The 72,089-nt window shown below is 38.2% G+C and overlaps 1 protein-coding gene, 1 non-coding gene and 1 pseudogene across 2 annotated transcripts; all 3 read right to left on the reverse strand.

Annotated features, from left to right (window-relative positions):
- Positions 1-14,693: 14,693 nt before the first annotated feature.
- Positions 14,694-18,146, reverse strand: LOC118969543 (large ribosomal subunit protein eL39-like). Its single transcript, XM_037003993.2, has 3 exons — positions 18,127-18,146; positions 16,921-17,097; positions 14,694-14,863 (listed from the first exon to the last, which is right to left on the reverse strand). Exons 1-3 carry the CDS (start codon positions 18,144-18,146, stop codon positions 14,818-14,820), a joined length of 243 nt encoding a protein of 80 aa, XP_036859888.2. The 3' UTR covers positions 14,694-14,817.
- On the reverse strand, positions 15,369-15,468 carry LOC118969544 (small nucleolar RNA SNORA69). The gene has a single exon (XR_005057460.1). It is a non-coding gene; the product is annotated as a small nucleolar RNA SNORA69 (small nucleolar RNA).
- Positions 18,147-19,024: 878 nt separating the features above from the next.
- Positions 19,025-41,029, reverse strand: LOC140843036 (regulator of nonsense transcripts 3B-like; annotated as a pseudogene).
- Between the last annotated feature and the right edge of the window lie 31,060 nt (positions 41,030-72,089).

A 72,089-nucleotide genomic window follows, 5' to 3' on the forward strand; every position in this document is an offset into this window, starting at 1 on the left:
TATAGCTTTTCTTCTTCCTTCCTAATTACAGCCCTGAAATAGAATTCATGCCTCATATCGAATTTACTGAGTATCATAATTCCTCCAAGTGGTAAAGATACCTCAAGACAAATGCTGGGCATAGAAACCACAGGGCATAAATCTGCAAAGAAGTGAAAAGCTAACCTTTTAAAAAAATATGGCCTCTGTCTCACTTGCCAACTTTACATTTCCCTGTATGGCCCTGGAAAATGACTGGTTAGCCAGAGACGGGTAAGATTATTCAAGGGTGCAACAACCTAAGATAGGCACAGTCGCAGGGGTGCCATCAGGTGAGAAATTGGGGATCAACAGAGGTGAGGCTTAGAACCTCATCCCCTCCATTTTGAGAGAAATCTTCTGCATCCGTGGATGTTTTATTGCCCTTGTCTTGCTTGGATTAACACATAGTCTACAGGCACACACGTGATCATCTACATTTGCTCGCTTACAACACTAAACCATGTTTTCTACCTTTATCTTGCATCTACCTACCACTTCAACATTTTATTAAAAAAATAATAATAATAAAGGGAGAGATGTGGAATCCACATATAAACAAAGTATAATAATCAAATGAATATTCATATTTGACCTGATTGTTCATAGTTCATAATGCGTGATCAAAACCAAAAGTTTCTGTGATGACTGACCTTATATTGTTCGCCATGTAAGAACTTATTCACTATGTAAGAATTTGTTCTCCATGTAAGAACCTGTTCGTAATGCTTCAGAAGATTGGAGACTGATGAAATTAGGCTTGGAGTGGATTAATGATTGTGCATTGAGCATTGTCTCCCCTATACAGAATTTTATTGTTAACAACCATTTGATCAATAAATATGAGATGCCCTCTTAAAAAAAAAGTTCTTCTAAGTGAGATCTCAATTGTCCTCTTTGTATTATGGATAGCCTTAGGGACTCCTTAAATAAACTGGAAGAAGAGAAATTAGAGCAAAAATCAAAATCGGTTCAAATCTCTTCTTATTTGCCTTCAAACATTTGTAGATATGTAAAAAGTAGGATATTGGGAGTACAACTTGTAAGATAAATTCCAATAAATTCTAACCAAAATAAGCAGGGGAAGAGAGGCAACAAAGGGTCAGGTAGTTTATTTGAGTGCAACTCCTGGGTGATGTTCTGCTCTGGGTTTCACAGGCTGGGGGAAGACACACGCACTCAGGGAGGTGGGGGCTTCTAGGGGATTAGGATGGGGAGGTGTGGGAAGCTACCCTAGGGGGCATGGAGAGGTATGATTGGCTAAAGGTGACATAATAGACAACTAGAAACTTTATTCCTTCCAAGAGAGAGGAGGCTGACATCCGGGTCTTAGCTGGCACAACAGGGTGGAATTAAGGGAGAGCTGTCCCCTTTCCATATAAGGCATGGACCGTGGGGTCTGGTCTGTTCTGCCCCTATGGAATCTCTCTGTTCTGTTTGCCTGTCCTTGTTTTTCCTTCCTCCAGCCTAACACAACTGTCCTGCATTTAAGAAGACAAAAAATTGTCCTTATCTTACAAATCTTTGTAAAACTAAAAAGTTCAACTCCAGAGGCATACCAAAATCATTCTTGGAGAAAAATGCAGTTTTCTTTCTCTGTCTCTTGAAGATATAAATAGTACCCAGTCTTTGAAATGTAAACAGCCCAGGAGATAGGAGCAGGTAGCCTTAATTTGTTCCTCTGCCAGAGACAATATATATTAAACTTTTATTTTTTATTTTTATTTATTATTACTTTTTTGTTTCTATTTACTTTATTTTGCTATCATTAATGCACAACATGAACAACATTATGGTTACTAGACTCCTCTGATTATCAAGTCTCTACCACATACTCCAGTACAGAGATTAAACTGTTATTTATAAACTAGTGAGTTATGCATTATCATACCTGTAGCATCAATAAAAAAGTTTTAGATGAAAATCCATAAGGTATCATTTAAATCCGTTTATTTATTTATGTATGTCTATTGTGGATATGTGGCATTTTCTACCTCTAGATGGTATTGCTAAAATTAATTTGTAAAGAGTTCTATTTAGCTGGCTTAAAGAAAATTAAGTATTTGTATAAATTACAAATTCCATATTCATTCAAATTAAGAAGTGAAATAGAAACCTAATCCAAATGAATTTCAGGCTGACATGATCTGGGAAAACATTTAGTATTACAACTAATTTAAGTCATTGATTTCTTTAAAATAGAAATGTCTCTAAATTTGTCATCATTAAATATAATACTTTTATCCTACTCAAGTTTACTAATTAAATAAGTTCTTGTTACCTCTATTGCAAAATTTGTCAGCAAAAATTAACTTAGAACAATGGCTGTCTCTGTCTAATGTTTCATGAAGTTTTTATGCATAATCTAAATATAATTGCTAAGAACAAGTAAACTGAATAAATGTAAATAAGAGAAAAATGTTTTAGGTAAACTTTTAAAACAGTTTTCCCAGATATTTTGGTAACCTGAAACCTTAAGATTTTGCTGAGATGAGTTAAATTCATTGAATGTCTAGATTATTTCCAAATAAGACAAAATAATGAAAATACAATTACTGAATATAGGTTTATCAAATCTTTTTTTCTTTATTACTGAGACAGTAAACATAAATTGGGGCCTGTTGGTAAACATTTTTTTTGTGTGTTACTGAAAGTCTGCATTATGAAGAAGTATGTTTTTAGAAATTAAGAAATATATTCACAAATTTGCCAATCTAAAGAATGCTGTGGTAATACTTCGTAATTGCTTACTACTTAGTTTCACTGGAAATTAAGATTTCTAAAGGTGAAGAATTCTAATTAATATATGTGGTTAAGGTTACTAGAAATAATAAGGGGAACACCTCTGTATGCAAGAAAAGCAGGATGTGTACTTTCAGTAAAAGAAGGCATGAGAAATGGAAATACATTTTTGTTGAAGGAAAAGAAAGTAATTTTGTTCAAAATGAGACTGGTTATTTATATTTAATTAGAGAGGGAAGTTGGAAGAGAAATCTGAATGTTAAAAAGGACATTTGTAGAAAGTTTGTAGAAACGGTGTCTTTGAAAAGCCACTTAATGTGTGGTCAAGGTGACTAAGATAAAAATGAATTTAAGAATGACTTTTAATATCAAAAGTACACTGGTAAAAAATTAGAATTTGTTTTTTTCTCTGTTAAAATAACAGATTTCTTAGTTTGCTATTCTGTTATTAATTTTAAAAATTGTTAATAAAGGTTTTTCTTTGCCTTTAGTGTAATCTGCCTAGAAAAACAAAGATTTTCTGTTTTGTCTTCCCCAGGTCTTTGCTTACTTAGAAAAAAACCTGAGTCTTCAATATTAAAAGAGAAAGAGCTAAAGCTGTCTCCAACTGTTTAAATTTTTGTATTTGCCTGCGAAGTATTTGTCATTTTGATTAAATGGATAACAAAATATTGTTTCATAGTAACCTATGATCCCATTTGAAGAAGTGTTCAAACCTTTTGATATTTTTGACAAACTTTCCCCAAATCAAATTCTAAATTAAGTCTTTTTGACCTTGAAGTAACTTTGAAAATTTCCAGGGAGTTCCTGGAACATCTCAAAGGATTTGTTCTCTCCTTGTAAAAGGGAGAAGTTAAACTGATTAGGCTTGTTTGGTGGGTCAAACTACATGGGATGTATTGTCAAATACGATGATGTTACACCTTCTTAGATTATATTTATGTGGATATGTGTTATTAATACTTGTGTCCCAGAAACTGTATGAAATTTCTAGAACTCTGGTAATCCTAATGTTAACACTTGTAATTCAAGTTACTATCTTAAAATGTATGTCACAATAATAATCAAAGTTCCTTGTCAATTGCACTGTAACTAACTCTAAACAGGTCTATTACTATGCCATTTTTAAGTATTATCATTTACATAGTTTTTTTTTACAAAAGTGTTTCAGCAAAAATGCTATATCTTTAAGGAGACCCACGAAAAATACTCTAGAATACAGGTTTCTGGTAACTTTAAGATTGTAAAACTGAAGTCGGTAAAAATTTCCAGAACTAATGGAAAAACTGGAGTCAAGCAGAACAAAAATTAATTAGAAGGACTGAATAAACTGAGGAGGAGGATTACAAATTTTATGATTTTTGTTTTAAATATTGCTGGTTCTTTAATTTTGTTTTCCATATATAAGGAAACGATTCCTCTTAAGATAACTATGATTTAGAGCAAGCTGGTAAATTATACCTTTGTAAACAGAATTGAAACATTTACCTTTTCTTCTTGATCCATCCAGAATTATTTACAGGAGTTTAGTAAGAATCTGTTCTCTTTATGACAGGACACAATAGGAAACATTTGGCTATATTACCAAGACTTTGGCTGGAATGTCATATTTGAGGGAGAATATGCATAAACTCAGATATGACCAGACAGCTTTGAGACACTAAAGTTGACTTTATGGAGTAAATAAAGCCCTTGGAAATGCTGGCCTGATACCTTGTCTACACAGTTCATGGGAGCCTTAGTGAAGACAGAAGTTCATTTTCTGGCAGGTGCAGGACTCTCAGCATATTTTCAGGACCTTAAGAAGAGATGAATTAACCCATATCTATAGGTATTGCAGGCAAAGTGTGATGGCAAGTATCTGGTTTGGCTTATGACCTTGAGAGGCTTTTAAAAGTTCAGTCTCAGGTTCTTAATGAAAAGTTATAGCAAAACAGATTTAAAAGAGCCTATATGATCAACCACTATTCTTACTGTACTTATGTGAATAATCATGCCAAATTTATCAAAACTAGAATTTTTTGCAATCAAATTAATATTTATTTGGCTATCTTTGGTAGAAATGAGGGTAACTGTATAGAGAAAAATTAAGTTTCAAAGCACAACTTCTTGGATATTAGATTCCAGTACTGCTCACTATAAAGTGGGCTACATCCTGAATTCTTCCAATGCCTGACTACAACGCTCCAAACAAATGTTTTCAATTTTTCTCCTACCCTCTGACTTGCATCATTGATAACTAAAACTGCCCTTTCTCCTGAAGCCCTGTAAACAGAATATTAATGACTTCATATAAAGTTTAGAAAAATCGAAACAGCTCATATATGGATAATCTTTCTGGCAGTTGCTGTGTGCCACTCAGAAAGATCACCAGAGACACTGAAACTGAAAATCAGGAAAATCTATCAGACTACTAGTGCCTGCCTTAACTGCATCTAAAGATGCTTTGACCCTGACCTCAAGGATTCTTCTCAACTAGGTACTCTCATAACTCAGAAACTCGTTTATAATATGCTCTATTCATTATCCATTGTCTTTCTTTTATTTCCATAGAAATGCCTCTTATTTAATTCCTGATCATTTTAATCACAAACCTAACTTTGGTACACCTCCATCACTGCTTCCCTAAATGAGTTTAACTGAACTGACCTATTGTCAGGACTACAAGACTAGTTCAATGAAATGGAACAGTCTACTAACTCAACTTCTGGACTGTGACACTTCATGGGAAGTTTCAGAGGAGGGAACTATAGGGGTTCAGAATGAATCACCCCGAGATGTGCCACTCTAGCATGTGGGTTATTTTGAGCTGAAAACAATCAATCCCAAAAGACCCAGAAAAAAACTTTGATTTTTCTCTTGTAAGTGCTTAAAAATATTGAATGAAGGACCTGCTCCAGGAAAAGCATTATCACAATAGATAACTAGAGTATAAATGAACTAGGGAGTGGTGGACAGGGAGGGATTTAGCTAAGTCCATTTGTTGGAATCCCTCTGTGTGTCCCACTATTTCTGGGTGGCCCAGCAAATATTTGTTTGCAAACATTTACTCCTTTTCATCTTCCTGTGAATTGCTTTCCTTCTCATTGAGTTCGCAGCCCCCTACCCACTTCTCCTTAGTTCAGGATGACACATATACCTAATTTTGCCTGACTGTCTTTGGAATCCCTCATGTTTATGTGCATTCCCTGTAGGTACTTAATTAAATTTTAATTTTTCCTGTTAATCTGTCTCATATCAAGACAATTCTCAGACCATCCAGAAGAACCTTAAAAGGTAGAGGAAATATTTTCCTCCCCAACAAGAGCAAAGAAGCCATCTTGGTAGTGGATCCTCTGGCTCCTTTTCCTCGTGCCACCCAGTCAGGGTCTGCCCAAGTTCTTGACCTACAACATGACGATGGAAACAAATGTTTGTTTAAGCCACTAAGTTTCAGGATAATTTGTTACCTAGCAATACATAATGGAAAAATGTTCTCTCCTATTCTCTAAAATGTCAGTGAAAACCTTTTAGAGCACAAATATTTTGTTTTGTATAGAATGTTGTCATTCTGGGATATCCAAATCACACACTAAATATATGGTTGTCTGCATATTACAAACATAAGAATGTCACTTGTTATTAAAAGATATAAAAATGCATCTTACACTAGGGACATATATTGTTTTGGCATCAGCCTCAACCAGATCCTTTTTATTTAAAATATGTGAATTCAGAATACCTCCCTTGGCCCCTAGGAATACTTCCATATCATTGCATTAATGTTGCTTTATACTAATGAATTGTCTATGTGTCTATCTCCCTGACTACATCAGTGTTTTTCAAATTGCAGATGTAACATTATTAGTGGGTCTTGAAATCCATTTTTTAATGAAATAGACAAAAATAAAAACATAAGTATGTATCACACACAGTTACTAAGTGAAATAACTTGCTGGGGTGTACGTGTGTGGCCACTGGACCAGTCTGCGAGAGTCCTTAGGACAGCATCCAGTCTAGCCAATTTACCACCTTATCCCCAAAAGCCAGCACGTTGCTTGGCACAGATATTCTATAAATATTTGTTAACTGAATGAATGCTATTTATGACTGTTCCTATTTGGACATAAACATTCTCATCTTCTTGGGACTCTTCACTGTTTCCTAAGAATAGCACTGGGTTCCAGACTTCCACTTCCTCTATAAATTAGGAAGTGTTATAGCAGTTTTGTTGATTCATTCCCAGTTTTCAGTTTTCATCTAAATATCTACACCAGTGTGAGTTTTCTGTTAACTACCTACTGAAACAGAAACTGCATTCCTTCCCCAATCTGGTCAAAAAATAAAGAAGGAAAGGCAGGAAGGAAGGAGGAAGAGAGGAAAGGGGAGGAAGCAACAAAAAAAAAAAAAGAAGAAAAAAAATCAGTTACAGGTTTGCACCAGAAAATCTTAAGGATGAATTGCTACCATTTACTAATTCGCAACAATTGACCAGGAACTATTTTTGCTGTTAAACCAGCCACTTTTGACTCAGGATCTATTTTAATTGTCACAGCAAGTCTATATAACTGAATTATTAGCCCCCATTTCACACATACTCAGGGTGGTTAATTAACAGCCCTAACATCACCCAGCTAATAACTGAAAGATCTGCAATGTAATCCCCGACCTTTCCTAGCTCCAAAGCTCTGTTGAGATTTCCATGTTACTCTGCTGTCCCCATGCACTTAACCAAAGTACCTACACAAGTGTTTATGCTATGCCTGGACAGCCTACAAACCGTACATTTTCTCTGTCCACCAATGGGGAAACAACCAGTGCAGACACGACCTTAAGTGGGGGTTTATGATGTAGACATCACTAGTGAAGCTCAAAATCTTTTACTGATTTGTAAACAAAACTCTCCTCTTTAAAATTATACTTAGGTGTTTGGGTGGTTACTTTATTTTTCAACAAGTGTTTTACATTTTAATAGTTAAGACTTACAGAAAATTGGTAAGAATATTACAGAGTACTCCTGTTTATACTGTATTCAGTTTCCCCTATTGTTTCTATTTTTTAAATGTTTTTAACCACACCACAATAATGAATCGGTAATAAAAGACAAAGTTACCTCTACTGGGACTTCCAGAAAAAAATGACAGTGTAGGATAACAAGGTGAAAACCTCATCCCAAAAACACAGGAAAGAAGAAAATATAGCAAATGCAACTAAACCTGAAAACAACCTCAAGGCTGTAGAATAGAACACCTACACCTGAGGAAGAACAGAAGATCACAGAGAAAAGGGTAAAGTGGCACAGCCAAGGCTGAGTGGAGCCCAACCCCTTCCCCATACAAGCCTACAGGCAGAAGAAAGGGGAACAGAGCGGGCAGTGGGTAGGAGCCCAGGAGGGCTGCTCATTGGGCCCTGGAGACCTGCTTGGGGAACACAAGCCCATATTACATTGCCTTCTGGTGACTAGTGGTGCTGGATACCATGAAAAGGCAGAACACTCTGGGAGCATACCTAGGCAGAGAGGTTTGAATGGGTGCACAGGGTAGGGGTGTAACAGTTGCACAATAATTTTCAATCACAATATAAGTTGATCACAAAGACTGTTGAAGCACTGTGATGTACATTAGAACCCAACATAAGATTGTATATTAATGATACTTTAATTTAAAAAATACATATAACATACAAAAAAAAGGAAAAGTAACATCTAACCTGTGCTGCTTGGAACCCATCAAAATACATGTTTCAGAAAAAACTCAGAAAGGCAGGGGTCAGGCTGTAATACATAAAGCAGTCAAAAAGGTCTTCCAGAACAAATGGCTCCAGATTAGAACATGGGACTCATCTCTGAGCCTACAGACAGAATTAACATTTGATTCTAGTCTGAACTCCTAATAGGCAAGTGGACTAAATCCAATATTTTGAGCTTAGTTCAAAGGGGTATCTCTTTTTCAAATCCCACAGCTCACAGGATTGTCTAATTTAATTGAGGATTCTCTCTTGTTTACTTGATGTGGCATCTTTTCCACATGTCAGTATTCTTGGAAGCCTCTGAAAATACTCAGAGAAAAGCAAACTTAAACAAAATTCACCATAAAGTCCTAAGGATAGCCCTGGGTGCAGAGAGGCAACTAAGAGGACAAAGGCCCAGAGAGGTAGGGATTTCTTAAGGAAACAGCAGGACTAGCATACAGGTTTCTTGTTCCTAGCTCAAGGGGCACTGGAGTAGATGCTCTCTGGAATGTCAGCTCAGTCCCCACTGCTCACTCTGGGCACCAGCCTACCCATAGGGCAGTCATGGTTATACCCTGCCCCCCGAGCCATAGTTGACTGAGTCTTGACTTGGCCAGTCAGACTTACCTTCTTATGATCTTGCTGTTGGAATTGAAAGATTCCTGCCCATTTTTCTCTAGGACAAAGATGATGCCATGTTTCATCTTGCTCTGAAAGAAGCAGAGGAAACAGGTCTTCCAAGAGGGATGAAAGTAAAGTGGACTTTCAGAAAGCAGCCAAAAGAAAAATCCTAGAGGGAGAGAAGGCTGCCTGACTTCTCAATAGCTTTCAAGGCCCTGGTTCTGGTTCTTGGAGCATGACTGCCCCATCCCTGGGTTCCATGAGATATCTCTGAAAGCCTGTATTAAATTCCCTGCTTAAAAAAATAAAAAGCAACATATGTGAATGGCTTTATTCTAGCCCAGAAAGTTTTTTTCCTTTTCTTTAAAATATTTTCCTGATTATGAAAGCCATCTGCACTGTAGAAATTTTAATTAGCTTTCTTCTCATTACAAAACATTTGTTATGACTCTACATCCTAAGGAATATAAAAATAAAATTAAATCACCTGCAATGAGATGTATACATATGTTCAGCAAAAGATATATACAAAGATTCTCAGAGCAGAACTATAAAGCCTCAAAACTGCAGACCATCCAAATGCCTATCAAGAGGATAATGGTGAAAACAATTGTGGTATAAGTCACACATAGAAACACTTATGAAAATTAATAAAAGCAAACCTCTTTTAAAATGAAGTTAGACTGAGAGGTGACTGGTGGGTATCATGGGGGAAGGGCTGGAGTGGGTCGGTGAAACAGGTGAAGGGGATAGAGGAAGAAAATCTCAATCATTATATATATATATACATATATATATGTATATATATATATAAATTAGGGAGATGAAAGTAGAGCATAGAGAATAGAGAATATAGCCAATAATTCTCTTACATCATTCTATGTTGTCAGGTAGTAAATAAAATAGTTGGGGTGAAAATTTAATAATGTAGATTACTGTCGAATCACTACGTTTTATAATTGAAAGCAATATAATACTGTTTATCAACTACAATTTTTTTAAATGTTTTAAAACAATGAAGTCAGAAGGCCAGAAGGGGGAGCTCCCACACCTTGCCACTCACTGTTGATTGCGGACCCCAACCGGAAGAGGCTGTACCTGTCATTCCCTGCGGGAAAATTCCTGTACTTTATTACCCCAGCAGGAGGAAGAAAGGTTTTCTCCTTGCCTGGTAAAAGCCCAACAAGTGGGGTACTGTCACAGCTCAGCCAATTAAAAGCCATTATCCTCACTTATTACTCCAATGGACTTTTTATTTACAACAGCGCCTTCTAACTCACCCCCCCAACCCTTTTCTTCTATAAAAGAGCATTCTTTTCCTTTGTTCTCTGGCTTGCCTATGGTTTTGCCATTACTTGCATGTTCTGAATTACAATCCTCTGCTAGTTAAATAACTGATAGTTTTAAGGTCAACACACTATAGAGCAATGAAACCCAGTATCCACGATTGCACGTAGCAGCTAACACCTTGTGATGATGAGCAAGAGCAAGCACAAGAAGCAAGAGAGACATGAGAAGTTAGTTATTCCATTAATAGGAAATGCAAAAGCAGGCAAGGCTAATCCATGCTGTTAGATGTTACAATAGTGGTTATGCTGGGGAGAGACGGTGTGTGGAAGGGGGCCCAAGGAGGGAATTCTGGAAAGCTGATCGCTGTTTCCTGATGTGGGTGGTGGTGACACAACTGGATTCAAGCTGTGAAAAGTCATTGAGCTGTACTTGTAAGTAAGAAAGTACACGTTCCTGTATGTATTTTTCAATAGAATTTTCTTAAAGCCTATAATTCTAGTATTGATTAGAAGGGGGATTTTTTTTTTTAAAGAGGAAGGAGTGTTCACTTTTGAACTTTCTCTTTTTCTTTACTTCTAGATTACCCTGGCCTGGAGTATGCTGCTGGTGTTTGATATTTTTGGTGTGTTCTTCTATCATTTCCCTCATTACCACTATTATGTGCATCTTTGTCTCTACGAAATATCTCCAAAACCATTGGTATTTTCAGCCCTGCTGGAATCTAAATAATTCAAATTAATGAAGAGAACAGTCTCATTTAGAGTCAGTCTGAAAAACAAGTCCTGTCCTGCTACTACTGCCTGTTTCCATCAGAAGCTTCAGCTGTGATTGTATTTAAGAGTGCGGGTGGCAGCCCCCCAGTGTGGTGAAGGTGGCTGTCCTATACAGGGTGAGCAGCGGGAACAGTGCCATTCCCAACTCATGGCGTGCTTGAGCTTTCATGAGCTGCCTGACTGTCCTTATCCTTTCCCTAGTACCTTAAACTCCAGCTACCTACCCACTCACACACACACACACACACACACCACACAGTCAGACTCCTTGTGAATCTGGGGGAGGCCTTCCCTGACTCTCCAGGCAAGTCATTATTCCTTCACTCCTTGTATTACACATGGTAAGGAACACATTCTGTTTTTGCTCACTTATTTGTCCACCCCCCTTTCATTCATTCATTCAGCCATCCAACCAACTTATTTATTGAGCACTTCCTTTGTGCCAGTTGCTGTGTTAGGTGAGAACAGTCAGCAGTGAGCCAGGCAAACCCATCCCTATCCTTGTGAGTCCACAGTCATCACGGAGGAAGAGAACTAATTAAGCACACATGTACCTTGATAGTTACAATGGTGAAGGAACTTTACAGTGTGATTTTAGAGTTACTAAGTAGAGGGACCTAACTGGATTAAGGTAAAAGAGGGGCAGCCAAGGATGGTCTCCCTGTGAAAGCAATAAGTGGATTGATAACTTAAAGATGAACGTGAGGTCACCAGAGAACATTCCAGGTCCAGGTCCAGGGAATATCATGTGGGAAGGCTCTAAGCAGGGTGGAGCTTGGTATGCTGAGAGACAGAGAGACTAGTGCAGCTGGATCTGGCATAGGTGAGTGAACAGGGGTAGGAGCTATGCCATGCTCTTTTGGGCCATTTGAGTACCGTGAAGTGGAGGAAGAGGGGAGTGCTGTGGTGAGCAGATCTGTATCTCAAGAAGTTCAGTTTTGGGGTTTCTCAATCTTGGCACCACTGATATTTTGAGATGGATAATTCTTGGTTGTGAAGGACTGTCCAGTGCACCGTAGGATGCTGCCAGTGGCACTTCCTTCCCCACAACTGGTGCAACCAAAGATGTCTCCAGACATTGCTGAATGTGCCTTAAGGCACAAAATCACTCCTGATGAAGAGTGACTATCCCAGAACATTTATTTAATTCGGCGAGGTTAGTTTTCTCTGATGAGGGTTTGCCACCTCCACTCCGACACACAGGTGATGAACAGAGCCTCTGCTCCCTGAACACCCACAGATGCTTTGCAAGTACAGGGGCTTGATGTCCAAGTCTCTGGAATGTAACATCATCAGGTTAGTGTAAATGGCCATTTCACCACGTTCTTTCCAAGAATTTAAAAAATCTACTCCTGTTCAGACATTCAGATTGTTACTCACTGCCCTTCCTGCAAACATCAGCTATCTATTATGTTAAGCAGTCAATTCTTAATTGCTACAAAGAGGAATGAGAGGGTGCATAAACTTTATTCATCTGTAAAACACAGTATCTTGTAGAACTGACTCTTTCAGATATTACCACTCAATCCTGAAAAAACTGACGTAACCAGGTATTATGATTTTGAAGCATTCTCTTAAGAGAGCAAGTTCCCACAGCTGGATCAGTGATGATGGAGCAGGGATTCAACCCGGGGTGAGTACAAATCCAGGATTTTGACTCTCATGTCTCCCTGCCTTCTTTCCAGGGCCTTGAGGGGTTACTCTACTCCTCCAAATGAAAATCCTGCCAACTGGAAGGGAACTGGCATCTCTCTAGCACCTGATGTTGAGCACCAACTCAGTGCCTGCTCTGACTTCTCCCATGAAGACCTGTCCCTTCCCACTATCTTTGGTCTCTTTGTATCATTTTAACTTCATCCAGTACTTGGCCCATCTGCTTTGGAAGGATCTACACCAAAACTTCAGTCCTGCTCACTCCCCATTCCTGCTTTTGCTGGTCAGGCACTGGGCCAAGGGCTTCAGTGTGTTCTTACATTTCATCCTCTCAGCACTCTTGGGGAGGGCCCGTCAGCCCCACATTGCAGATGAGGACACTGAGGTTTAGCGCTAGTGAATGAATGACAGATTTGAACGCAGACTGTGCATCAGTGTAGTAAGATGCCCCAGACTCCCTATTTGTCTTCTGAGCTATACTGTCTTTCCAGTGACCCCACACACACCATGAGAAAACTGCAGTCTTAAAGGTGAAATGGGTGTCTTGTCATGTTCATGAAACACTTTTGGATGCCACCCAATGGTGGGGATTGGAAGCCTGGGTGGCTGGAGGTTCACTCACTCAGTGGCCAATAATTTTGTCAATAATGACTACACAATGAAGCCCTTACAAAAAAACCCTGAAAAGAGCTTATCACTCTCTTGTATCCTGCTTCTCCATCTGGAGAGCTTCCATGGTCTGGGAGTCATAATGCATCCACCTGCCAGAGGAACCAGGCCCCAAGCTCCACAAGGATAGAAGCTCCTTAAATTGGGACTTGCCCTATGTATCTCTTCACCTGGCTGTTCACTTGTATCCTTTATTAAACTGCTAAACATGTTTTCCTGAGTTCTGTGAGGCACTCAAGCAAATTAATTCAACCTAGGGGGAGGTCATGGGAACCTCCCATCTGTAGCCATAAGGTCAGAAGTACAGGGGCTTGCGACCTGCTTCTGGAGTCTGGGATGGAAGGTAGTCTTGTGGGATAGAGCCCTTAAGGAATCTGGTGGTCTCCAGGCACATAGTGTCAGAATTGAGTTCTTAGACACCCTACTGGGTGTTTTAGTATTGTTTGATGTTGTGTTGGGTAGGAAGTCCCCCAGTAAATGCACTGGAATTGGGTCCAGGAACCCTAAAGGAGTTGTATTATTACTGCTATATACTATACCACTTTTGTTGTATAGGAGGGAATAAAACAGCCTCATATACCATTTGCCTACTCATCAATTAATCCCAAGTACTTACAGTAGTGGGTGGCACATAAATGCCAAGTAAATTTGAATTTGTCAAAACATTCTATTGTTTCATTCTATTATTTCATTCTATTATTTCAACATTCTATTATTTCTACAATTCTATTCTATACAATTCTAATAACATTCTATTATTTCAACAATTTAAAAAATGCAGAAACTTAGTTCACAGGCTGTACAGAAACAGGATACCACTTTACCAACCCCTGGGATCAGCTGATTCCTATTTATTGAGGACTGGAATTATAGAAAGCATATAAAGAGGTTACTTAAAGAACATGCTAACCTCAATTTACAAGGGTGGCACATATATGCACCTCCCAAAACAGAAGGTTTAAGTACCATTAGCCACATGGAGCTAATACATAATCACAATTAAAATTTTTTTAAATCAGTTCCTTACTCACACTAGCCATACTTCAAGTACTTGGTAGTCAGGAGATTTTTCTATCACTGCAGGAAGTTCTATTGGCCAGCACTGGGTTAAATCTAGAAGAAGAGGGAGTTTAGTACTTCATGTAAAAGAATAAAAAAGCAGTTCAGGCAATAGGTTTCACATATTTATTACTGAATTAACAGACGAGTGCAGACGCATAAAAATCACTTCCCTCATAAAACACACCCAATTACATAAATAGCAGCAATGTTTACAGCAAGTTCGTAAGTGCATGTGACTTTGATACAGCATAAATATGTGTGCCATCTTACATGTGACTCCTTATAGACCCAGCTTGGTTCTTCTCCAATGTCTCCTCCTGAGTGTACCTACAGCGAAGGAAACCACAAGTTACACAAGCAGTATGACCTCAATTTTGCTGCATTCATTCACCACAAACTTTGCCTTTTAAGTACCGTAAAATCCTTGAAAGGCAAAGGGGTCCTGATTTCCTTCCTTTAACAAGTTTGGAGCCCTTTGTGTAGAATAAAAAATGATTTCCTAGTGGTGCTTAAAAACTACACATACCAAATTTTTACCTGTCAAAATGATTCCAGGCTAAGGAAACCCTCTAGTTCTTAATCAAGACAGGGGTAGTGGGGAAGCACTGTCCCTTCCAAATGTACTCACCCACTTTTGATTCAACAAACCTGGGGCAGATCCAGAAATAGCTACATTTATTTTGAACCCCCTTCTTTCTAAACATTAAAAACAGTAATTTCCATATAGTGAGCCATGCATACACAAAAGCTACTGCCCAAGTTTTACAGCAGACTAACACCTCATCATTTCAATACCAAAGCAAGCAATTTGCAGAGCCAAGGCCATCTCAGAATTGTCCATGTCAATCTGTCACGATTTTACCCTCATAAAGGCAAAATCATTAATGTCAGTACTTCCACAAAATGAAGCGCTGTAATTGCAACCTGCTTTAAATACATTTTAAAAGTTGGAAAACAGCTGAGGCAATAGAAAAATCATTCCACTTTTCTAATTCTCTGGGCCAAGAGTATATAAATCTAAATAAAAAATAACTTCCTAGGTCTAGGAGACCCATTTAAGCAATAGATTGCAAGCACCCTCTACTGAGCTAGGCACTGAGATTTATATATATATGTTTCTTTCTCCTCAAACAACCCTATAAAGGCAGATCCCACCATCATTGAACAGGGACCTGACAAGAAAATGATGTTCATTGTGATTTATGATGGATGTCGGAGGCTCTCAACAGAAATTCATCAAACTTGTAGAAGGGCTGAGCTGCCAAACCACTTCAAGTGAAGTACCTCAATGGTCTTTGCAGTATTGAATGATGGCAACATCATAGGTTTTAAAATCTAGCTAAAACTGAAACAGTGAGACACCCCCTACACATATAAATATAAATAATAAAGACCAGAATCTAGCACACAATTAACCGAAGAAAGCGATTAACTGGCCTATCAGACTATAGTGGGTGGCAATTTGCACATATCTTTCTAACAAGCTGAATGAATTCAGGAAATAGGCACTCAATTTTAGCTCGGACAATTCACACCTTAGTCTTCCCGTCAGCAAATTAACTCCACTTAGATTTGCCATATAATCAAATCAGAGTTCTATACTAGCTTCACAATCTTGCACTCCCAAACATCAAAGTCTTTACCACCTAGCAAGAGGGGCACACTTGCTAGGCCCACATTACAGTATCAGTTTAAAAATACTCACAAATTAAGAACTTTCACAATAGTTTTATGTACCCTTCTCCTTTGTGGTCTTATGGGCTCAGTTAATTGAGAGGTCCAGGAAATGCTTCATTTTAAATCAACGGAAGTTGTGAAAACTGTGTAACACTGTGTAACCTTGGGCAAGTATCACTGAATTCTGATGCTTAGCTTTCTTCCCTGAGACCTGTCTCAAGGCCTACCTGTTTTTCAAACAGCACTGGGGCTGAATGGCATGCAGGAAATCTGAGTTTTAGGACTAGCTTTGCCTGGAGTTAACCTAGATGACATAGGGAATCCTTTGTAGCAATTATAGTAACCTCTCTCTTCCAAAACCATCAATTCATCTGAAAGACAGGGCAATATTCAAATCTTTAGAAAAGATAAAACACTTCAAAGATGCACTGTGTGAGCAACATCATCTTCCCCACGGGGGTAACAAGACAGTCATCAACCTTATGCTCTGGCCCACACTGAGGACAACTAGGAAATTAACAAATACTGGAGGACAGTCTGTCCCTAAGCCCAGCTGGTTGGGTGCATGCTGTCCAGAAACCCAGAAGTACATTAAACAAAAATTTTGAATAGTAGTACAGGATAAACTGGATTGTGTGTATCTTTCAATTGCATACTGATACCCACAGGTAATCTTAAATTTAACAAAAAGCAAGCACATGGTCCTTACAGGATTTTATTACCAGTTTTCATCTGAATCCACAGAGCAATGGGGCTATTCTGCCTTTGTTTCTTGGCCAGGAATCTCTTGATCCTGAAAGTCTTGTGAGAAGACTGGGAAGGATGTACAATCAATTTAGATTGAAACACCAAAGCTTGCTCAAATGCTTCAAACTCAGAACTCCTTCAATGCACAAACATTTGAATGCTTCATATACACCAAAAACAACCCTTTCAATGCTAAACCCATCACTCCCTTTGCTTCTCTGAAGGCATGTACTGTAATTCCCGTTGTTCAAATAATCAGTAGTCAGAGAAGTAACCTGCCCCAAATCAGAGTATTAATGTGTAGAGCTGAGACTCAAACCCAGGTGCCTCCTCTCTGCTCCAAAGGTTAGGGCACCTTCCAGTCTTCCCTGCTGTCACTGAAGAACTCAGAGGACCAAATATTAAAGATGGGTATAACTTGGTTTTCAGTGAAAGAGCACAGCTTTTACTAGGACAATCACTTACTTGCAAGTCACCAAGTCTCAGTGCACTGCTTTGTAAAACACACACCTACTTTTCAAAGTAATTGAAATTAACACAAAGTCCCTGACATTTGGTAGATCTATTCTAATTCACTGATTATTTTGGTATTAATTCTATTTAAAATGTCACTTTTTCCAGGACGACTTTCCCAATTTCCTGTTATATCTTTTGGCTTTCACTAAGAACGTGGGTGGGTGATCTAAGCCCAACCTGAACCACCTCCCATCCCCAGTTTGCAGGACAATCCGTAGAAAAGGCATTAGTGCTGGTCTAAAGCTTGGCCAGTGTGGCCCAATATGCCCTTGCATAATAGTAGGGACCACCATAAATGAGGCATAGACTACAACCCTCTCTTTCAGCTCGCGGTAGTCATCATAAATTTTGTCAAGTAATAAAAGTATACAACACCAGATACTGATCCTCTCCGTACCTAGAAACCTATACAATTTTAAGTTCTCAGAGAACTATGACAGGTAATCCCAAGTGACCGCACAACTAGCACTTACGGAAGAATGCCGTTATGTCATACAGACTCACACCACAGCATCCCTCTTTCCAGGCCCTTCCTACACAGGGTGACTCTCAAATCCCCTAACAAAGGGCTAACAGATCCTTTTAAATTCATAATGTGCTATATGCTCCTAGCCACCAAGTAAAGAAATTCCTCAAACCAGCAGCCTACACTCCCTTCTCAACGGGCATGTCGCGGGCAGCCCGTAGTCGGGTCACGATTTCCGGGGTGTCCCTCCAAGCCCCCACAGACTTCTCTCCCTATAACGGAATCAGATGTCTCCAAGAGAAGGGAGAAGGCAAGCGGGAACCCCTGCCCGCCTGGGCGGCGGCCGGGGACCAAGAAGTGCCCGCGAGGGGCCTCGGGCGTTAGCGCAGCCCGCCCATCCCCTGGTGTCCGATCATTCGCTAGCCTCCCGCAAGGCCGGCGGATTGCAGCGGACGCCAAACTCTCTCTTCTCTGCATAAAGCCTTAAAAAGCCTCCCGCACCTTGACGCCGTGAACGGCGCCGGCGAGCTCGTGGAGACTCAGGTCTCGGGGAGCCACCCCGGAGCCGATGGCAACGGATGGACTTGCCATGGGGAGGAACAAAATCTACAAGCGACTCCACGGTGGCCGAGAAAGAGGGAGAGGGAAGAAGCCGGCCCAAGGACGCGTTTAGAAGGCACTGACAAGGGCGGGGCTTGCGGTGACGTCATGCGCCACCCACCTCCTCCTGGCGGGACCTTCCCCTCCGCGTACGGTCTCGTGGGGTCCTGGGAAACCAAGTTCCCTTGTGCGAAACGGAATGCACTTCGCACCACTTCCGCTAAGTGTGTCCCTCAGGACTCGTGAGTGTGCCAGGGCCACTTGGCTTCGTGGGTGAGGCAGAGAGCTGTGATTAAATGCTAAAGTAGGAGCTCCTCGGGAAGACGAGGGCGCAGGGTGCACGGGCCTAACCGCCTGGGGCTGGGCAGACGTCACGTTGGAGCCCAAGGGACCTTGGTACTGGGTTGAGGACGTGGGGCGCCCGGGAGCGGGCCCGGGAATGCCCGTGTGCTGGCAGGAAACCTGCTGTCTTTTCTAGACTCTAAGGAGTAGTTTCCACCTGGCTGGGCGGTGCGGGACGGGAAGGGACAGTGGCCTTGGAGGAAGCAGGAGAGGTCGGCTGGGGCTGGATTAGGTGGGCACAGTAAATCGAGGGATGGCGTGGGTCTTCAGGAAAGAGGTTGCCAATCAACAGCAAAGCTGGGAAACTTCGGTACAGAACCGTTTCCCTGGCTACTTGGAAGCCCAAACTGACTTTGTAGCCCGTTTTGGCAAAACGTACAGGAATTAGGGTGTGCGTATTGGATGTTAATGATTTCATCTCAGCTTTTTCTTCTCCCCTCTTTAAAATGAAAAACCTCTCTGTATCTTTGTAGTCAGCCCACCCATTTTTGCTCCAATAGATTAAGTAAAGGTTTTTAACCTGAGGCCCATAAATGGTATAAAATTTGTAGGGTACAAAAACTTGAATGGGGAAAACTGATAACTTCATTTTCATCAAACTCTCTCATTTAGCACTTTATTTATTTACAAATGTAGGCAACAACTATAAGTGGAATCAGCAGTAACTATTACTGTCACTAACAGAAATCAAAGATGGTTTCATATCATGCTGCAGTTGATGCAGATGTTTCAAAATATTTATACACTCATGACTTCTTTGATATCAAGTAGTTTATTCGACCCACAAGTAGAACTGTGTTAAGAATCCCATGTAAATGTAGCACACATTTTTTAAGAAAATACGTTGATAACTATGTTACAGTATAATTGGTTTTCTTTGTAACTCTGTGTCCTTTTTTCATGCATTTAAAACCTTTCTGAAAATAACTCTACAAGCTTCATCAGACTGTCAAAGGGTCCTGTGATACAAAAATGGTTAAGAATCCCTGCTCTGGAGTATAGTGACAGATAATAGACCAAATAAATATGTAGGACACTTCCGAAATTGTCTGGCAGGAAATGATGGTGGCCCAAAGTAAGGCGGTCCCCATGATGTTCAATAAGACAAAAGAAAATCAAGAGATAATTGTATGACAGAATTAGCAGGACGTAGTCCCAGCTTTTCTGTCTTGGGCAACTGTATCCTTGTGCTCTAGGTCTACAGAGCTAGTATGGAAACCAGAGGAAGTTTGAAGTGAGTTGAATAATTACCATTTGTTTCTCAGCAAAAATTTAGTTACTTTAATCCCATCCAGTTTTATAATTCAGAACCTCATACAGGTAATTTTGCATTTAATTGAAGTGAGACCTCAGGCTTCTTAACCTGGATTTTTATAACTTATTTAAAAGCCATTATTTGCTTTTCCCATTTTTAATGTATTGTTAATATACAATCTTATGTTGCTTTCAGTTGTACATCACAGTATTTTAACAGTTGCCCACATTATCAAGTCCTCCATACCTCCTCTAGTGTTACTGTCAATGTAGAAAGATGTTACAAAATCATTGACTATATTGTCCATGCTGTACCACTATCCCCGTGACCAACTTACACTGTGATTGCTAATTACATTGCCCCTATATCCCTCTCCCTTGCCCCAACTCCTCCCCTTTGGTAACCACAAGTCACTTCTCAGTCTATGAGTCTCCTGCTATTTTGTTCCTTCTGTTTTGATTTGTTTTTATATTCTAAAAATTAGTGAAATCATATGATATTTGCCTTTCTCCACCTAGCTTCTTTCAGTGAGCATAATACCTGCTAGAATCATGTTGCAAAGGGCAGAACTTCTTTTCTTTTTTATGGATGAATTACATTCCACTGTGTTTATGTGCCCCCTCTTCTTAATCCATTCATCTGTTGACAGGCACTTAGGTTGCTTCCATATCTTGGCTATTGCAACTAGTGTGGTGATAAAGAGGGGTGCTTATGATATATCTTTACAAATCAGGGATTTTATTTTCTTCGGGTAAGTTCCTAGAAGTGGAATTACTTGATCAAATGGTATTTCTGTTTTTAGTATTTTGAGGAACCCCCATAGTACTTTCCACAATAGTTGCACCAATTTACATGCCCACCAACAGTGTGGCAGGATTCCCATTTCTCCTCATCCTCTTCAGCATTTGTTGTCTCATGTCTTTTGGATAGTTGTCATACTAACTGGTGAGGTGATATCTCATTGCGGTTTGAATTTGCATTTCCTTGATAATTAGCAATGTGGAGCATCTTTCCTTCTGCCTGGTGGTCATCTATATTTTTTCTCAAGGGAAGTGTCTGTTCAGGTCCTCTATCCATTTTTAATCACCTTCATTTCGGGGTGTTGGTGTATATGAGTTCTTTATGTATTTTGGATGTCAACCCTTATCGGATATGTCATTTACAAATATATTCACCCACACTGTAGGATGCCTTTTCTGCTGATGGTGTCCTTTGCTGTACGGAAGTTTTTTGTATGATGTAGTTACACTTGTTCATTTTATTTTGTTTCCCTTTGTTGAGGAGTTTGTGTCCAGGAAAGAGTTGGGCATGTTTATATTCAAGAGATTTTTGCCTAGGTTTTTTTCTATGAGTTTGATGGTTTCATGACTTACATTCATATCTTTGATCCATTTCATGTTTACTTTTGTGTAAGGAGTTTGACAGTAATCCAGTTTCATTCTCTTACATGTAGCTGTCCAGTTTTGCCAACACCACTTCTTGAAGAGGCTGTCTTTTCCTCACTGTATATTCATTTCTCCTTTGTCATGTTTAATTGACCATATATGCATGGGTTTACATCAGGCCTCTCTATTCTGTTCCACTGGTCTATGGGCCTGTTTTTGTGCCAGTACCAAACTGTTTTGATTACTGTGTCTTTGTGGTTGAGTTTCAAGTCAGGGAGCATAACCCATCTACGCTTTGTTTTTTTCTCAGGATTGCTTTGGTTACTCGGACACGTTTGTGGTTCCATATGAATTTTAGAACTATTTGTTCTAGTTCATTGAGGAATGCTGTAGGTATTCTGATAGGGATTGTGTTGAATATGTAAATTGCTTTGTGTGGGAGGGCCATTTTGACAATATTAATTCTTCCTATCCATGAACATGGGATAGATTTCCATTTATTGGTGTATTCTTTAATTTCTCTCATTAGTGTCTTACGGTTTTCAGAAAATATGTCTTTCACCTCCTTGCTTAGGTTTATTTCCAGGTATTTTATTCTTTTTGATGCCATTGTAAATGAAGTTGTTTTCCTGATTTCTCTTCCTACTACTTTGTTATTAGTGTATAGGAGTGCAACAGATTTCTGTGTGTTAATTTTGTATCCTGCAACATTGCTCAATCCAGTTATTAATTCTGATAGATTTTTGGTGGATTTTTAAGGTTTTCTATGCATAATATAAAGTCATCTACAAATAGTGCGAGTTTAAAATCTTCCTTATGTATATGGATTCTTCCTTTGAATTGTCTGATTGCCATGGCTAGGACCTCCAGTAATATGTTGAATAAAAGTGGTGAGAGTGGGCATCCTTACCTTGTGCCTGATCCGAGACGAAAAGCTTTCAGCTTTTTGCTATTAAGTAAGATGTTGGCTGTGAGTTTGATGTATATGGCCATTATTATGCTGAGGTACGTACCTTCTATGCCCATTTTATTGAAAGGTTTTTAAATCATGAGTGGGTGTTGAGTTTTTTCAAATGTTTTCTCACAATCTATTGAGGTGATTGTGTGCTTTTTTTCTTTTTTTGAAATTTGGTCTATGATATTAATTGATTTACAAATATTGTACCATCCTTGCATCCCTGGAATAAATCCCACTCGGTCATGATAGATGTCCTATTTGATGTATTTTTGAATTTGGATTCCTAATATTTTGTTGAGGATTTTTTCGTCTGTTCAACAGGGATATTGGTCTATAATTTTCTTTTTCTCTGGTGTCTTTGTCTGCTTTTGGTATTAGTGATGCTGGCCTTAGAGAATGAGTTTGGAAGTATTCCCTTCTCTTCTACTTTTTGGAACACTTTACAAAGAATGTTCAGCTGTGAAGCCATCTGGACCCAGATATTTGTTTGGGAGGACTTTTTGATTACCAATTCAATTTCATTAATGATAACTGGTCTGTTCAGATTTTCAGTTTCTTCCTCGGTCAGTCTTGAAGGTTGTGTTTTTCTAGGAAGTTGTCCATTTCATCTCCATTGTCCAATTTACTGGCATATAATTTTTCATAGTATTCCCTAATTCTTTGTATTACTGTGGTATCCCTTGTGATTATTCCTTCCATGTTTCTCTTTCTGTGCATGAGTGTACATTCTCTTTTTTATTGATAAGTCTGGCTAAAGGTTTATCTATTTTGTCCATTTTCTCAAGGAAACAGCTCCTGGTTTCATTGATTTTTTTCTCTATTGTTTAATTTGTCTCTCTTTTATTTATTTCTTCTCTGATCCTCATTATGTCCCTGCTTCTACTGACTTTGGTCTTTATGTGTTGTTTTTGCAGTTTCTTTAAATGTGATTTATAGACTGTTTTTTGGGATTGTCCTTGTTTCTTCAGGCAGACCTGTATTCCTGGGTACTTTCCACTTAGAACTGCCTTTGCTGCATCCAACAGGTTTTGGGCTGCTGTGTTTTTGTTTTCATTTGTCTCTCTCTATTACTTGATTACTGTTTTAACTTGTTCATTGATCCATTGATTTTTTAGAAGAATGTTGTGTAGCCTGCATGTGTTTGTAGGTGTTTTTGTATTCTTTGTGTAATTTAGTTCTAGTTTCATAACATTGTGGTCTGAGAAGCTGCTTGTCACAAGTTCAATCTTTTTTAATTTACTGAGACTATTTTTGTGGCCTACTATGTGGTCTATTCTGGAGAGTGTTCCAAGTACACTTGAGAAAAATGTCCATCCTGTTGCTTTGTTGTGGGAGAGTGTTCCGTAGATATCTGTTAAGGCCATCTGATCTAATGTTATGTTTAGTTTTTATGTCTCCTTACTTTCTGTTTGGTTGATGTGTCTGTTGATGTGCATGGTGTGCTAATGTCTCCTAAAATGAATGTGTTGCATTCTATGATCCCCTTTAATTTTGTTAGTATTAGTTTCACATACTTAGGTGCTCCTATACTGGGGGCATAGATATTTATCATGTTTATATCCTCTTGCTGGACTGACCACTTTATCATTATGTAATGTCCTTCTTTTTCTCTTGTGACTTTCTTCATTTTGACATCAATTTGTCTAATACAAGTACTGCTCATCCTGCTTTTTTATCCCTTTATTTGCATGGGATATCTTCCTCCATCCCTTCACTTTTAGTCAGTCTATGTCCTTGGGTTTGAAGTTAGTCTCTTCTAGGCAGCATTTAGAGGGGTCTTGTTTTTTGTCTTTATCTGTTATCCCTATATTTTTATTTTCTATTTTCTATCATTAATGTCCAATTACTTGAACAAACATTATGATTACTAGGCTCCCCTATTATCAAGTCCCCACCACATACCCCATTAAGGTCCATCAACATAGTAAGATGCTATAGAATCACTGCTTGTCTTCTCTGTGTTATACTGCCTTCCCTGTGTCCACACCCCTACATTATATGTGCTGATCATAGTGCCCCTTTTCCCTCTTATACCTCCCTTCCTACCCATCCTCCCCCATCCCTTTCCGTTTGGTAAATGTTAGTGCATTCTTGGGTTCTGTGAGTCTGCTGCTGTTTTGTTCCTTTAGTTTTTTTCTTTGTTCTTATATGCCACAGATTTGTGAAATCATTTAGTACTTGTCTTTCCCCACCTAACTTATTTCACTGAGCAAAATATCCTCTAGTCCATCCATGTTATTGCAAATGGTAGGACTTGCTCTCCTCTTATGGCTGAAAAATATTGCCTTGTGCATATGTACCACATCTTTGTACATTCATCTACTGATGGACATTTAGGTTGCTTCTATATTTTGGCTATTGTAAGTATTGCTACAATAGGCATAGGGGTGCAGATGTATTTTCCAAACTGGGCACCTGCTTTCCTAGGGTAAATTCCTAGGAGTGGAATTCCTGAGTCAAATGGTATTTCTATTTTCAATTTTTTGAGGAATCATCTCCATACTGCTTTCCACAATGGTTGAAATAGTTTACATTCCCACCAGCAGTGGAGGATGGTTCCCCTTTCTCCACATCCTCGCCAACATTTGTTGTTGTTTGTCTTTTGGACATTGGCCATTCTAACTGGTGTGAGGTGATATCTTATTGTGGTTTTAATTTGCATTTCTCTGATGAATAATGATGTGGAGCAACTTTTCATGTGCCTCTGGGCCATCTGAATTTCTTCTTTGGAGAAATGTCTGTTCAGCTACTCTTCCCATTGTTTAATTTGAGTGTTTGCTATTTAAGTATTTGATTTTTGTTGAGGTGTATGAGCTCTTTATATAATTTGGATGTCAACCCCTTACCGGACATGTCGTTTATGAATATATTCTACCACACTGTGTCTTTTTGTTTTATTGATTGTGTCCTTTGTTGTACAGAAGGTTTTTAATTTAATATAGTCCCACTTGTTCATTTTTTCTTTTGTTTCCCTTTCCCAGGGAAATATGTTCATGAGGAAGTTGTTCTTGTTTATGTTCAAGAGATTTTTGCCTAAGTGTTTTATAAGAGTTTTGTGGTTTCATGACTTAGATTCAGATCTTTGATCCATTTTGAGTTTACTTTTGTGTACAGGGTTGACAATGATCCAGTTTCATTCTCTTACATGTAGCTGTCCAGTTTTGCCAAGACCAGCTGTTGAAGAGGCTCTCATTTCCCCATTGTATGTCCATGGCTCCTTTATCATATATTAAATATATTAATTGACCATATATGCTTTTGTTTATATCTGTGCTCTGTAGTCTGTTCGCTTGGTCTGTGGATCTCTTCTTATGCCAGTATCATATTGTATTGATTACTGTGGCTTTGTACTAGAGCTTGAAGTCAGGGAGAATAATTCACCCTGCTTTGTTCTTCCTTCTCAGGATTGCTTTGGCTATTTGGGTCTTCTGTGGTTTCATATGCATTTTAGAACTATTTGCTCTAGTTCATTGAAGAATGCTGTTGAGATTTTGATAGGGTTTCCATTGAACCTGTAGATTGCTTTAGGCAGGATGGTCATTCTGACAATATTAATTCATCCTATCCATGTGCATGGGATGGGTTTCCATTTATTGGTATCTTCTTTAACCTCTCTCATGAGTGCCTTCTAGTTTTCAGAGTATTGGTGTTTCACTTCCTGCATTAGATTTATTCCTAGGTATTTTATTCTTTTTGATGCAACTGTAAATGTAATTGTTTTCCTCATTTTTCTTTCTGCTAGTTCATCATTAGTGTATAGGAATACGACAGATTTCTATGTATTAATTTTGTATCCTGCAACTTTGCTGAATTCAGATATTAGATGTAGTAGTTTTGGAGTGAATTCTTTAGGGGATTTTTATACTATATCATGTCATCTGCAAACAGAGACACTTTGGCTTCTTCCTTACCAATCTGGATGCCTTTTATTTCTTATGTTGGCTATGTGTTGATCATATATGGCCTTTATTATGTTGAGGTACTTGCCCTCTATTCCCATTTGGTTGAGAGTTTTTATCATGACTGGATGTTGAGTTTTGTTGAACAGTTTTTCGGCATCCGTGGAGATGATCATGTAGTTTTTGTCTTTTTGTTGATGTGGTGGATCATGTGGATGGATTTTCCAATATTGCATTATCCTTGCATCCCTCCAATAAATGGTACTTGATCTAATAAATGGTACTTAATCATGATGATATATTTTTTGATGTACTTTTTATTTTGGTATCATTAATCTACAATTACATGAAGAACATTATGTTTGCTAGGCTCTCCCCTTCACCAAGTTCTCCCCACATGCCCCTTCACAGTCACTGTCCATCAGCGCAGTAAGATGCTGTAAAATCACTACTTTTCTTCTCTGTGTTGCACAGCCCTCCCCATGATTTGGTTTGCTAATATTTTGTTGAATATTTTTGCATGTATGTTCATCAGGGATATTGGTCTGTAATTTTCTTTTTTGTGTGTGTTGTCTTTCCCTCATTTTGGTATTAGCATGATATTGGCCTCACAGAATGAGTTTGGTAGTATTCCTTCATCTTCTACTTTTCCTAGAACTTTAAGGATGATGGGTATTAGGTCTTCACTAAATGTTTGATAAAATTCAGTAGTGAAACAATTGGTTTTGTTCTTAGGTAGTGTTTTGATTACCAGGTCAATTTCCTCGCTGTTTACTGGTCTATTCAGATTTCCTATTTCTTCCTGTGTCAGCTTTGGAAGTTTGTTTTTCCACAATGTTGCCTATTTTGTCTAGGTTATCCAGTTTGTTACAATATAATTTTTGATTGTATTATCTCATAAGTCTTTGTATTTCTGTGGTGTCCATAGTGATTTTTCCGTTCTCATTTGTGATTCCTTTTATGTATGTAGAGTCTCTTTTTCTTGATAATTCTGGATAGGGGTTTATCTATTTTGTTTATTTTCTCAAAGAAAGAGCTCCTGTTTACATTGATTCTATTGTTTTATTCTCAATTTTATTTATTTCTGCTCTAATCTTTATTATGTCCCTCCTTCTACTGACTTTGGGCCTCATTTGTACTTCCTTTTCTAGTTTCATTAATTCTAAGTTTAGACTAATCATATGGGATTCTTTTTGTTTTCTGAGGTAGGCCTGTACTGCAATATCCTTCCTCCTTAGCATAGCCTTCCCTGCGTCCCACAGATGTTTGCAGTGCTGAATTATTGACCCTTGTCTCCATATATTGCTTGACCTCTGTTTTTATTTGGTCTTTGATCCACTGCTTATTTAGGAATATGTTATTAAGCCTCCATGTGTTTCTGGACTTCTTTCTTTTCTTTGTGTAATTTATTTCTAGTTTCTACCATTGTGATCTGTGAAGTTGTTTGATGCAATTTCAATCTCTTCGAATTTACTGAGGCTCCTTTTGTGGCCTAGTATGTGATATTTTCTGGAGAACTTTGATGTAAACTTCAAAAAATGGGTATCCTATTGCTTTTGGGTGGCATGTTCTGCAGATAACTGTTAAGCAATCTGATCTAATGTATTCCTAATTGCCCCTGTTTCACACCTTTGTGATTGGAGAAGATGGTTGGCACAATTTCAGTCTTCTTTAATTTACTGAGACTCTTTCTGTGGCCTAGTATGTGGTCTATTCCTGAAAATGTTCCATGTGCACTTGAGAAAAATGTGTATCCTGTTGCCTTTGGATGAGGTGTTCTGTAGATGTCCATTAGGTCCATCTGTTCTAATACATTGTTCAATGCCTCTGTCTCTTTACTTATTTTCTGTCTTGTTGATCTGTCTTTTGGAGTGAGTGGTGTGTTGAAGCCTTCTAAAATGAAAGCATTGCGTTCTGTTTCCCCCTTTAATTCTGTTATTATTTGTTACACATATGTAGGTGATCCTGTGTTGGGTGCCTAGATATTTATAATAGTTATATCCTCTTGTTGGACTGACCCCTTTATCATTATGTAATGTCCTTCTTACTCTCGTTACTTTCTTTGTCTTTCCAAGTTTAATTTGTCTGATACAAGTACTGTAACTACTGCTTTTTTCTCCCTATTAGTTGCATGAAATATCTTTTCCATCCCTTTATTTCAGTCTATGTGTGTCTTTGGGTTTGAATTGAGTATCTTGTAGACAGCATATAGATGGGTCTTGTTTTTTTATCCATTCAGTGACTGTATATCTTTTGATAGGTGAATTCTTTCCATTCACATTTAGGGTGATTATCGATAGGTATGTACTTATTGCCATTGCAGGCTTTAGATTCATGGTTACCAAAGATTCAAGAGTAATTGTCTTACTCTCTAACAGTCTAATTTAATTCACTTCACATGCTATTTCAAACACAACCTAAATATTAGGTGTCATACTCTGTACTCTTTGTCTATCCCTTGATTGATTTTGGAGGTAGGTGATTTGATTTTTGCCTCTGTTTAGTAATTAATTATTCAACTTTGGTGTAGTTTCATATTACCTGGTGACATTTATTTCCTGTTAGGAATACTTCTATCTGTAGCAGTCCATCCAAAATGCACTATAGAGGTGGTTTGTAGGAGGTAAATTCTCTCAGCTGTTGCTTAATTGAAAATTGTTTAATCACTCCTTCTCATTTAAATGTTAGCCTTGGTGGGTAGTGTATTCTTGGTTCAAGGCCGTTCGGCTTCATTGCATTGAATATATAGTGCCACTCTCTTCTAGCCTGTAAGGTTTCTGCTGATGAGTCTTATCATAGCCTCATGGTTTTTCTTTTGTATGTGATCTTATCTCTCTCTCTAGCTGTTTTTTAAAACTCTGTCTTTATCCTTGATCTTCACCATTTTAATTATTACATGTCTTGATGTTGTCTTCCTTGGGTCCCTAGTGTTGGGAGATCTGTGGATATCCATGGCTTGAGAGACTATCTCCTTCCCCAGATTGGGGACGTTTTCAACTATTACCTCCTCAATGACACTTTCTATCCCCTTTTCTCTCTCTTCTGCTGGTACTGCGGTAATGTGGATATTGTTCCGTTTGGATTGGTCACACAGTTCTCTCAATATTCTTTCATACTTAGAGGTTCTTTTTTCTCTATCTGTGCCTCAGCATCTTTGTATTCCTCTTTCTATATTCTATTCCATTTACTGTCTCTTCTACTACATATAATCTGCTTTTAAATCCCTCCATTGTATGTTTGACTTCAGATATGGAATTTCTTAATGACTGAATCTCCATCTTAAATTCATCCCTGAGTTCTTGAATATTTTTCTGTACCTCCATGAGCATGTTTATGATTTTTATTTTGAACTCTTTCAGGAAATTGGCGAGTTCAGTTTCATTGCATGTTTATGATGTTTATTTTGAACTCTTTCAGAAAAATCGGTGACTTCAGTTTCATTTGGCCCTTTTTCTGCAGTTTGTGAGATTTTGGTTTAAACCACATTCCTTTGACGTTTCATAATTCTTTATGGTGCCCTCCAGTGCCCAGTAGCTCCAGTTTCTTCTGGAGCTTCTCAGCCTCTAGGGTGAGGTTGGGGGTTGCAGGGGAGTGGAGCTTTTGCCTGGGAGTAGGGAAGAGCTGTTTCCTGATTCTCTGCTACAGTGCCTGTCTCTAGTATCAGAGCCAGTGGGCTGAGCACACATGCCTCTGTGCTCAGCATCTCTAGCTGTTTCAGTTGGGGCCCCCCTCTGGCTAGCCTGACTGCAGTGAAGTGCCTGCTGGTTTATGAGCAGGTGCTGGGAGCCTAGGAGGAAGGCACAGCAGGGTGCATGTCACAGTTGGGGGCCCCAGAGCTGAGTAAGCATCCAGGGGGATGAAGCACCTGAAGCTCCTCAAAGTTCCCAACCTGCTGGGCAGAGTGTGCCCAGATAACTTTGTCCACCTATCCCTTCTCCTGCGTAGCAAGCTCTGTGCAAACCCTGCCCTTTCAGCAGCCTTCTCACTGCCAGGAAGCCTCTCAGACTGCCTACCATTCCTTAGACCTAGAGTGGCAGGATGTGGATTCCTGTCCTCCACAGATGGGCGGAATCTCAGTCTCTCAAGCACTCCACCTATCCCAGCTCCCCAACTGCACCAACCTCCAGAGAACCATACAATGTAGGTTTGTGCTCCCAAGCAAACCTCCAAGGCTGGGTGTTCAGCAGTCTGAGGCTCCCATCCCCTTTGTGCTCTGTTTTTCTACTTCCCACTGGTGAACTGAGGTGGGGGAAGAGCATGGATCTCACCAAGTCAAGTTTTCGTATGTTAGCCTGTCTGTGAGGTCTGTTCGGTTCATTAGATCTGTACGCACTCAGGTACAGTTTTCCTTCTTTCCTGTTGCTGATTTAGGGCTAGTTGTATTAACTATATTTTTCACACTATGTATGGTTTGGGGAGAAATTCTCTTTCTCACCTCTTATGCTGCCATCTTGAATCCTCCGATGGGTCTTGCTTTCTTATCCATATTGCCACTCTGCGTCTTTTGATTGGTGGATTCAATCCATTTACATTGAAGATGATTTTTGATATGTATTTATTGCCATTTTATTCATTGTTTTTAAGAGCCAGTATTTCTTTTTGGTGGCCAAAAGGCACAGCAAATAATCTTTTAACTGAGGAATCGTCATCATCATCATCAGCATAGCTACCATTTGCCTTTGGTTTAAGTTGTCACTGACACAGTGTTAACAGCTTGTATAAATCACCCTTTTAATTCTTACAGCCTATGGGACACTTATTTTTTGCTTGGTTTTCCTCCTTCCTCTCATGCCACCCTTTCTGAGTTTCTTTTGCTGATACTTCTACATCATTTACTTTTTAACATTGGAGAGTCGTTCAGTTCATTTTTGGACCTCTTCTTTCCCTCTACACATTCCATTGGTGATTTCATCCAATAACATGGCTCTAAATAATTACTTTGTTGATAACACCAAAACATATATCTCCAGCCTGGACCTCTTCTACTCAACATCTCCACTTATATGTCTAATTAATGCTTTAAACTTAGTATGTATCAAATCAAACTCCTGATCTCTTCACCTGCAACTGGGTCACTCAAACTCTTCCACATTTCTGCAAATGGCATCTCTATTCATACTATTGATTAGGTCAAAATTTATCCTCCACTCTTCTCCTTCTCTCATATCCCACCTCTAGTTTTTAAGCACATCTAGTCAGATTGGCTTTGAAATTCAGAATTTGAGGATTTATCTTCACATCTCCCTGGTCTGCGCCATCCTCTCTCACCATGTTATTTTGAGGTTTCTCACTGTTCTCTCTGCTTCTGTCCTGGCTCCTCTACAGCAGCCAGAGTAATCCTTTCAAGACCTGAGTCAAATTGTGTCACTGCTCTGCTCCACCCTTTGCAATGACTCCCCAAGCCTTCCTAATTAAAGTTAAAGTATTTGCATTGGCCCAAAGGCTCTACCTGGTTGGACACTATTACTTCTCTTACCCAACCTCCTGATCCTCTCTCCCTTGCTCATTTTGCTGAAGCCACACTGACCTCCTTACTCTTTTCCAAACACACAAGACACAGTACTCTTCACAGCCTCTGTTCTAGCTGTTCTCTCTGCCTGAGACTCCATTCCTCCAGGTAGCTCATGGATGGATTCCTCACCCCCTGCAAGTGAAGGCTCAAATGGCCTCACTTGAGAGACCGCACCCTGAACTTTCTGTATCTCCCTTCCCTGCTTTGTGTATAACGCAACCTTCTAACATGCCATCCCATTTATTTGTCTATGTCCCCATTGGAATTAAGCTCAACAAGGGCAGATGTTTTTAACTACTTGATTTATATTGAAATAATCATAGATTTGCAAGAAATCGCAGTGATCTCATTCAGAATCCCATTCCCTATCCCTGTACTCTCTACCACTCTCATCTGCATGAGAAGCAAATCTGAGAATGTACCCTCATAGACCTTCTAATCCCAAATGCAGGAACACTCTCATTCTGCCCTGGCAACTACATAATGAGCATGCACATTTGGAGCACAGTGAAAAAACAGTATGCTTTGAAAAACAGTAATAAAACCCAAAAGTCCTTCACCCGTATTGATACTAAAATATCTGAAATTTTTCCTTCTCATCCCCCTACCCTGTGTTAAACAGAGTATCTTCATTCATGTACAAGTCCAGGACATAGCACTAAAACTAGTATCTAGAAACATGCTGAAAACAAATGTACCAAAGGGCCCTCTACTACTGTCCTTTTAAGTTTTTCATCTTTAAGTTGGCCTTCAGAATGCTTGGGCAGTGTACAACTTTGCCCACTGGCTCTTTCATCATTCAGATACTCTTTGTCCATTTTCTTGGCTTTTTCTCTTTTGTCCAATTCTTTTTCATCTCCTTTTTGTGGCTTCTTGAGCAGATTTAAAGAAAACAAATTTATTTTCATTTTGAAGGGTGGAACACTCTTGTCTGACACCATCAAAGAGAGTATATACTAAATATTCTAAATTTAGGCTTCTAAATTTAGTACCTTTATCTCTGCAGGTACTCTTAAACTGTCAGATGAACATGCACAATAGCGGTAATTCATTTAAAGGATGCTATTATTGTGGAAGTGCTACCCACTCAAATTATGTGGTTTAATCACTTTGTGGCAAAAGGATCAGGACTCCTTTGGCTTAAAATGCACTAACCTTTAAGTGAACCAATGCACACTTCCAAGTATGCCTTCTTTACCAAACCAATGTTTTGCTATAACTTGATGCAAAAAATATGCCACAAACTTAAAAGTCTAGGCAGGCCATTACTGTTAGACTGTTTTTATGTAGTACTTGAAATGACAAATAATTGGTCACCAAAGGAGTGATCCATTGCAAGAAGAATTCTGCCTTGAGCCTGAGTGTAACATACTTATGATGGCATAATTGTATTATTAGAGGTGACCAGCAAGAATTATTTGGCATTTGGTTTAAAAATTCAAATATCTCAAACAATGGAACAGTGAAGTCCCATCTGCACTGAGTAGGAACTCTATTCAGTGTCATATAGACATGACAGAATGCAATTCTAAAATAAACATGGTTTACAAGTCCAAATTGCTAAGAAAATGTTTCTCACCAATGAGCCAAATCTGTACAGAAAAATGGTAGAAAAGAAACTGTTTTTCCTATGGAACCCCAATGCTCTTACAATTACAAAATACAAACCAGTTAAATAAAAGTATTGAGATAATTATAGAAACAAAAGGTTTACCTGCTTGTCTTTCAGGAAGCTCAAAAGTAGGGTTGTCTTTTTAGCTACATAAATGTAAACAGATTGTTAATAATACTTATCAACCCCTAGAAAGGTTTCCACTTTTTGACATTCCCTGCCAACTACCCAAGATGGGAAAACTAGACCACATAACAGAAAGTTCACAACTATATTATCGAACAGATGTCTTACAGTATTCTTTTTCAATTCTGAAGGTTTAAAATACTTTTGAAGAAGTGTAGAAATTCAAATGAAAACAGAACAATATTTAAAAAGAGAAATTCCCAGTGTCAGAGTTAAGCACAAATGACATTCTATTGTTTTACAGATGGCACTATAAATTCATTCACCTGGGAAGAAATTGTGGGAAGGGAATAAAATATCCTTCTGGTGCCTATCTCCTTTTCTGGAAATTTATTGTAATATTAGAGATAGGCTTATACTGTGCATCCATTAATAAACAACCAAGTTTTAGAATAATATTTATTTATTTATTTCATTTTCAATATTCTGAACAATGCTGTTTAGCCTCAGAGCTAGCGTTTTGAAAACACACTTCCTTTGGATGAATTCCTAGGAGAGGAAATCCTGGGTCAGAGGCTATGGTTATGTTTAGAGCTGATACGTTAGCAGCAATTTATTAGAATCCAACATCCGAACTAGAATTTCTGAAGAGGTTTTCAATTTTGCAGTAGCTAACTTCATTTTTTGATATTTTCAGGTCAAAAAAATTTTTTTAGGAATATGAGTTTCTCATTACTGGAAAACGCCAATTGATGTTCAAAGGCTTACTGAAATCTAAAGGTCCCGTGAGTCTTTTAACTTTTCATACTTATGTTCATTTGTGTGGCACTAAATACAGGTCACAGAGAATTTCTCCCATCTTATAAATGCATTCTCATAATCCTGTGAGGCAGGTATTATCTTTCCCATTTTACAGTAGAGGAAACAGTTTCAAAGAAGTTAGTGCCTTCCCCGTGGCCACACAGCTAGGATGGAAGTGGGAGTCACACAGGTCTTCTGAGGAAAAACAATGCTTTAATTCCTCCTGCCCACATACCTTTTCTCTACTTTTTGCTTCTATTTCCTCTAGCAGTGTCTCTATAGTAGATGTCATTTTTTCATTATCTGCAGCATAACTTTCCAAAAATGTTCTATATTTTGGATCTAAATTACTGTTTTAAGTAAAAAAAAAAAAACAGGAAATACTACCTTGGATATTTATCAAAGGTGGTAATTTTCTACTTCACTGAAGATTGTAAACCAGCCTAGCCATATCCACAAGATAAACCTTTTAGAGCTTTACTGTTCACTTAACTCTCAGGACTCCTGATTCCCAATAAAGGAGTCTGGGCTAACATGGGGTCAGGGAAAATGAGACACCACACATTAAAGCAACCTCCTGGGATGTTAGTTGGCTTTTAAAATTCAGTGTTCCTACTAAACAGAGGCAAACTTATGGGATAACTGGAAGTCAGTTATGGAACTTCAGAGGGTACTATGTATAAGCAAGTAACCATTCCTATATGGGTATATCTCAGTTTAAGGGAACTCAACATATGAAACTCAGTTGTTCCACAAAAAGATAAGTTGGGGAGATGTCCTAGCTGTAGTACTGGAGGTGATGTTTATTTCTGGAGTTCTTTCCTAGATATGTCTGACATCGGACAGGGCAACATCCCTGAGTCACTCTATTGCTTATGCTTGGGTGTGTCTATGCACTGTGGAGCATGTTACTTGATCTAGTGTTCCAGGCCTGAATCTGCGATATGACCAATAAACAAAGGTGTGTTGAGTCTTTTGCTTTCTCTACAAAATACCCATTATCTTAATAAATAATAAAATAAAATTAGATGATTTTAAAATAGCAATGTGATAAAAATAATACTGCAGCTATGCCCTTATACAACATAACATCTTATGGAGATCTCAAAATCTGGAACCAGTTTACCTTAAATGGCAATTATTAGGTTTTCAGTTCCTGTATTTCAGTTAAATGTAATTTCTAGGGATGCAGTTAACTGCATATTTAAAACCTAGAAAATAGGACTAGACACTTCAGCTACTTTATATGAAGTTACTTGAGTATGGAAAATTTTCTAACACAGCTCTCAATGATAATTCCTCCACTTTATAAAAATAATTAAAACCAGAAGTCAAATAAATTATCATAAAATGGGTAAGAGGCCTTAAGGAGTTGCTATACTTTGAAACATCTGAATTTTTCCACTGTGCTCTAATTGAAAGACCTAAGGTGACTTACTACTCAATAGTCAGCAATAGATTGCTTAATCGTGGAGTAATGAAATGCTATCAGCCAAAGAGAGTGGAAATTATAGAGGAACCCCACCTCCATTCTAACAATTAAGCAAAGCTTTTATCAGTGAATTACATTTCTCATGAACTTTATTCCATGTTTCACTATTTAAAAGACTGGAGTACAGTTAGTTCCCACAAAGGTAATGTATTTTCAAAACCCAAAGCAGTAATAGCTTTACATAACTAGAACTATACTGTACTATCATCGATTGTCCAAACTTTGGTATCTCTTTCCTTAGTCTTCTTTTTTGCAGTTTTTGAAAAGGTGCAAATTCTTTATAGCAGGATATTCCTGACCTGTTTAGAAAAAATACTACAGTTTCTGTAACAAAGAAAATGTCAAAAGTGGATACAAGAGTCTACCCACAGTTTTGCAGGTCTCTTTGGTGGTGGTAATCTTAATAGGACTTCCCCACAGACATAAATAGCACTCATAATTGAAATCAACATGTTACAAAAGGAACCCCAAGTTACACTGATCACATAATGAAAAGATATGGCAGGGAAGTAAAATATTCATTTAAGTTCAACGTGTAAAGCATGATATTTTGATACATAGGGGAAAAACTACAAATTAATTTTAAATAAAAAATATATCAAAATCTCTAAAATAAGCAAATCTATGGAGATAGAAAGTAGATTAGTGGGTTGCCCAGAGCTGAGGGGTAGTGTTGGGGAGAATGAGGAGTGACAGCTAATAGGTATGGGGTTTCTCTTTGGAGTTATACATAAGTTCTAAAATTAGATTGTGGTAATAGTTGCACAACACTGCGAATATACTAAAAAACACTACACTGTACACTTTAAAAGGGTGAATTTTGTGGCACGTGAATTGTATCTCAGTAAAGCTGTTGTTATAAACTACACCAGGAGACACTAAAAGCATCGGCAACAAAACTAGATAAATTAGATTATATCAAAACTAAAAACTTCTGTGCATCTAAGGACACTATCAACTGAGTGAAAAGGCAACCTACAGAAAAGGAGAAAATATTTGTGAATCACATATCTGAGAAAGGTCAATATACAGAATATATAAAGAACTCGTAGAAAAACAACAAAACCTAGTTAAAAAAATGTTCAAAGGACTTGAACAGATATTTCTCCAAATATAATGTACAAGCAGCCAATAAGCATATGAAAAGATGCTCATATGCTCAAGCATATGCAGAGAGTAAAATCTTACTTCACTAATCATTAGGGAAATGAATATCAAAACCACAATGAGCTATCCCCTCACACCCATCAGAATGTTTGCTATTAAAGGAAAAAAAGTAACACGTGTTGGTGAGGACATGGAGAAATTAGGGTAAATTAGAACTCTCATGCATTACACTGTGTGGGAATGTAAAATGGTGTAGCTGTTCTAGAAAATAGTACACTGCTTCCTTACAAAATTAAAAACAATTTACCGTATGACCTAGCAATCCACTTTGGGGCAATGTTCAAAAGACAAACAGATATTTGTACACCCATACTCATAGCAGCATTATTCACAACAGCCAAGAGGTCAAAGCAACCCAAGTGTCCACTGATGGGTGAATATACAAAATGCAGTATATACATACAATGGAATATTACTTAGCCTTAAAATGTAAATTCTAACACATGCTACAAGATGGATCAACCTTGAAGACTTTATGCTAAGTGAAATAAGCCAGTCCCATAAAGCCAAATACTTATATGATTCAACTTACATGAAGTACCTAGAATGGTTAACTTCATAGAGACAGAATGGTGGTTGACAGGTAGAATGGTAGTTGTCAGGGGATGGAAGGAAGGGGAAATGAGGAGATGTTGAATGGGTATAGTTTCAGTCTTGCAAGATGAAAAGGTTCTAGAGATTTATTTTACAACAATGTGAAATGTACTCACCAGTACTAAACTGTACACTTAAAAATAGTTAAGATGGTAATTTGTGTATTTTACCACAAATTTCAAAAATGCAAATAAAAGGGAATCAGGTAATGACACATGCTATATAACATGGCTGAAACCTGAAAAACATGCTAAGTAAAAGAGGCAGTCACAAAAGGCCACACGTTGTATGATTCAGCTTATATGAAATGTCCAGAAGCCACAGCTAGATTAGGATCTACTGAAGCTGTAGGTGGAGGAAAGAATGGGAGATGGCTGCTAATGGATGTAGGATTCTTTTTTGAGTGATGAAAACATTCTGGAATTATATAGTGGTGATGGTGGCACAACTTTGTGAAAGCACTAACAACCATGGAGTTGTATGATATGTGAGTTGTATCACAATTAAAAAAAAGTAACTACTGGAAAAAATACACTAGATTGCTGCTACAGAGTAATGTCATATAGGATATGAAACACTATGATCAGATCATTGGCATACAGAATGATGCACAATAAAATAACTAGAATTGACCAGAAGGTATGTATCAGAAGGCAGTCACGGAAGAAACATGATTTTGGAAATTGTAGTGAATACAGAATCAGATTACCTTAATAACTGATATATTTGAGAAGGAATAGATAAACCAGACTGAAGCAGAAGGAAACCGTGGGAGATGAGCTGAAAAAACAAAAGTGAGGCCTAACTGTGGAGGATTCTGCCTAGCAAGGAGTTTGGATGTTTTTCCCACAACTGCTCTTTAATCAATATTTCAAAAAGACTAATTTCATGGCAATTTAATGGACTGAACTATATAGAAATGGAAAAAAATCAAAATCGCATAAATTTAGATACAGTGGTTCTAAAGCATTAGGTGATAATATAAAGTGAAAGTTTTGGTGAGCCTAGGTGAACAAGATACTAAAAAACAATAAACTGAAAAGATTCATTACTTGTTTAATATTAAGAGGTGATAGAGGAAAAAGTTAAACACAGCTCAGATTACCAGGAAATCACTGTCTCCTGGAATAAAGTCTGAGTGGAGAAGTAGCTAGTTTGGGATGCCTGGGGGGAAGATTAATAAAAGCTGGATAAACACAGCAGCAATACGTCAACTGTTACTGACATGTTTCCTGACAAAGATTTCATTTTTACAAACTCTGAAGTGATACTGAAAGAAAAACAGCAACAAAAAGACACAGCATTCACCTATGATTGCAAAGCCAAAAGAAAAGTGGAAAACTGCAGTTTAGACATTCTCTGGCTAAATGTTGGAAGCAGCAGATAATAAATAAAATGAGTTAGGGCATACCCTACAGATTCCTGGATACAAAGTGGGAGATAACCAGGTTCAGTGTTTTAATTAGGTACAACAAAATGTTAAACAGTATTCCATGTGGGAACTATTGGCTTAAAGGATTTAAATTAAATTAATAAATGTTGGTCCTTGAACCAAGATGAGAAGTAAATTTTTACATCTTGTTATACAAATTTAGAGAGTCATTTATCAGTATTATTACTGAAACTAGTAAATAGATCACTTAATCCAGGGCAAAAGTTTTCATACAGAAAAGGCAGCAATTTATTCATTTGATAAAACTACAGAAATAGCAGGTTAATAAAATACTGGATGGCTGTGAAAAGTCATGTATTTATTTATAAGACTATAATAAAATTATCAAATGTGTAAAAACTCTTTAAAAATGTTGCACATTCTATCACCCAGAATTTTAGAAAAGAATGTATTAAGAAAACTGTGAAACACTAATGCAGTGTTAAAACATACAAATGATAAACTCCTCTTCAGTTTCAAAGACTCACCTTTATTGTCAAGGAATACAGCACCGTCAAAGCGATCCCTGAACAAAATAATGTCCTGGTTTTTAAAGCTGATGTATGCTCTGGTGTACACAGGAGGATAAAGACAGCACAGAGGAAAGCAGTTATGTAAATGTGCTCACACATAGCTGGCTGAATTACAAGTATGCATACATTAAAGAGACAGTCTCAAAAATCAAATGGAAAACAGGATAAAAAAAAGAATGGGAGAAACCATTTCTTCGTTTACCCCCCTTCCCTCTCTTATTTATTTATTTTACCTAGTATCATTTTAAAATAACCTCAAAGTAATCATTCTCGGGCAGAGGCTGAAGATGTTCCTGAAGTTGCGCCTTGGTCAAACTGGGAGTTAATCCCGAATTACCATCTTAAAAATAGTAAGGAAAATAAAATTAGTGCAAAGCAATTTTCTGTCATACCTGAAAGAAATCACCACCCCTGAAAAGGTCTGGGCTTTAAAAGATGAGAGATTGTTTATACAAACCTAGGAGAGAATATTCTTTTAATGCTCAACAATAGTCAAACATAACAGTAACGTGGTTTTTAAAAACTCTTAGAAACGAGAACTGCAAGGAGAAAGGAAAACTTCAGGTTCAGTTAACCCGAAGCCCCTCAGTTCACTGGGTCTTCGCATTTTCTGTCACTCATCTTTCAGTAAATACTAGTAGTGTTAAGAAATTAGTAGACCAAGCCTGGTCTTTTGAGGATGCCACGAGTTCTTGATTATTTCCCTACACCTCCAACACATCCGAAAACAAAATCCTTCCTCTCATTCAGCATAAAGAATTCAAAACTCTAAGGAATACCAAATCCCCTTACTGCTCCCGAAACAGGATGCACCCGATCTGGCCCCAGGCCATTAATCCCCCCACACTCCTCAGCTCGCCTCCATTAATACGCACACGAACCAGTCCCACCCGATGGCCCCTTCGCTGCCTGGTGATTCTCCCCAACTAACCTTCCAATTGCTCGTCCTCGCCACCCACTGCTTGCCCGGCCCATTGCCATCTCAGAGCTGTGACCTAAACCTTCTCGTCTGGGATTCCCCCGTTTGCCTCACACCCACCCAGGCGCTTCCCCCATTTCGGGCAAGTGGATGGGACGGGGTGATGCGGTTCTCACCCAGGTGAAGGAACAAGAGGGGGAAGCTGGGTGGGAAAGAGGACAGCCCCACTCCCAACCACCCTCCACGGGTGGCGGACCTGGCCCGCCCTTTCCTGGGCCAACAGCCAGCCAAGAACCTTGCTCAGCGCCTCTTTCTCCTCCTCGTTTCGATCCTGCTTGTCTTCCCCTGTTGTGCTGTCCCCCGAAGCCCCTCCGCCGCTGCGTGTGGCCCGCGGGGGACGCGAGAGGGTTACTCGCTTCTCCTTAGGCCCGTGGTCCCTCTCCGCCTTCATTGCTACGGCTCTCTGCTCTCAACGCCCGCAGACGCGCCTAAATGTAGCTCGCGGCCCACTCGTGCGCCCCCTAGCAGCGCCCCTAGTTCTAAGCTGCGGCCAGTGTTCCATTGGGCCCGCCAGGACCTCGCGAGACTTGCAGGCGCCCAGGCTTCCCTCTGGGGAAAGGTTCTAGTTTCTGGTCCTAACCTCCCGCCTCCCGTATCGCACTGCCCAATGCGCTCGCGGCCCGGAGTCTCAGGGCCCGCTCTTCGGACGTCCTTAGTCACTCAGCCGTCCTGAGTAGGGTGACGCCTTCGCGAACCCCAAATCCCGGAACACAAAACGGTAACCCATTTCGGGCCCGGCATTCTGGAGTTGTAGATAACCTCCATTTGTAAGCAAATGGAATTCGGAATCTTGGAAGTTTAGTATTTTTCAGATCGAAAGATGCTTTTTGCAGGCTTCTTTTTCCTCAGATAAACCCGATGTTTACCCAAAGTTTTGTCTCACCGGGGAAACGACTAGTACTTTTTATCGTTTGTGAAAGTGTGCATTCAGAAGCTTTAGAATTTCTTTTCCTTCTATGGATTAGAATTCACAGATTTTTTAGTTAACAGCTTTCACAGATAAGGGGGTGATAATAAACAAAATATATGAGATTTGTTTTCATCACCCCTTTTTAAGTAAAAGCATTCTATCATGGTAGTGATACCCCACAGGGAGGAGAATATAAAACCTAATGGGTTTAGACGGGATCTATTGCCCGGCATTCTGGAGTTGTAGATAACCTCCATTTGTAAGCAAATGGAATTCGGAATCAGGGGGTGATAATAAACAAAATATATGAGATTTGTTTTCATCACCAGCTTTTTAAGTAAAAGCATTCTATCATGGTAGTGATACCCCACAGGGAGGAGAATATAAAACCTAATGGGTTTAGACGGGATCACTCTCCTTCCTGCTTGAAAAGGGCCAATTACACATTATTTAACATAGCCCCAAACTTAACATTCCAAATGTGTCAATGGGCAAATGAATAAACAAAATGTGATACATCCATAGAATTAAATACTACTCAACAATAAAAATGAACTGATATGTCCATCAATGAGAATTAATCTCAGGATGATTATGCTGAGTGAAAGAATTCAGACACACGAAGAATATATGCTGTGCAATGTCATTGTATGAAATTCTACAAAAGGTAAAACTATGTTGATGGAAAGCAGATCAATGATTGCTAGGGGACCTGATGAGGAGAAGCAACTGACTGCAGAGAAGCTCCAGGGAACTTGCAGACATGAAAATGTTCTTCTCATGATTATGATGTTGTTGCATGATTGTACACATTCATGTAAATTCATTAAGTGGTACACTTAAAATTGGTGAGGAGAATTTTGTGTAAATTTATACTTCCGTAAAAGCCAGCCCACCAATTTTATAAAATGCAAAATTTGAAAAATATTGCCTTAAATAATAGAGCATTTGTATTTCATCAACTCTACAATTAAATCTAAGGTCACCATTATTTTATATACCAAGAATGAAACAAATACTGCCAATTACACTATGACACACCATCAATTTCAAGATGAATCCTGATTTCAGAGGTGTTAATATGTGAAAAAAAACATGTATTCGAATTAGTTGAACATATTATTTCTGTGCTTTTGTATCATATGCAATTAAGGAAAAAGGAAGAGAAATGGGAGAGGAGGGCAAGTGACAAGTGGAGAGCTATAGATACACCCACAGGGTTAGTACCAAGTTAAGGATGCAATAGAAGCCCAAGGGAGAAGGCTGGCTCAGGGCCCCAGTCTCATTTGGTTGACAGCTAGAATGTATTATCCAGACTTTGTACTTTTCTCACCTTTATTGCCCAGCATATGCTTGAGTTCCTAATTCCTGTTCCCAAGACCGGTCTCCTGTATTTGGGATCTGTCACTCACTGTTGCCTCCAATACCTGCCTGTTCTTACAAGCCTAGCTTAAGTATCTGCCTCTGACCTGCCACTTAACTCTGTGTTTACATGTTGGTGTATGCCTCGTTTTTGGAGTGCTTGTTAGCTTTTAACCACTGACAATATGTCGGTCATCAGAGATGCGTGGTGGAAAAGTCAAAGGATTCTGTCATGGTACTGATGCCTCATTGGGACGATAAAATAAAAATCAACTTGCTTTAGATGGGATCTCTCTTCTTCTTGCTTTAGAAAGGAGCAATTATGTATTATTTAAAATAGTCCCAAACTGGAAACAATCCAAATATCTGTCAGTGGGCAAATGCATAAACAAATGTGGTACATGCATAGAATGAAATACTACTCAAAGTAAGGTCCAAGTCTCAGTCCTTAGACAGGCTCTTTTCTATCTACACTTACTTCTTTTTTAATCTCACCCATTCTTTTCACTTTTCTCTCTTTGCTAAAAATTTCAATATTTACATCTCCAGCCCATATGTCTCCCCAAAATTTCAGGCTCATATTTCCATCTGCCTACTTGACATCTCCACTTAGATATCTAACACATTCACATTGCTTGAACACGTCGAAAACTGAACACTTCACCATTCCCCACACCAACTGTACTACTTTCCTACTACTTAATTAATAAATTACCCAAATTTTATGGGTTAAAACAACAAGTTTATTATCTTAAAGTTCTGAAGGTTAGAGTCCGGCAACGTGTCTGACTGGTCTAAAATCAAAGGACTGGCTTCCTTCCTGGAGCCTCCAGGAAAGAATCTAATTCCTTGTCTTTTTCAGACTTTGAGGCTGCTTGTATGCCTTGGCTGCTGGCCCCTTCCTCCATCTTCAGAGTGAGCAATGTAGCACCTAATTCTTTCCAGGCTTCAGCTCTGTCTCTTTTTCACTCTCTCTTCTGCCTTACATTTTCACTTATAAGGACCCCTGTGATTATAGTGCCCTAACCTGGATAATCCAGGGTACTCTTCCTTGGTTTATGTGAGGTGATTAGCAACCTTAATTCCCTTTGCCATATAATTTATGTTAAAAAACAAAATTTGAAATGGGTAAATCTGAAGACCTAATTGGCTTTATTAAGTGTGCCAGGAAGTGGGCATATGCCATTCAGCAATCAGATGTTCCAATGAGCTATACAAAATGGAAGGATTTTATAGGCAGGAGTATGGGGCAGTGAAATGATTAGCAAAAGAAAATAAAGGATTGTTTGAGGCCAGGACATCTTCTATTATGGGATGGGGGTGCATGGCAGGGATTTGTTTTGTATAATTAATCTGCAATTAAATGAGGAACATTACATTTACTAGACTGCCCACATCACCAAGTGCCCCCACAAACCCCATTACAGTCACTGTCCATCACTGTAGTAACATGCCGTAGAATCACTACTAGTCTTCTTCTCTGTGTCGCGCAGCCCTCCTGTTCCCCCCACATTATACATGCTATTTGTAATGCCCCCTTTCTTACACCCCCCATTATCACTGCCTTCCCGCCCATCCTCCCCAGTCCCCTTCCCTTTGGTAACTGTTAGTCCATTCTTGGTTTCTGTGTTTCTGCTGTTGTTTCGTAACTTCAGTTTTTTCTTTGTTGTAATACTCCACATATGAGTGGAATCATTTTGTTTGTCTTCTCCGCCTGGCTTATTTCACTGAGCATAATGCCCTCTAGTTCCATCAATGCTGTTCTAAATGGTAGGATTTTTTTTCTTCTTATGGCTGAATAATATTCCATTGTGTGTATGTACCACATCTTCTTTATCCATTCATCTACTGATGGACACTTAGGTTGCTTCCATTCCTTGGGTATTGTAAATAGTGCTGCAGTAAACATACAGGTGCGTCTCATTTTTCAAACTTTGATGCTCCATTCTTACGGTAAATTCCTAGAAGTGAAATTCCTGGGTCAAATGTTATTTCTATTTTGAGGATTTTGAGGAAAATTCATACTGCTTTCCACAATGGTTGAACTAGTTTACATTCCCACCAGCAGTGTAGGAAGGTCTCTATTTCTGCACAACTTCACCAACATTTGTTGTTGTTTCTCTTTTGGATGGTGGCCATCCTTATGGTGTGACGTGATATCACATTGTGGTTTTAATTTGCATTTCTCTGATGACTAGAGATGTGGAGCATATTTTCATGTGTCTGTTGACCATCTGAATTTCTACTTTGGAGAAATGTCTGTTTAGCGCTTCTGCCCATTTTTTAATTGGATGATTTGCTTTTTGTTTGTTGAGATGCGTGGGCTCATTATATATTTTGGATGTCAACCCTTTATCAGACCTTTCATTTATGAGTATATTCTCCCATACTGTAGGACGCCTTTTTGTTCTATTGGTGCTGTCCTTTGCTGTACAAGAGATATTCAGCTTGATATCGTCCCACTGGTTCATTGTTGCTTTTGATTCTCTTTCCCAAGGAGATATGTTTATGAAGAAGTCACTCATGTTTATGTCTAAGAGATTTTTTCCTATGTTTTCTTCCAAGAGTTTTATGGTTTCATGACTTACATTCAGGTCTTTGATCCATTTCGAATTTACTTTTGTGTATGGGGTGAGACAATTTTCCACTTTCATTCTGTAACAGGTAGCTGTCCAGTTTTGCCAACACCAGCTTTTGAAGAGGCTGTCATTTCTGCATTGTATGTCCATGGCTCCTATATCATATATTAATTGACAGTGTATGTTTTACTTAATATCTGAACTCTCTATTCTGTTACACTGGTCTGCGGCTCTGTTCTTGTGCCAGTACCAAATTGTCTTGACTACTGTTGCTTTGTAGTAGAGATTGAAGTTGGGGAGCGAGATACCCCCTCTTTATTGTTCATTCTCAGGGTTGCCTTGCTATCTGGGGTCTTTTGTGGTTCTATATGAATTTTAAAACTGTTTTTTCCAGTTCATTGAAGAAAGTTGTTGGAATTTTAATAGGCATTGCATTTAATGTGTAGATTGCTTTAGGCAGAATGGCCATTTTGACAACATTAATTCTTCCTATCCAGGAGCATGGAATGAGTTTCCATTTGTTAGTGTCCTCTTTAATTTCTCTTAAGAGTTTCTTTTAGTTTTCAGGGTATATGTCTCTCACTTCCTTGGCTAGGTTTGCTCCTATGATTTTTTTTTCTTTTTGATGCAATTGTGAATTGAATTCTTTTCCTGATTTATCTTTCTGCTAATTCATTACTAGTGTATAAGAAAGTAACAGATTTCTATGTATTAACTTGGTATCCTGCAAATTTGCTGAATTCTGATACTAGGTCTATTAGTATTGGAAAGGAGTCTTTACGGTTTTCTAGATACAATATGATGTCATCTGCAACTAGTGACAGTTCGACTTCTCTATGAATGTGGATGCATTTTATTTAGTTCTGTTCTCTAAGAGCTTTGGCTAGGTCCTCCAGTACTATGTTGAATAACAGTGCAGAGGGTGGGCATCTGTGTCTTCTTCCAGATCTTAGAGGAAAAGCCTTCAGCTTCTCACTGTTAAGTACCATGCTGGCTGTGGATTTGTCATATATTACCTTTATTATGTTGAGGTACTTGCCCTCTATACCCATTTTGTTGAGAGTTTTTATCATGAATGGATGTTGAATCTTGTGAATGCTTTCTCAGCATCTACGGAGATGATCATGTGATTTCTGTCCTTTTTGTTGATGTGTTGGATGATGTTGATGAATCGTCCAATGTTGGGGTATGTAACACCCTTGCATCCCTGAGATGAATCCCACTTGATCGTGGTGTATGATCCACTTGATGTACTTTTGAATTCGGTTTGCTATTATTTTTTTTTGAGTATGTTTACATCTATGTTCAGCAGGGATATAGGTCTGTAATTTTCTTTTTTGGTGGGGGTTTTTACCTGGATTTTGTATTAGGGTGATGCTGGGTTCATGAAATGAGTTTGGAAGTATTCCCTCCCCTTCTATTTTTTGGGAAAACTTTAAGGACAGTGGGTATTATTTTTTCTCTATATGTCTGAAAAAATTCAGCAGTGAATCCTTCTGGCCCACGGGTTTTGTTCTTGGGTAGATTTTTGATTACCGATTCAATTTCTTTGCTGGTAATTGGCATGTTTAGACTTTGTTTCATCCTTGATCAGTCTTGAAAGGTTGTATTTTCCTAGGAAGTCGTCCATTTTTTCTAGGTTTTCCAGCTTTTTAGCATATAGAATCTGATAGTGTTCTATAATAATTCTTCGTATTTTTGTGGGATCCATCATGATTTTTCCCTTCCCATTTGTTATTCTGTTGATGTGTGTAGATTATTTTTTTCTGTTAATAATTTTGACTAGGGGCTTATCTATTTTATTTATCTTCTCAAAGTACCAGCTCTTGGTTTCATTGTTTTTTTCTATTGTTTTATTCTGTTCAATTTTATTTATTTATTCTCTGATCTTTATCATGTCCCTCCTTCTGCTGACTTGAGGTCTCATTTGTTCTTCTTATTCCAGTTTCAATAACTGACTTTAGTCTATTCATTTGGAATTTTTCTTCCTTCTTTAGATAGGCCTGTATTGCTGTATACTTTCCTCTTAGAACTGCCTTTGCGGCATCCCACAGAATTTGTGGCTTTTTGCTGTTGGTGTCATTTGTCACCGTGAAAGGAGAAAGCACGATGGATCCCACAGAAATACAAATAATTATTATAGAATACTATGGCATTCTATATGCTTGATCTCTGTTTTAATTTGGTCATTGATCAGTTGATTATTAGGGAGCATGTTGTTTAGCCTCGATGTGTTTGTGAGTATTTTTGTTTTCATTGTACAATTTATTTCTAGTTTTATGCCTTTCTGGTGTGAGAAGTTCGTTGGTAGAATTTCAATCATTTTTAATTTAGTGAGGCTCTTTTCATGGCCTATTTTGTGATGTATACTGGAGAACGTTCCATGTGCCCTTGAGGACAATGTGTATCCTGCTGCTTTTGGTTGTAGAGTATTGTAGATATCTGTTAAGTCCATCTATTCCAGTGTGTTGTTCAGTGCCTCTGTGTCCTTATAAATTTTCTGCCTGGTGGATCTGTCCTTTGGAGTGAGTGGTGTGTTGAAGGCTCCTAGAACGAATGCATTGTATCCTGTTTCCTCCTTTAATTCTGTTAGTATTTGTTTCACATATGTTGGTGCTTCTGTATTGTGTACATATATATTTTTTAATGGTTATATCATCTTGTTGGGCTGACCTCTTTATTATTCTGTAATGTCCCTTATTTCTTGTTACTTTCTTTGTTTTGAAGTCTATTTTGTCTGTTACCAGTACTGCTACAATTGATTATTTCTCCCTATTTTTTACATGAAATATTTTTTTCATCCCTTGACTTTCAGCCTGTATATGTCAATGGGTTTGAGGTGAGTCTCTTGTAAGCAGCATAAAGATGGGTATTGCTTTTTTATCCATTCTGTTACTCTGTGTCTTTTGATTAGTGCTTTCAGTCCAGTTAAATTTAGGATGGTGATTGAAAGATCAGTACTAATTGCAATCACAGGCTTTACATTTGTGGTTACCAAACATTCAAGGTTAGATTCTTTACTATCTAACTGTCTAACTTAACTCACTATTAAGCTATTATAAGCACAGTCTGATGATTCCTTATTTCTCTCCCTTCTTATTCTTTATATGTTAGGTGTTTTATTCTGTGTTCTTTTGTGTTTCCTTTGACTGGTTTTGTGAGTAGTTGATTTTATTTTTTCCTTTAGTTAGTATTTGGCTGGTCTGATTTCTTTGCTGTGATGTTGTTTTCTCTGGTCACATCTATTTAGCCTTAGGTGTGCTTCCTTCTAGAGCAGTCTTTCTAAAATATCCTGCAGAGGTGGTGTGTGGGAGGCAAATTCCCTCAGCTTTTGCTTGTCTGGGAATTGTTTAATCCCTCCCTCACATTTAAATGATAATCATGTTCAATACAGTATTCTTGGTTAAAGGCTCTTTTGTTTCATTGCATTAAATATATCATTCTATTCTCTTCTGGCCTGTAAGGGTTCAGTTGAGAAGTCTGATGGCAGTATAATGGGTTTTCCTTTGTAAGTGTCCTTTTTTCTCTCTCTGGCTGACTCTGTCTTTGATATTTTCCATTTTAATTATTATATGTCTTGATGTTGTCCTCCTTGGTTTCCTTGTGTTGGGACCTCTGTGGGCCTCCATGGTCTGAGAGACTATTTCCTCCCCCAATTTGGAGAAGTTTTCAGCAATTATTTCTACAAAGACACTTTCCATCCCTTTTAATCTCTCTTCTTTTTCTGGGACTCGTATAATGCGAATGTTGTTCCATTTGATTGGTCCATATTGGTTCTCTAATATTCTTTCATTCTTGGATATACTTTTATCTCTCCCTGTCTCAGCTTCTCTGTGTTCCTGTTCTCTGATTTCCATTCCATTAACGACTTATTGCACCTCATCCAGTCTGTGCTTAAGTCCTTCTAGCAACTGTTTTATTTTTCTATTCTCCCTCCCTACTTGCTCCTTTAACTCTTGCATATTTTTCTGGTGATTCATCAGCACGGTTATTACCATTATTTTGAATTCTTTTTTGCAGGGATTGGTTGAGTCTATCTCCCTAGGCCTTCTCTTGGGAGATTTCTGTGTAATTCTGGACTGGACCAAATTCTTCTGCCTTTTCATGGTGATAGAGGTAGCTGAAGGCAGGTAGCACCTTGCCCTTCTCCGGTACCTGAGTCAGTTACCTGCACTCCTGGAGTAGCCTCTGGCTTAGTCCCCCAAGCTGCTTTGGGGCATAAAATAAACCTCAGTAAATGTAAAAGGACTGAGAGAATACAAGGAATGTTCTCTGCCCACTGTGGAATGTAATTAGAAATCAATAACAGAAGAAAAACTTGAAAACTTACAAATATATGGAAATCAACATGCCCTAGAACATTCAACAAGGTAAAGAAGAAATCAAATGGAAAATTAGAAAATACTCAGAGATGAATGAAAATGAAGACACAACATACCAAAACTTAGGAGACACTGCAAAAGACATCTTAGAGAGAAATGTAGAGCCACAACCTCTTACACAAAAAAAGTAATCATAGATGGGAGGAACCAAGGTAGGGCAGTGGAAATCTCCTCCCAATATCATGTATATTTTTGAAAATACAACATATACAACTATTCCTAAAAGAGAGACTAAAGGATCCATTACAAAAGCCAGACTACATCTAAATCTGTGAGAACTCATCATCTCATGAAGACGGTAAGATACAAGCCACAGCCCAGTGAGACATGTGCACTTTCCCAACCCCAGCTTATCAATAGGAGGAAAGGAGTCAGGGGAGTGGGGGGAGTGGAAGTGCAGGACTGCTACATAACCAGCCCTAGTAATTTGCACCAGTAGTGCAGACACACATTGTATGGTGTAATAGATATTAGAAAAATGGAAAAGTAAAATCTGTGAGTGGGTCCATGTGTCCAGCTCCCCCAGGACAAAAGAAAAACAGATGCTTTTTGAAAGTCTAAAAGGGACAGTGACCTCACAGCTGGATGGACTCATCCTGACACACTCAGCTGAGCAGGCTTGGAATGTTGAGGAACTTCAGGCACCCCAGTCCCCTGGGTGGCAATGCAACCTTGAAGCCCCTCACAGTGATAAGCAGCCTACCAATTGTTCCCAGCAGGAGTGGTCCCACCACAGCAGCCGAGCAGGAGAGTGGCCGTGTCCACAGCAGCCACCCAGAGTCTCCTCTATGCATGCAGCTGCTGGGGCCAGACCCAGAGTCTGCCACCAGTGAACATGCCCCCCGCAGAGGAGGCCAGTGCAAGGTGTGAAGGAGAGCACACCCAATGCACCTGACATGCTTTGCAGTGCTCTGAGCTGCCCCAAAGGCTGTCCCGCATGTGGCAGCTAAAGGGATAAACCTGATTGCTATTCCCATTTTGTGGGTAACTGACACAGGAAGCAGAGAAGGGCAATGCAACCATTGCATTGCAGGAAGTGACTTTGTTCTCCCAGCTGATAAACATGCCACCTGTCTGTGACTATCTCCAATGCCATGAAAAGGCAGAAGAATTTGGTCCAGTCCAGAATTACCCAGACAACTTCTGAGAGAGGACATGGGGAGATTGATGTAACCAAAGTTCCTGAAAAAGAACTCAAAATAAAGGTCATAACCATTCTGATGGACCTGCAGAGAAATATACAAGAGCTAAGGGATCAAGTCACGAGAGAGACACAGAAATAGAAAAATCTCTGGAAGGACTTATGTGCAGAGTAGAATAGATTCAAGAGACAATTCATGGAATAGAAATGAGAGAACAGGAATACAGAGAAGCTGAGGCAGAGAGAGAAAAAAGGATCTCCAGGAATTAAAGAATATTAAGAAAAATGTGTGAGCAATGCAAATGGAACAATATTCGTATTATAGGAGTACTACAAGAAGAAGAGAGAGAAAAAGGGATAGAAATTGTCTTTGAAGAAATAATTCCTGAAAACTTCCCAAACTGGAGAGGAAATAGTCTCACAGCCCATGGAGACCCACAGATCTCACAACATAAGGGACCCAAAGATGACAACACCAAGACATATAATAATTAAAATGTCAAAGATCAAAGACAAGGATAGAGTACTAAAGGCAGCCAGAGAGAAAAAAAAGTCATTAAAAGGTGGAACCCATCAGACTACCTCCAGACTTCTCAAAAGAATCCTCACAGCCCAGAAGAGAATGGAATGGTATATTTAATTCAATAAAACAGAAGGGCCTTGAACCAATAATAATGTATCCAGCATGATTAATATTTAAACATAAAGCAGGGATTAAACAATTCCCAGACAAACAAAAGTTCAGGGAATTTGACCCCCAAAACCAACTCTACAGGATATTTTAAAGGGACTGCTCTAGATGGAAGCACTCCTAAGTCTAAAAAGATGTTAACAGAGAAAGTAAAATTGCACCTAGGAAAGAAGAACATCCAAAGACTAACTAAAGGCAAAAATTAAAATCAGCTACTCGCAAAAGCTGTGAAAGGAAACACAAAAGAGTACAGAATAAAATACCTAACATATAAAGAATGGAGAAGGAGGAATAAGAAGGGAGAGAAATAAGAATCATCAGGCTGCATTTCTAATAGACAAATAAGTGAGTTAATTTAGATAGCTAGATACTAATGAAGCTACCATTGAACCTTTGGTAACCACACATATAAAGCCTGCAATGGCAGTAAGTACATATCTTTCAATAATCACCCTGATTGTAAATGGACTGAATTCACCAATCAAAAGGCACAGAGTAATAGAATGTATAAAAAAGCAAGACCCATATATATGCTGCTTACAAGTTACTCACCTCAAACCTAAAGAGATACACAGACTAAAAGTTAAGGGATGGGAAGAGATATTTAATGAAATAATATGGAGAAAAAAAGGAGGTCTTGCATTACTTGTATCAGATCAAATTGATTTCCAAAATGAAAGTCACAAGAGATTAATAAGAACATTACATAATGTTAAAGGGTTCAGTTCAAAAAGAGGATATAACCATTGTAACTATATATGTACTCTATAAGAGCACCAAATATGTGAAACAAATACAAACAGTATTACAGAAGAAATAGACTGCAATGTGTTTGTTCTAGGAGACTTTAAAATACCACTCACACCAAAGGGCAATTCTACCAGACAGACAGTAAGTATGAACACAGAGGCACTAAACAACACACTAGAACAGATGGAGCTAATAGACATCTACAGAACTCTACATCCAAAAGCAATAGGATACACATTCTTCTCAAGTGCACATGGAACATTCTCCAGAATAGACCAAATGCTAGGCCACAAAAAGAGCCTAAGTAAATTCCAAAAGATTGAAATCCTATCAACCAACTTCTCAGAAGATAAAGGTATAAAACTAGAAATAAATTGTAAAAGAAAAGAAAAAGGCACACAAACACATGGGGGCTTAATAACATACTCCTAAATAAACAATTGATCAATGACCAAATTGAAACAAAGATCAAACAATATATAGAGACAAATGGTAATGACAGCATAAAGCACCAACTTCTGTGGGATGCAGTGAAGGCACTTTTAAGAGCAATGTATATAGCAATGCAGGCCTTTTTAAAGAAGGAAGAAAGATTTCATATGAATAGTCTAAAGTCACAATTATTGAAACTGGAAAAAGAAGAAATGAGGTCCAATGTCAGCAAAAGGAAGGACATAATAAAGATCAGAGAAGAAATACATAAAATTGAGTAGAACAAAACAATAGAAAAAAACAATGGAACCAACAGAGGATTCTTTCAGAAAAAAAAAAAAAATAAGCCCCTAGCCAGACTTATTAAGAGAAAAGAGGAATATATGCACATCAACAGAATAAGAAATGGGAAAGGAAAAGTCATGGTGGACCCTATGGAAATACTAAATATTATTAGACAACACTGTGATAATTGATATGCTAAAAAGCTGGAAAATCTAGAAGAAATGGAAAACCTCCTAGAAAAATACAACCTTCCAAGACTGACCAAGGAAGAAACAGAAAATTTAAACAGACCATTTACCATCAATTAAATTGATTCAGTAATAAAAAAAACTATGCAAGAGGAAAACCTCCAGCCCAGAGGCACTCACTGCTGAATTTTATCACACATATAGAGAAGACATAATACCCATTCCCTTAAAGTTTTCCAAGAAACAGAAGAGGAGAGAATACTCCCAAGTCATTCTATGAAGCCAGCGTCACTCTCATACTAAAACCAGGCGAAGACCCCAACAGAAAATAAAACTACAGACCAATATCCCTGATGAATGAAGATGCAAAAATGCTCAACAAAATATTAGCAAACCAAATTCAAAAATACATCAAGAGAATCATACACGAGGATCAAGTTCAAATCATATCAGGGATGCAAGGATGGTACAAAATTAAAAAGTCCATCAACATCATCCACCACATCAACAAAAAGAAGGACAAAAACCATATGATCATCTGCATAGATGATGGAAAAGCATTCCACAAAATTCAACATCCATTCATAGTAAAAACTCTCAACTAAATGGGTATAGAAGGCAAGTACCTTAACACAATAGAGGTGATATATGACTAACACACAGGTAACATCACGATTAACAGTGAGAAGCTGAACGTTTTTATTTTCTAAGAATGGGAAAAAGTCAGGGATGCCCACTCTCTTCACTGTTATACAACATAGTGGTTGAGGTCTCAGCCATGGCAATCAGGTAAAACAAAGAAATGTAAGGCATCCAGATTGGTAAAGAAGCAGTCAAACTGTCACTACTTGCAGATGACTTGCTATTCCACATTAAAAACCCTAAAGACTCAAAGTGAAAACTGTGAGAACTAATATCTGAATTCAGCAAAGATGCAGGATACAAAATTAATACACAGAAATCAGTTTATTTCCTTTACACTAACAATGAACTAGCAGAAAGATAAATCAGGAAAAGAATTTCATTCACAATTGCATCAAAAAGCACGAGATACCTAGGAATAAAGATAACCAAGGAACTGAGAGACATATACCCTGAAAACTACAAGATACTCTTAAGAATAGTAACAAATGGAAACTCATTCCATGCTCATGGCTAGGAAGAATTAATATTATCAAATGGCCATCCTGCCTAAAGCAATCTACAGTTTCAATGCAATGCCTTTCCAAGTACCAACATCATTCTTCAACAAAATGGAAGAAATAGTTTTAAAATTCATATGGAGCCACAAAAGACCCCAAATAACCAAAGCAAACCTGAGAAGGAAGAATAAGCAGGGGCATCTCACTTCCCAACGTCAAGCCCTACTACAAAGCCACCATAAACAAGACAATTTGAAATTGGCACAAGAACAGAGCCACAGATGAGTAGAATGGAACAGAAAGTCTAGATGATAATCCAAATATATACGGTCAATTAATGTATGATAAAAGAGCCATGGACATTCAATGGCAAAATGACAGCCTCTCCAACAGCTGGTATTGGCAAAACTGGACAGCTACATAAAAGAGAATGAAACTGGATCAAAGTCTAACCCTATACACAAAAGTAAATTAAAAATGTATCAAAGACCTGAGTGTAAGTCATGAAAGCACAAAACTCTTAAAAAAAACAGGCAAAAATATCTTTGACATAAACATGAATGACTTCCTCATGGGCAAGGGAAACAAAAGCAGAAATGAACAAGTAGGACTTTATTAAGCTGAAAAGCTTGGTATTGCAAATGACACCAATAGAACAAAAGCGCATTCTACAGTATGGGAGAATATATTAATAAATGAAAGATTTGATAAAGGGATGACATCCAGAATAAAAAAAAGAATGTATGCACATCAACAAATAAAATCATATCATCCAATTAAAAAATGGGCAGAGGAGCTGAACAGACAGGTCTCCGAAGAGAAAATTCAGATGGCTAACAGTCATATAAAAAGATGCTAGTCATCAGAGAAATGCAAATTAAAACAAAAAAGAGATATCACCTTATACCAGTAAGGAACTCCATCATCCAACATAAAAACAACAGATGTGGAGAGGCTGTGGAGGAAGGGGAACCTTCCTACACTGCTGGGGGAATGTGAATTAGTTCAACCATTGTGGAAAGAAGTTTGGCGTTCCCTCAAAAAGCTCAAAACAGAAATTGTATTTGACCCAAGAACTCCACTTCTAGGAATTTACCCTAAGAATACAGGAGTGCAGTTTGAAAAGACATATTCACATTTACTTTTATCGCAGCACTGTTTACAATATTGAAGATATGGAAGCAACTAAGTGTCCATCAGTAGATCAATGGATAAAGAACATGTGGTACATATACACGATGGAATACTATTTAGCCATAAGAAGAAAACAAATCCTACCATTTGCAACAACATGGATGGAGCTTGGTGAAAAATGCCAGGTGTAGAAAGACACGTACCAAAAGATTTCATTCATATGTGGAGTATAAGAATAAAAAGAAAACCTGAAGGAACAAAACAGCAGCAGAATCACAGAACCCAAGAATGGACTATCAGTTACCAAAGGGAAAGTGACTGGGGAGGATTGGTGGGAAGGGAGGGATAAGGGGCCTAAAAAAGAAAGGGGCTTTACAATAAGTAGGTACATGTATGGGCATGGCATGTGGAGGGATCTGCAACACAGAGAAGACAAGCAGTGATACTACAGCATCTTACTATGATGATAGACAGTGACTGTAATGGGGTTTGTTGAGAGGATGTGGAAATAGAGGGAGTCTAGTAAATATAATGTTTCTTGTGTAATTGTAGATAAATACCAAAAAAGGACCTCACCATAATTAAAACATTATATTTCAAAAAAGAATTAGGCAGAGATAAACATACAGTTCTCCAAAGAAGTAATTCAGATGGCCAAGAGACACATGAAAAGATGCTCCACATTGCTAGTCATCAGAGACATGCAACTTAAATTCACAATGAGTTATCACCTCACACAAGTAAGGAAGGCCACAGTCCAAAAGAGAAACAACAACAAATGTTGGTGAGGATTTGGAGAAAGGAGAACCATCTGACACTGCTGGTGGGAATGTGAACTAGTTCAACCATTGTGGAAAGCAGTATGGAGGTTCCTCAAGAAGCTCAAAATAGAAATAGCATTGGGTCCAGGAATTTCACTTCTAGGATTTTACCATAAGAATGCAGCACTCCAGTTTGAAAAAGATGCACCCCTATGTTTATTGCAGCAGTATTTACAATATCAAAGAAATGGAAGCAACCTAAGTGTCCATCAGTAGATTAATGGATAAAGAAGATATGATACTTATTTACAATGGAATATTATTCAGCCATAAGAACAAAACAAATCATACCACTTCCAATAACATGTAGGGATTTAGAGAGTATTATGCTCAGTGAAATAAGTCAGGTGGAGAAATACATGTACCAAATGATTTCACTCAAATGTGGAGTATAAAAACAAAGAAAAAAATATAAGGAACAAAACAGCAGTGGAATCACAGAACCCAAGAATGGACCAGCAGTTACCACAGGGAAAGGGACTGGGGAGGATGGGTAGGGAGGGAGGCATAAGGTGGTGGGGGAAAAGAAATTGGGCATTACGATTAGCATGTATAATGTGACGGGGGTCATGGGGAGGGCTGTACAACACTGAGAAGACCAACAGTGATTCTACAGCATCTTACTTCACTTATGGACAGAGACTGTAATAGGGTTTGCGTGGGGGACTTGGTGATGTGGGGAGTCTAGTAAACATAATGTTCCTCATGTAATTGTAGACTAATGATATCAAAAAATAATAATATGCAAACACAAAAGACCCTGAATACCCAAAGCAATCCTGAGAAAGAAGTATAAAGCAGGTGTCATCTCGCTTCCAAACTTCAAGGTCTACTACAAAGCCACAGCAATCAAGACAATTTGGAATCAGCACAAGAAACGAGCCACAGACCAGTGGAACAGAATAGAGAGTCCTGATATTAACCCAAACATATATGGTCATTTGATATATGACAAATGAGCAATGGACATACAACAGGGAAATGATATCACCTTCAAAAGCTGTTGTTTGCAAAACTGAACAGCTACGTGTAAGTGAATGAAACTGGGTCATTGTGTAACCCTATACACAAAAGCAAATTCAAAATATATCAAAGACGTGAGTGTAAGTCATGAAACCATAAAACTCTATGAAAAAAGCAAAGGCAAAAATCTCATGGATATAAACGTGAGTGACATCTTGATGAATATATCTCTCCAGGCAAGGGAAAGAAAAGCAAAAATGAACAATTTGGACTATATCAAGCTGAAAAGCTTCTAAATAGCAAAGGTCAACACCAGTACAACAAAAAGGCATCCTACAGTAAGGGAGAATATATTCATAAATGACAGATCTGATAAAGGGTAGACATCGAAAATATATAAAGGGGACACAGAACTCTGCAAACAAAAGGTAAATAATCCATTTAAAATCGTCAGAGGAGGAGATAATACATTTCTCCAAAAAGAAATTCAGATGGCCAACAGACACATGAAAAGACACTCCGCATCACTAGTCAACAGAAAATACTAATTAAAACCATAATGACACCAGTGAGGATCTAAACCATTTAAAAGACAAACAACAACAAATGTTGGTGAGGTTGTGGAGAAAGGTGAAACCTCCTACACCACTGGTGGGAACTGTAAAGTCATTCAACCATTGTGGAAATCAGTATGGAGGTCACTCGAAGTGCTCAAAATAGAAATACTGTTTGACACAGGAATTCCACTACTAGGAATTTACCCTCGGAATGCAGCAGACCAGTTTGAAAAGGACATATGCACCCCTATGTTTATCACAACAGCATTTACAGAAGCCAAGAAATGGAAGCAACGTAAATGTCCATTAGTAGATGGACGGATAAAGAAAATGTGGTGCAATATACACCATGGAATATTATTCAGCCATAAGAAGAAAACAGATCCTACCACTTGCAACAACATGGATGGAGCTAGAGGGTATTATGCTCCTTGAAATAAGCAGGTGGAGAAAGACAAGTACCAAATGATTTCACTCATATGTGGAGTATAAGAACAAAGGAAAAACTGAAGAAACAAAACAGCAGCAGAATCACAGAACCCAAGAATGGACTAACAGTTACCAAGTGGAATGTGACTGGGGAGAATGCGTGGAAAGTGAAGGATAAGGCACGTAAAAAGGAAAGGGGCTTTACAATTATCTGTACAACGTAGGGGGCTGGCACAGGGAGGGTGGTGCCACACAGTGAAGACAATTAGTGATCCTACAGTGTCTCATTTTGCTGAAGGACAGTGACTGTAATGGGGCTTGTGGGAAGGACGTGTTGATGGGGGGAGTCTAGTAAACATAAAGTTCCTCATGTGATTATAGATTGATACCAAAAATAATGATCCCACCTAAATTTAAAACATTATATTTCAGAGAAAAAATTGGGCAGAGGATTTAAATGTATGGTTCTCCAAAGAAGATATTCAGATGGTCAAGGGACATGTAAAAAAGATGTTCCACATTGCTAATAGTCAGAGAAATGCAAATTAAATCCACAATGACATATCACCTCCCACCAGTAAGGATGGCTACCATCCAAAAGACAAACAACAACAGATGTTGTTGAGGTTGTGGAGAAAGGGGAACCTTCCAACACTGCTGGTGGAAATGTAAGCTAGTTCAACCATTGTGGAAAGCACTATGGAGGTACCTCAAAAACTTCAGAACAGAAACGGTATTTGACCCAGGGTTTCCACGTCTAGGAATTTACCCTAAGAATGCAGGAGACCATTTTGAGAGTCTAGGAATTTACCCTAAGAATGCAGGAGACCATTTTGAGAAAGACATATGCATGCCTACATTTATTGCAGCACTGTTTACTAAAGCAAGGAAATAAAAGCAACATAAGTGTCCATAAGTAGATGAATAGATATAGAATATGTGGTACATATACACATATACACAATAGAATATTATTCAGTCATTAGGAGAAAATAAACTGTACCATTTGCAACAACACGTATGGAATTAGAGGGTATTATGCTTAGTGAAATAAGTCAGGGGAGAAAGACATGTACCAAGTTATTTCACTCCTATGTGGAGTATGAGAACAAAGGAAAAACTGAAGGAACAAAACAGCAGCCAAATCAGAGTACTCAAGAAAGGACTAACAGTTACCAAAGTAAAAGGGACTGAGGAGGATGTGTAGGAAGGGCGGGGTAAGTGGGTAAAGAAAAGAAAAGGGGGATTACGATTAGCATGAATACTGTAAGGGGTGCATGAGGACGGCTGTGCAGCACAGAGAAGACAGTGATTCTGCAGCATCTTACTTCACTGATGGACAGTGACTGTAATGGGGTTTGTGAGGGGGACTTGGTGTAGTGGGGAGTCTAGGAATCATAATGGTCCTCATGTAACTGTAGATTATTGATACCAAAAAATAAAGCATATGGAAGCACAAAAGCCCCTAAATAGCCATGGCAATCCTGAGACGAAAAAAAATAAGTGTGGTGGGGGGCATCTCGCTTCCAAACATCAAGCTCTACTACAAAGCCACAGTAATCAAGACAATTTGGTACTGGCACAAGAGCAGAGCCACAGACAAGTGGGACAGAATAGAGAGCCCAGACATTATCCCCAACATAAACAGTGAATTAATATATGATAAAGGGCCATGGACATACAATGGGGGAAATAACAGCCTTTTAAACTGCTGGTGTTGACAAAACTGGACAGGTACATGTAACAGAATAAAACTGGATCACTGTCTAACACTATACACAAAAGTAAACTTGAAATGGATCAAAGACCTGAATATAAGACATGAAACCATAAAACTCTTAGAAAAAAACAGGCAAAAACGTCTTTGACATAAACATGAGTGACTTCTTCATGAACATATCTTCCAGGCAAGGGAAACATAGGCATAAATGAATAAGTGGGAATATACCAAGCTGAAAGCCTTCTGTATAGCAAAGGACACCACCAATAGAACAAAAAGGCATCCTACATATGGGAGAATATATTCATAAATGACAGGTCCAATAAAGGGTTCACATCCAAAATATATAAAGAGCTAAGGCACCTAGAAACCAAAAAGTAAATCATACAATTAAAAATGATCAGAGATGTTTAACAGACAGTTCTCCAAAGAGAAAATTAAGATGGCCAAGAGACACATAAAAGGATGCTCTACATCGCTAATCATCAGACAAATGCAAATTAAGAGCACAATGAGATATCACCTCACACCAGTAAGGATTTCCACCCTCCAAAAGACAAACAACAAATGTTGGCAAGGTTGTGGAGAAAGGGGAATCCTCCTACACTGATGGTGGGAATGTAAATTAGTTCAACCATTGTGGAAAGGAGTGTGGAGGTTCCTCAGAATGCTCAAAATAGAAATACCATTTGACCCAGGAATTCCACTTCTAGGAATTTACCCTAAGAATGCAGCACTCCAGTTTGAAAAAGACAGATGCACCCATATGTTTATTGCAGCACTATTTACAATAGCCAAGAAATGGAAGCAACCTAAGTGTCCATTGGTAGATGAATGGATAAAGAAGATGTGGTACATACACACAATGGAAAATTATTCAGCCATAAGAAGAAAACAAATCCTACCATTTGCAAAAATGTGGATGGAACTAGGGGGCATTATGCTCAGTGAAATAAGCCAGGTAGAGAAGGCGAATACTACATGATTTCACTCACCTGTGGAGTACAGCAAGAAAGAAAAAAACTGAAGGAATGAAAAGGCAGCACAAACACAGAAACAAAGAATGGACTAACAGTTACCAAAGGGAAAGGGACTGGGGAGGATGGGTGAGAAGGGAGGCTTAAGGGGGGTGGAAGAAAGGGGCCATTACAAATAGCATGTATAACGTGAGGGGGCACAGGAGGGCTGCGCGACACAGAGAAGAGTAGTAGTGATTCTACGGCATGTTACTACAGTGATGGACAGTGACTGTAATGGGGTTTGTGGGGGGACTTGGTGATGTGGGGAGTCTAGCAAACATAATGTTCCTCATGTAATTCTAGGCTAATTATACCAATAAAAATCATATGCAAACACAAAAGACCCCAGAGAGTGAAAGCAATCCTGAGAAGGAAGTATGAAGCAGGGGGCATCTTACTTCAAACTTCAAGCTTTACTACAAAGCCACAGTAATCAAGACAATTTGTAATTGGCACAAGAATAGAGCCACAGACCAATGGAATAAAATAGAGAATTCTGATATTAACCCAAACATATATGATCATTTATTGTATGACAAAGGAGTGATGGACATATAATGGGGAAATGACAGCCTCTTCAAAAGCTGGTGTTGACAAACCTGGACATCTACATGTAATAGAATGAAACTGAATCATTATCTAACCCTATACCAAAAAGTAAATTCAAAATATATCAAAGAACTGAATGTAAGTCAGGAAACCATAAAATTCTTAGAGAAAAACAAAGGCAAAAATCTCATAGACATAAAATGAGTGACCTTTCATCAACATATCTCCCCAGGTAATGGAAGGAAAGGCAAAAACAATCAATTCGGACTGTACATAGCTGAAAAGCTTTTGTGTAGCAAAGGACGCCACCAATAGAACAAAAAGGCATCCTATAGTATGGGAGAATATATTCATAAACGACAGATCCGATAACGGTTTGACATCAATAATACATAAAGAGCTCATGCACTTCAACAAACAAAAAGCAAATAACCCAATTTAAAAATGGTCAGAGTTGCTGGACATACAGTTCTCCAAAGAAGAAATTCAGATGGCCAACAGATATATGAAAAGTTGCTCCACATTGCTAGTCATCAGAAAAATGCAAATTTAAACCCCAATGAGATATCACCTCACACAAGTAAGGATCTACACCATCTAAAAGACAAACAGCAACAAATGTTGGCAAGGTTGTGGAGAAATGGGTAACCTCCTACACTGATGGTGGGATTTGTAAACTAGTTGAAGCTTTGTGGAAAGCAGTATGGAGGTCACTCATAAGGCTCAAAATAGAAATACCATTTTACCCAGGAATTCCACTTCTAGGAATTTACCTTAGGAATGCAGGTGCCCATTTTGAAAGAGACATATGCACCCCTATTTTAATCACAGCCGTATTTACAATAGCCAAGAAATGGAAGCAACCCAAATGTCCATTAGTACATGAATGGATAAAGAAATGTGGTACATATACACAATGGAATGTTATTCAGCCATAATAAGAACGCACATCCTACCATTTGCAACAACATGGATGGAGCTAGAGGGTATTATGCTCAGTGAAATAAGCCAGGCAGAGAAAGACAAGTACCAAATGATTTCATTCATATGTGGAGTATAAGAACAAAGAAAAAACTGAAGGAATAAAGCAGCAGCAGACTCACAGATCCAAGAATGGACTGAGTTACCAAAGGGAAAGTGACTTGGGAGGAAGGGTGGGAAGGAAGGGGTAAGTGGAGGAAAAAGAATGACTGCTTTATAATTAGCATGTATAATGCTGGGGTGCCAAGAAGGGCTGTACAACACAGAGAAGACAAGTAGTGATTCTACAACATCTTACTATGCTAATGGACGGTGACTGTATTGGGGTTTGTGGGGGGAACTTGGTGTTGGGGTTAGTCTGTTAATTATAATGTTCCTCATGTAATTGAATATTAATGATACCAATATAAAAAAGAATGAAGCAGGAAGTAAGAATAAGAAATCAAAGAAAGTATGAAATAATTTGAACACACAATACAAAATGGAAGATTTAAAGTTGACTAGAGCAGTAATTATATTAAATATAAATTAAATAGTTACATTATAAATGTAAATCAGATATTGGTATAATTAAATGAAAAAGCTTGTCAGAATGGGCAAACAAAGAAACCTCAAAAATATCCTTTTTATAAATTATATTCTTCATAAAAAGTCACTGGTAATTAAAAATAAGGAGGAAAGGGTAGTCAATGTAATCACTAACAGGGAAAGGTTGTATAATTGTAATATCAAGTAAAGTGGGCTTCAAGACAAGAAGTTTTATATATAGCGTGATATATAATTATATAATATGTATAATGTAGTTTTGTAATGATAAAAAGACTAAATAAAGTGGCAAATTATTGCTGCATGTGTATGCACTCAAAAAAATAAAAGAATCTTATCAATAAACTAACTTTCCACTTTAAGATACTGGAAGAATCTTTTCCAACTAAACTTATAGCAAGAAGAAATAATCAAGATTATAGTGGAATTTAAAGAAATAGACAGTAGAATAACCGTAGGGAAAACCAATGCATCCAAAAGCTGGTTCTTTGAAAACATCAATACATTGTTCTTTGAAAACATCAATAAATTGAAAAGAATTGAGAGTCCAACTAATATTTTACAAGAGTGCCAAGTCAAACCTTTAGCTAGATTGACTGCAAATACGAAAGAGAAGACCCAAATTACTAGAGTCAGAAATGAAAGAGGGGACATTACTGCTGATCTTACAGAAATAAAAAGGTTTATAAATGAATACCATGAATAATTGTATGCTAAAACATTAGATAGCTTAGATGAAATGACAAATTTATAGGAACACACAAACTATGGAAACTGACATGAGAAGAAATACACAATCTGAATAGATCTGTAACATGTAAGGAAATTGAATTAGTAATAAAAAAATTCTACACCAGAAGAGCCCCCACTCAGGTGGCTTCCCTGCTAAATTCTACCAATATTAAAGAAGAAATTGGTACCAACATATCACAAACTTTTCCAAAAAATTGAAGGGAATGGAAAATTTCCCAGCTCCTCTGCAAAGTCAGTACTGCCCTGATACCAAAATCAAAGACATCATAATAAAAGAAAACTACAGAGCAGTCTCTCTTACAAATATAGATGCAAAAATCTTTGACAACATACTAGCAACTTGAATCCACAACATATAAAAGTAATTGTACGCCAAGACCAAGTGGAATTTATCCCAGTAATTCAAAGTTGATTTTACATTCAAAAATCAAATAATATTCTGCCATATTAGTAGAATAAAAACAAAACCCATATAATCATCTCAGTAGACACAGAAAAAGCATGTTATAAAATTCCAATACCCTTGAGACTAGTGGTTACCAAAAGGAAGGGGTTGGGGAGGGTAAATGGAGAGGGAGGGAGAAGGGGATTAAGGGACATTATACTAAGCACTCACAATATAGGTAGGTCACAGGGAAGGGAGTATAGCATGGAGAAGACAAGTAATAACTCTATAGCATCTTACTACGCTGATGGACTGACAGCAATGGAATGTGGGGGGGACTTTATAATATGGGTGAATGTAGTAACCACAATGTTGCCCATGTGAAACCTTCATAAGATTTTATACCAATAATATCTTAATAAAAAAATCTAATACATTTTTTAAAACATTCAACAAACTAAGCATAGAAGGGATTTTCCTTAATCTAAGAAAAATCATCTACAAAAAACTCACTGCTAACAACATACTTGTGGTGTGAGACTGGATGCTTTCCTCCTAAGATCAGGAACAAGCCAAGGATGTCTGCTCTCACCACTTCTATTCAACATTGTACCAGAGGGTTCAGCCATGGCAATCAGTCAAGACAATGAAATAAAAGGCATCCAGATTGGAAAGGAAGAAGTAAATCTATCTTTTTGGATCACACGATCATGTATATAGAAAATCCTAAATCACCGTGGTCATGCTATATGATATCGATATTAAAAAGTCAATTGTATTTCTATACATCTGTAAAGAATAAGCTGAAAATGAAATTAAGAAAACTATTTACAATGCCATCAGAAGTAATAAAATAAGAATAAAGCTAGTCAGAGAAGCTCAATATTTATAATCTGAAAACTAAAAAACATTGTGAAAAGAAATTAAAGATTCCAATTAATGGAAAAACATCCTGTGTTCATCCATTAGAAGATTAGTGTGAATTAATATAGTTAAGACGGCAATGCTCCCTAAACTGATCTACAGATTCAGTTCAATTCAGTCGGAATCCCAGCTGATTTATTTGTATAATTTGATGATCTGATTCAAAATTTCATAGAGAATTGCAAAAAATCCGGAATATCCAAAACAACAGGAGGGCTCACACTTCCAGATTTCAAAACTTAGTACAAAACAACAGTAATCAAGACTTTGTGATATTCGTGTAAGGTAAACATATAGATAAATTGAAAAGAATTGAGAGTCCAACTAACATTTTACAAGAGTGCCAAGAACAGTAAATGGCCTTTTCAACAAATGGTGCAAAGTCACTGTATAGCCACAGGCAAAATAAAATATTTGAACCTTTACCTCATGCTATGTACACTAATTAACTCAAAATAGACCAAATACCTAAATGTAAGAGCTAAAACTATAAAACTCTAGGAAATGTAGGAGTAAATCTCTCTGACCTTGGATTTATCTATATATTCTTAGATATGACACCAAAGGCATGAATAACAAAGAATGAATAAATTGTACTTCATCAAAATTAAAACTTTTGTGCTTCAAACAATACCAACACACAAGGAAGTAAAAAGACAACACACAGAATGTGAGAAAAAAATTTGCAAATTATGTATTTGATAAGGGCCTAGTATCCAGAATACGTAAAGAACTCCTACAACTGAACAACCAGAAGACAAACAACCCAATTAGAAAATGAATAAAGGAGGCAAATAGACATTTCTACAAAATTGACACACAAATAGCTAAAAAGCACATAAAATGAAGTTCTGTGTCACTCCCCATTTGGGTTGTACAAATCCAAACCACAATGAGATACTTCACACCTACTTGAATGACTATTTTTAAAAAAGGAAAATAACAAGTGTTGGTAAGCATGTGAAGAAGTTGGAATGTTTTTACATTGCTGCTCATAATATAAAATGGTACAGCTGCTGTGGAAAACAGTTTGCCAGTTCTGCAACAAGTTAAACATAGCGTTATTACTAAGTTAAACATTACCATATGACCCAGAAATTCCACTCCTATGGGAATACTCAAAAGAATTGGAAACAGGCACCCAAGTACAGTTGTACCCTCTTATCTGGGGAGGATACATTCCAAGATTCTCTCACTGGATGCCTGAAACTTCAGACAGTACTGAACCCTATACAGACTATGATTTTTCCTACATATGCATACCTATGACACAATTTAATGCACAAATTAGGCACAATAAGAGATTAGCAATAATTAATAGTGAATAGGATAATTGTAATAATAGACCAGAATAAATATGGGAATGTGGTCTCTCAAAATCTCTTACTGTACTATATTCATTCTTGTTGTGATTATGTGAGATAATAAAATGCCTATGTGATGAAAGGAAATGAGGTGAATGACGTAGGCACTGTGATACAGTGTTAGGCTACTATTGAGGATCATCTACCTACAGTTGATAGTGGGTAACTGAAACCCCAGAAAGTGAAACCATGAATATGAGGGTACTATAGTAAATATATGTACACATTAACCAAAAGGTGGAAAATGCATAAATGTCCATCAACAGGTGAATGGATAATAAATTGTATTCTATACATACAATGGAATATTCAAACTCAAAACAGAAGAACTGACACATTTTATAATGTGGAAGAACATTGAAAACATGTTAAGTTAATGTTATTTATATGCAATATGTAGAAGAGCTAAGTTTATAGAAACAGAATGCAGATTAGTGGTTACCAGGGGGTGCAGGGAGGAGTGAATGAGGAGTATTTTGCTTAAGGGGTAAAGGGTTTTCCTCTAGGATGATGAAAATTTTTTGGAATTGTATAGAGGAGGGCACTTTCACATCATGAATGTATTAAATGCCACTGGATTGTTCACTTTAAACTGGCTAATTTTATGTTATCGAATTTCACTTCAGTAAAAAAGTGTTTTAAAGAAGGTTAAACAGTTACCATATTTCATTTATCATTTCCACTCTTGGGTATTTCTCCCAGTGAAATGAAAACACATGTCCACACAAAAATGTATATATAAATGTTCATGACATCATCATCATAATAGCCTAAATGTGGAAACAACCCAAAGTGCATCAACTGATCAATAAACAAAATGTAGTACATTCATTCAATGAAATATTATTCAGCCATATCAAGGAATGCATTGATATATGTACAACGTGGATGAACCTAAAAACATGCAAAGTGAAAGCCAGCAGCCATAAAAGACCATATATTATATGATTCCATGGATATGAATTATCCAGAAAAAAAGAAATAAATAGCAAGGAAATTAGTGCTTGCCAGTGGTGGGGGAAGAGGGGTGCAGTTGGGACATGGGGGACGTGATGGAGAGTGACTGCTAAAGTATATGGGTTTCCTTTGGGAGGTGTTGAAAATGTTCCTGAATTAAATAGTGATGATGATTGCACATATGAATATACTACAAGTCACTCAAGTATATACTTTGAAGTGGTGAATTACATATGAATTATATCTCAATAAAGCTGTTAGAAAAAGTAAATGGGAGATGAGAAAGGAAAGGCATTAAGTATACATTATTGGTTTGGTGAGAGGGAAATAGCTAGAGGAAGGCTGGGTCAAACAAGCAAGGGTGTGATTATCATAAAACTCAGCCTAGAGGGAACCTGTATGTGTGAGGGTGAAGGGGGCAGTTATATGGAGAGGCCCCTTGAGTGTTGTCAGCTTTGTATTTGATGAGGACTGCTTGAGTGTTGCCAGCTTTGCTTTTTCTTGCTCTGGGTGATGGTTATGCAGGGGTTCTTATATGGTCACTTGTTACTCTGCAAAGTTGTGTTTTATACATTTTTCTGTATGTGCATCTCTCCATCTCAGTACATTGTACCATCTTCTACCTGGTTGTTCAGGTCAAAAATCATGGACTCACCTTGACTGTTCTCTTTATCTTACACTCATATAAACCCACCAGGAAGTCTCGACAGTTTAATCTTCAAAATACATCCAGAGTCTGGCTCCTTCTCACCACTACCTGGTTTGAGCCACTGTCATCTCTCATGTGGACAACGGTAGTCACCACCTAACTGATCTCCCTGCTACATCCCTTGACCCTCCTGTCCAGGTATATTCTTTACCTAGCAACCGTTTTTTTTTCATTTGACATAAAGATACTTCTTAATGAGATACAATCACACATAATGAAATGGGCAAAAGTGTATATTCGAAAGAGTTTGGACAGATGGACACCTGTGTGACAAACACCCCAATTAAGAAGTAAAACATTTCAATTATCCCCAAGTTTCAGAGAGTCATTTTTAAAGCCAGTGTCAGATCATGTCACTCACTCCTCTGCTCAGAACCTCCCAGCAGCTCTCCACCAGAGTATAAAGGCCTGAATCCTTACAATGGCTTAAAAGCGGTACACAGTCGGCCTGCTCCCTCTATTTCTTCTCTTAATCATTCTTAAGAGTTCTTTCTTCCTCTTTGAGTCCACTCAGTTACATTTCTTCCTCACTGTTCCTCAGACATGGCAGGCACTTGCCCGCTGTAGGGCTGTTGTTCTTGGGGTTCTCTCTGGAATGCTGTTCTCCTAAATATCTGCTTCATTCAGGTCTCTGCTCAAATGTCACCATATCAAGAGACACCCTCCCTGATCACCCCTATAGAAAATAACACTCTCCCACACCACTGCACTCTTATCCCCTCACATTACTTTATTGTTCTTCCTAGTACTTAAACTTAGTCTGATAGTATGTTTAAGAAGGCATACATCTGTTACTGTCTCTTCCATAAGTTCTACGATAGCAGGGACTTGGGCACGTTTGTTAGGGCTGTATCTCCAGTGCTTCAATCAATGTCTGTCATATAGTGGGTGTTCAGAAACTATTTATAAATGAATGTCCAGATCCTCCAGTCTAGTCCGGTCTACCATCATATCACCTGGACTAGGGGACCAACCTCCTACCTGATGTCCCTGTCTCAGGGTTGGTTCCATCAACTCATTTCCCAGATTGAAGAAAGATCTTTTTAAATTTCAAATCTCACCATCTCACATTATTTCTTAAAATGAAAACCCTTTGATGGAATTCCTTTGCCCTCCACATAAATGCAAATTCTGTAACATGATTTGCAAGGTGTCTGCTCTTTGGCCCTGATGACCTGGCCACTTTGTTTTCCTCCAGCCATCCTGGACTGCTTTGAGTTCTTAGCTGAAGCCAGTCTCACACTACTTAGGGCCTTAGTATGTCCTTACACCTCTGCCTGGGATGCTCTTTCTCCCAGTCCCCTTTCTAACAGATCTCAGTTAGAGGGTCATTTCCTACGGAGCTGCCTCTGAGCTCTCAGATGAGGTTGGCTCCTTCAGAATCCAGCTGCAATCTCATTTCTGCTGGCATGCTACTTTTCATAGATTTTTTTTTGATTTGTAAGAAAAACTAGTTTCTGCCTATGAAATGAAGTTGCACCTGCCATTTACAGCAACATGGATGTCTCTAGAGGGTATTATTTTCAGTAAAATAAGCCAGGTGGAGAACGACAAATATCATATAGTTTCACTTATTTGTGGAGTATAATACAAATCAAAACTGAATGAACAAAACATCAGTTGACTCACAGACACTGAGAAGGGACTGGTGGTTACCATAGGGGAGGGGGTGGGTGGGGGTGGTTAAGGGTAATAAAGGGGCACAAAAATTCACAATCATAATGTAGGTTGGTCACAGGGATAGTAGCACAGCTTGGAGAATATAGCAAATGATTCTGTAACATCTGCCTATGTTAACAGATAATAGCTGTACTAGTGGGCGTGGGGGATATAATATGTGTAACTGTTGAAGCACTGTGTTGTATACCTGAAGCTAGTGTAAGATTATATCGGTGACAAGCAAAAAAACTAAGTTGCACCCTTTAATAAAAGGTGAAAAAAAATAGTTCTGACTTAAAAAATGTAATCATAAACTTGGAAACATGAAAAATATCTGAGCACACTATCAGTTCTTCTGTTGTGCAGTTATGATCCCTTCTAAGAATCTGCTGAATCTTCCAGGTCCCAAAAATGCCCGTTTGCAAACATTTGTGCACTGTGAATATTCAGGCAGCTATAAGACATGTGGAAGAGTAGGCAAATGTCATGTTCCCTTCTCTCAGCTCTTTATGACTAACTTCTTGATTTTTGCCTTTAACCCCATCCCCCCACAGTTGCAGCGGCCTTCTAGAGCTTCTTCATCAGCAGCATTTTTTCTCTTTCATCTTTGTTTTCTCCCGGACCCTTTCCCTCAGCTTAGTTACATAGTAGATTACAACTCAATGTATATCTGTTCCCATGAAGCTTTACTCTACTTTGAATAACCTCTAAGTATAAATTCTGAGGATTTATGATGTTTTAGATGACTTTCTTCATTTGCCCATAGGTGGGTTTTAGAACAAAGCTCAGTATGCACAGGAGTTTATCAAAAATATGAATTGCCCTCTTGCAAAATGTCAACTCTTCTGTTGCAAATTTTCTCAATACAACATATGAATAGAATTTGAGTGATTCAGGCCTGAAGGACCCTACTCATAATTCAGAGAGTAGAGCTGAGGATGTTCTACAGTCTGATCCATCAGAACCTACCTAGTAGCGTCTGGAAGTGGGTGGTGTTCCCAGGGAGTCTGTATATTTGTATTATTGTTATATTTCCTATATTTTAAATTTTTTATTTTGAAGTAGGACTAAACTTAAAGTTTGTAAAATAATACAGAGAATCTCAATACATACCATACCCTGTTACCCCTATATATTTCCCAACTTAAAAATAACTCCCCTTTTCTATCTAACGTCTCATTTCTCTGGTTCCTTTTCAAACGGAGCTCCTTAAATGTGTTTTCCATACTAGCTTTCTCCACCTCTGTCTCCTTCCATTTTCTCTTACACACTCTGGTCAGGCTTTTGCCCCTCCCACCCTATCTCTGCCAAAATATCTTTGGCGAAGGGAACTTACTCATTGCCTTTACGTGGGTAAGTCTAGTGAGCAATTCTCTTCCAAAGAGATACAGCATTAGCATTTGGCCAGTTGATGTCTATCTGCCTTCTTTCTCTCTCACTTACTAGTCATTTATTCTTAGGTTTCCTTGTGTTCTTTTGTGTTCTCTCTCTACTTGTTCTCTAGATGATCTCATTTCTGCTCATGGCTTTACATGCCATTCCAAATGCTGATGACTCCCAGATTTGTATTTTTACCCTTTATCTTGCTCTTAAACTCCAGATTTTTACGCTTACTATTATTCAACATGTTGACCTGTTTGCAAAGCATATATTGATAACAGAATTCTTGGTTCACCACTTGGAATATCCACACTGTGCTTGCAGTCTTCCCATCCCAGAAAAACAGCCGTAAGTTCTTCTATTGGCCCACGCTCCCAACCTTGGAATGTCCTTGACTTTTTCAGTTCATTTATATACATTCTGGATCAAATCTAGCAGCGTATCCTCTAGGTTCTTCCTTTACAATAGACACCTAAAAACATGATCACTTCTTACTCTTCACTGTCAGCGCTCTGGTTCAGGCTACCACCATCAACTGTGCAAAAACCTTAAACCACCTCTTCTCTTGTTCCCATTGTAGTTTACTGTCTGCAGAGCAGTCAGAATAGTTACTTTAAAGTGTAAACTGGATTTTGCCACTCCTCTTCCTGAAGGAGAGAACCAGGATGCCCTCTACGTGATGGTCCAGTGAACATCATTTTACTCTGAATAAAATCCCAAGACCTTCCTATGGCCAAAAGGCCCCTC

Source organism: Manis javanica, chromosome Y (assembly GCF_040802235.1).
Source record: "Manis javanica isolate MJ-LG chromosome Y, MJ_LKY, whole genome shotgun sequence".
Classification (NCBI taxonomy): domain Eukaryota; kingdom Metazoa; phylum Chordata; class Mammalia; order Pholidota; family Manidae; genus Manis; species Manis javanica.

What these genes read in the sequence shown, in the direction of transcription:
- LOC118969543 (XM_037003993.2), bottom strand. Translation starts at nt 18,146, where the DNA reads ATGCCCGTTGAGAAGGGAGT. An exon ending in ATGCCCGTTGAGAAGGGAGT is followed by an intron (nt 17,098 to 18,126) that starts GTAGGCTGCTGG and finishes TGTGCATTGAAG; the next exon opens with GAGTTCTGAGTTTGAAGCAT. An exon ending in ACTGGTAATAAAATCCTGTA is followed by an intron (nt 14,864 to 16,920) that starts AGGACCATGTGC and finishes CTTCGCTGTAGG; the next exon opens with TACACTCAGGAGGAGACATT.